Here is a 58,503-nt window from a genome sequence, read left to right on the forward strand (position 1 = left end):
TTGTGTAAGTGGTGACGTTCTTGATAGGCAAACGCCTTCTGAATTTGAAACAAAACACAAGTCCAGTAAACGTCCTAAGGAGTTCTTAACATGGTTCACTTGGGATAGCGCAATGTCAAGCAAGCCGTCAATAAAGTCATGCTGCGCTAAAGGAAGTAAAATATTAGAGTTTTCGTCAGGGGACCATGTCGCACTAGGTATATTAAAATCACCTAATACAATTAACTGATCTCGATCCGACAGTTTTTTGGAAATGGACTGAATAACGGAAAGGTGATTTGCGTAAATAGGGAACTCAGATGATGGTGGGATATATGAACAAGTAATATATACAAAGATACCGGGAAACGATAATTTTATACCTAGGAATTCGATGTCATAAAATTCTTCGAAAGTTAGTAATTCAGACGAAAAGGTGGAGTCGACAGCAATCAGGACTCCCCCTCCCCGTCTGGACTGACGATCAAGCCTATAAATTGTGTACTTACCCGGGAGAATTTCGGAGCTAAGAATATCCGGCCTTAACCAGGTCTCTGTACATACCATAATATTATATGGGAAAGAAAAACTATCCGAATACAATTTAGTCAGCTTACTAAGTAAGCCTCTTGTATTCTGATAGCAAAGAAGAAAAGAGGAGGCTAGTTTTTTGGGACAGAAGAGGATGTGGAGGGCGCTGGGGATGGTTCTTTAATGGTGTTTTCCATTTCCCCTGAACTATTATTTTTTCTCTTAGCTTCGTACTCTTTTACAAATATGCCCTCGGGCCAGAAACAGGTGGAACACACAGATGCAAAAAGAGCACAAGGAATACCAATCTTAAATGATGATACTTTCCTAGCATAAGAAAATTTAAATTGTTCGACCTTCAAATCATCAACTTGGATTTTGGTTCGGATATAAGCCGTAATATCCAATGATGAGAGGTCTGGGGCGAGCCGTGAAACAAATACATGTTTTAGCTGGGGCACCCGAACACAAGTAACCGTTTTTGGTACAACACATGCAACCCTTTTTGGTACTACAGAATTTGTATCTGTATTACCAGTATCGGCCGGTAATCCGGACGTTAAGTCTACATGAGGTGTTGGGGCCACTACTTTATTTTGATCGGACAGAGCGGAAGTACCTAGCGGAGCCACATCGATTCCAGCAACTTCGGATACCGAATCACTTTTTGCCCCCGATCTTAGTACCATTTGAGTGGCGCCTAAGATTGGCAGCTGAGCTGGAGTCGAATCGCGGGCAGCAGGTTGCACAGCACCTGCCGTAGAATGCCCACCGACCGCGACTTTTTTGCGCTTTGGGGAATCGGGCTCAGCTAGCATGCGGCTAGTGAGCTGAGATTCAAGCGCCACGAGCAGGTCCGTATTTTTACGGCAGTTCCGGATTAATTCCGTAACACTGCTTTTTGTGAGCCGCCTAATAGTTATTGCCTGGTTCTCGTATACAATGCATTCATCGCAGTAGTAGCGCAGGCCACTCCTCTTATCGATGGCATCACGAACCAGGCCAGAATAGCCAAGACACTTTGCGTGATAAATTTTATCACATGTATGGCAGGGAATACTTTGCTGTCCCGCCGAGATAACTTTCTTGCAATTTTTTAATGAACAGAAAACCATTTTCGCTGACCACGGACCACTGTGCACTATAGCGGACAAAAAAATCGAAAGCGCTCAAGAACTTTTTAATGAGAGATCAAGCAGAGCGACAGAGCGGGAGCGAAACACCGAATAACTTTGATGTTAGGCACCACGAAACGATATAGAAACGAAAAGAGAGAGAGAGCGGGATTATTAACCGATTAACTCCGGTATAAAACACCTCTGAGAGATTTGACCGTTGGAGTGCGTGCCGTTCCAACAGCGCTCAACGACGAAGAGAAAGACTGAAAAGAGGGGCAATAGAAAACAATAACAACAAACCAGCATCGAATTAAATTATGATAAAAACTTTTTGTTTACTAAACACAAGTTAATAACGATGCACTCGCGAAGCGAACGGAAAGTTGTTAGAAAACACTTAAAGGTGTAGCTACGATGAAGAGATTTAAGTAAACCCCGGTGGTTTCAATAAGAAAAATGAAAATTCGGAGCGCAAAACAAAAACACGACCGTTCACTGTGAAGACGCACAAACCATTGGATACGTATACAAATTTGTTCACCGCATAAGACGTCCTGGTCTCGATGTCGAAGATGTAAAAATGAGCAGCCTGGCTGATGACTACTGGAGGCTGCTCGCTAACATGCGTCTTCAATTTTGGCCGATAGGTGGCCGAAAAACCGTATCATCTGCAACGTCCAAGTGCGTCATATGTTTCCAAGCTAAACCACAATTAGCTCAGCATTTAATGGCTGACCTACCTAAGGATCGTGTAAGTGCAACATCAACGTTCATGGTTCCTGGTCTGGATTTCTGAGGGCCATTTTGCGACAAAACCGGAGTTCGAAGCAAGGTGCCTGTGAAAACGTACCTCTGCGTTTTCATCTGTTTCGCGTCGAAAGCGATCCACCTGGAGCTTGTTCAGGATCTTTCAACACAAGCGTTCTTGGGAGCATTGAAGCGGTTTATTCTCACCGGTTTATTCTCACCTGCCCGGATATGGTCACATAATGCTACGAACTTCGTTGGAGCTGAAAACAAACTGGCTGAGCTGAAGAATCTATTCCTGTCTGGCCCACACATTCGAGCTATAGAGGAATTCTGCCTAGAAGATTCAATTGATTGGCGTTTTATTCCCCCACGTTCGCCTCACTTTGGAGGCCTCTGGGAGGCTGCAGTAAAAACGGTCAAATTTCATTTTTATCGTTCGGTTGGCCCATCTCTATTATCATTCGATGAATTTCGTACACTCGTTTGCCACATTGCAGCAATTATCAACTCACGACCTTTACTACCTCTTTCAGAGAATCCAGCAGACCTTGAGGTGCTTAATCCTGCACGCTTTCTTGGCACAGTTCCGCTGGTGTTGTACTCTGAGCCTGACGTCACAAAGCTAAATTTCAACCGTTTGGACCGCTGGCAGGAAATTGCTTATTTTCAACAAATCTTCTGGTCACGGTGGCGTGAAGAGTATCTGACCCTGTTGCAGCAACGGTCAAAGTGGCGCATCCCCAAACCTGCGCTACAAGTCAACGATGTCGTCCTGGTTCAAAACGAGAACTTGCCTCCTCTTAAATGGCCATTAGCCAGGGTCATGGAATTGGTGCCTGGATCTGATGGAGTTGCTCATGTGGCAGTAATACGAACATCAACTGGAACCACTCGAAGAGCTGTCCGCAAGTTGTGCGTCCTGCCGAAGCAAGATCTGGTTGAAAACCCTGGTCTTTCAACGGGGGGGAATGTTCGGTCATGCCGCAGACTAAATAAATTCTTAAAGTTTCTAATCTTAACGTAAATTGCACTCGCGATGTTTGTTTTTTGCCTTTTCTATTTTCCCTGCGTGGCATCTCTTTCAATTACTGTAATTGCTACTCCTTTTGAATTCCTTCGCCGATCGCTGCCTGGCCCTTTGTCCACTGCAAGCATCTACTTAAGTTCATTTTCGATTTTGTATTCGCTCGCTGAAGGCACGGTCGCAGATCGCCTGCCTATTCTCTTCGTTTATATTTTCGCTAGTTAAAAGGCACAGACAAATCGGTCTGCCTGCCCAACCAAATAATCTTGAACATAAACATTTAACTTTGTAATTAAGGCCTTGGTGTCTTTTATAATAAAATTATTGCATATTTAATTGAAATCTTGTACGGTTTTATTTTAATTGGGCACCATCAAAGGTTAGCGTTAGTAAAAAAGCTCATTGACCCAACAATCCTTATTTAACTAAAACTTTATTTATTTCGTTAGTCCGTCCGATTCTGGAGTATGGGTCTCCCGTCTGGAGTTCACAGTACGGAATACATATTGGTCGTATTGAAGCAGTACAAAAAAACGTTCTTCTTTTTGCTTTACGGCGCCTAACCTGGGATGCAAATCTTAACTTACCTTCTTATTCTAGTAGACTTCTGGTGATTAATTTACCCTCCCTAGGCAACCGTAGAACGATGCTTGGTACTTTCTTCATTTATAACCTTATCATATTGACTCCCCGACTTGATAAGTCGACTAAACTTTTCTGTGCCAAGTAGATTAACTAGAAATTATATTCCCCTAATTTTAAATCATTGTAGATCTAACTATGCCTTGCATGAGCCTTTTAGAGTATTATGTTCTGACTATAATATACTTTTTCCTATAATCTCAAATCTAAACTCTCTGCAGCTCCTAAAACGACTGAGCAGCAGACCGTCTTCGGGACCAGAGGTAACTCCCCAGTAGCTGGTGAGCAGCAAAGTCATTTTTTTGGTGGACTGGATCATTCGATCTGAGTCCGCTTATAAATTGTAGTAGTTCCCGTAGAACTTCCCTCTCCCACTACCCTCCTTAAGCCCGGCTCGGCTTGCCGATCCGAAGGTTTCACTAGGAGACGTTTGATTTCAGGATCACGCCTTCTTACGGCTCGGTTCACCGGCCGCGCTCTCTCTCTTGCGGCTGACTTCAGGGTCCGCAAGCATCCTATTCTCTCTCTTGTGTCTGACTTCAGGGTCCCCAAGCAACCTATTCTCTCTCTTGTGGCTGACTTCAGGGTCTCAAAGCAACCTATTCTCTCTCTCTCTTGTGGCTGAGTTCAGGGTTCCCAAACATACTCTCTCTCTCTTGTGGCTGACTTCAGGGTCCCCAAGCAACATACTCTCTCTCTCTTGTGGCTGACTTCAGGGTCCCCAAGCAACATACTCTCTCTCTTGTGGCTGACTTTAGGGTCCCCAAGCAACATACTATTATTTCTGGCTCTCTACGTGGCAACCAGCACCGGTGTCTATTCTACTAGCAGCCGTAATCCCGTACTGTGCCTCTCGAGCAGCGGGACGGCTCCCGTCACCGGGCAGTCGGATTGGACGAAGGAAACGAAAGCAGGAAGGGCGGCACACCGCCAGTCAGGAGAATCCGTTGGTCAGAATCAATCAAATGTCAAGAATCTTACTGAAATAAGCCTAGTTATCATCAATTACTGAATAATTCTCCACGACTTCTACTCTGGGCTGGGTCGAAATTCTTTTTCAGCAACCACGCCGAAGTTTTAATACCCTTGCAGACTTTGCCGAAATTGCTAAAATTAAAAAGTAGCAAAAGGAATAAAGTATACATAAATAAATTAGATTTTTATAGTTTTATGTCAATAGAAAACAAGAAAGGAAAGCTAACTTCGGGCGGAGCCGAAGTTAATATGCCCTTGCAGAATATTATGTACATTATATTCACTTAAATTATTCATATGATGCATTCTTAATACTCATAAAAAATCCCAACTTCTTAAATTTAAAAACACCAAAGTTATGGCATTTCCGATCAATCAGTTATATGGCGGCTATAGGATATAGCCGGCCGATCCTTATGAAATTTAGTAGGCCGGATTGGTTGGCCAAATATTAAACCCATAGAAAATCCCAGCTTCCTAACTTTACAAACATCAAAGTTATGGCATTTCCGATCAATCAGTTATATGGCAGCTATAGGATATAGTCGGCCGATCCCGGCCGTTCCGACATATATACTGCGTGCAAAGGAAAAGAAGGGTGTGTGCAAAGTTTCAGTTCGATATTTTTAAAACTGAGAGACTAGTTTGCGTAGAAACAGATAGACGGACAGACAGACCGACATGGCTATATCAACTCAGGAGGTGATCCTGATCAAAAATATATATACTTTATATGGTCGGAGATGTCTCCTTCACTGCGTTGCACACTTTTGACCAAAATTATAATACCCTCTGCAGGGGTATAAAAAGGGATATTTTCGCTGCCTTTAACAATTTTTCCTACGGAAGCTAGAAGATATAGACGTCCGATCGGCAAGCGCTTTTACCCTGATCAAGACATGCTTAAATAAATAAGACTTGGAAAAATTTATGTCAATAGCTAACACACTGCGCGAAATATTCTGAAAAACATCAAATTTGGACCGATTTCAACCTATTTTTCCTATGGGAGCTATAGGATATAGACGTCCGAACGGCACGCGCTTTTAACCTAATCAAGGTATGTATAAAAAAATACGATTTGGAAAGATTCATGTCAATAGCTTATATACTGCGCGAAATATCCAAATAATCATTAAATTTTAACCGATTTCACCTTATTGTTCCTAAGGGAGCTATAGGATATTGACGTTCGATCGCCACGCTCTTTCACCCTGATCAAGGTATGCATAAAAAAATAAGATTTGGAAAGACTTTTTTCAATAGCTTTTACACTGCGCGAAATATCTTCCATTCTTTCAAGACATAACCGATTGTTCCTATGGGAGCTATAGGATATAGACATCCGATCGGTGCGTACACATGTTTTAGGATGATTGTGCAAGTTTCAGATCGCTAGCTTTTAAACTGAACTCGCAAACGGTATTGAAACAGACGGACGGACAGACGGACATGGCTATATCGACTCTCCTAATGATCCTGATCAAGAATATATATACTTTATAGGGTCGGAAACGTCTCCTTCACTGCGTTACAAACTTCTCACCAAAATTTTAAAACCCTCTGCAAGGGTATAAAAATCGTGACCCAAGTCTTGGCTCCAAAGTCCAGCTCAGAAAGTCATTCAATGAACAATAAAATCACTCATTAAAAGCTCCAAAGCTCAGAACTAAGGTTTCATCTTTAATGAAGTATCAGTTAGGGAGCAAGCTCAGTGTTCTTCCAACAATAAGCAAACTTTAGCGGTTTAAGAATAAAATCAAATAAAGTTGTTTTTACTTCAAATTTACGATGCGAATTATATTTTGGGTACTGGAAATCAAACCATTTTAATCTCCATTTCCAATCTCGAAATAACTTGCTATGTTGGTAACTTATATGCAGAGTTTTTCTGTATTTTTAAGTTCTGTTTTTAAGGATTCTACAGAAATTTAAAATGTTCAATCGCAAGCAATCGAAGCTGTCGAAACTAGAGGTTTACGCCGATGGCTTGGTTGTCGGCGGCGGCGTGGGGGTCAAGAAAAGACGGCGGCGTAGAGTTAAAATGAAAACGGCGGCGGCGGCGGCGGCGGCAGCTAAGCCGTCGAAAGTTTCCTTAATTTCTTCAACTTTTATTTATTTTCCTTATTAAACATAATAACATAATTAAACAAACATAAGATTTCAAGAAATTAAAAACAAATTAACACTTATTTTTCTGAGAGATGGAGCTGAGACAATATCGATTCTTTTATTCGATTACTTAAAAGCATCAAACAAAATGCTATTGCGCCGAACGCCGCCGCCGCCGCGCCGATATTTTCTTGATTCGGCGGCGGCGCCTTAAAAAAGACGAAAATCGGCGGCGGCGGCGGCGTGGCTCGGCGGCGTAAATGTCTAGTAGAGACGCAACTGGAGATGAAGATAAAGTGCACATAAACATCCAGTTATGAAACTAAGACAAAACTAAAATATTGTTATAGTGGCGATACGTCTTCAAAAGTTCGAAATGAATAGAAAAAAGTTATAAAATGTATTTACAAAAAGTAAAAGACAAAAAACAAATCAACAAATCAAAAAGACCCACAGTTATTGTGTTAACTACCCAAAAAAGTCGACAAACAGAGAAATTGAATCGTTTTATTAAGATAAAACTTAAGTTTTAAGGATAAAGTGATGGAAAGGACTTAAATTCTGAATAATTTATTTGAAGACTCTAAAACTTAATGATGACCAGGGCTGTCAGAGAAACTTTTTTATCTTTATTTTTATTCAAAAATTGTTTGTAGAATAAAAAAGCCTTGCTTAGTTAAATATGACCTAGGTGTTAATTCCCGGCGAAGATCTGAACTAATATTGCTTGTCAAAATCTTGGCTTTTAGAAATTTCCAAATACTTTTGACGTTTATCAAGTATAATAAATTCGTCTTCTTCGACCATTTCAGAGTCCCGACGTTTTCGAGAAAGGCGGTCTTCGGCAGAACTATGCACATAGTCTTCTGTATCATTGCTCTGGTAAACCACATAGTTGGCTTCAATATACTTTTTTGATCTTAAAAATAAAATTGATGATTTTTTTGTTTTGATGTAGTTATATGATTAGTACTCACATCTTTAGCAAATAAGGATCGAATGGAAAAAACGTTTCGGCCGTCTCCTCAGGCATTGACTTGTCATGACCGTAAACTGTGGCTAGTTTACGTCGAGCATTGCGTTCTAAAACAGTATGACAGTACGCCAGTTGGTAAGTTCTCGTCACGCCAGCGAAGGCCGTGGCAACTGGAGCTAGACAGTATCGCAAAGGATTTAATTGACACATAGCAATTCGGGATAGTTGTAGAGACTGAAGGAAGAGCAGATCTATAAAAAGAAAGTAAAATGTCAAAAAAATTAAAAATAAGATAAAATTGACTATTTATCTTGTATATACACTTGTATAAAAGCAAGAATAAAATTATCACTGTAGGTCGCAGTCAACAAAGTACTAAACCTAACGAGGACGCAAGCTAACCTCGGCATGCCGAAGTTTTAATACCCTTGCAGACAAATAAAAATAGAAAAAAAGGGATATTTTCACAGCCTTTAACAGTCATTCATATGGAAGCAATAAAATATAGACGTCCGATCGGCAAGCGCTTTTACCCTTTTCAAGGTATGCGTAAATAAGTTAGACTTGGAAAAATTGATAGCAATAGCTTTTACACTGCGCGAAATATCCTGAAAAACATCAAATTTGGACCGATTTCACCCTATTATTCCTATGGAAACTATAGGATATAGACGTCTTATCGGTACGCCCATTTATCATGATCAAGGTATGCATACAAAGATAAGATTTGGAAAGATTTGTCAATAGCTCATATACTGATCGAACTATCCTGAAAAGTATTATGTTGTCAAATAACTCTCTTTGTTCGATAATGTGTTCCCATTTAGACGGCATTGTCCTGGTGAAACACTACACCCTTCCTGTTAGCCATTCTGGTCGCTTCTGGTCGATCGCCACCTTCAAGCGGTCCAGTTGTTCGCAGTAGATGGTAGAATTAGGCGTCTGGCCATATGGGAGCAACTCATAGTGTATGATTCCCTTCCAATCACACCAATCACAGAGGAAAAACTGCCGTCAATCCCGGCTTGGCCACTGTTTTGGACGATTCACTGGCCTTCAACCACGACCGTTTTCGCTTAATATTGTCGTCTTCAAAAATGGGTCGAGTTCATTCCGTTTCAGCAGCATATCGCAGCCGTTGATTCTGTCCAACAGGTTTTTTTTGCGTCAAATCATGCGGCACCCAAACATCCAGCTTTTTTTTGTATCTAGCCTTCTACAGATGGTTTAAAACAATTTGGTGCTCGATGTCTAGCTCGATGTTTTCCATGAATCGTCGAAACCATTCCTCCGCGGTTTGAACTGACGGATTTACCTTTTACGAAGGAAAACTTAAAAACAGCGCGAATTTCGGCGTTAACGAACTCCATGTTTACACATGTATAACTTTTCAACGCAATAACCAAACTTGTTATGAATAGCGTCGTTTTGTAGGTTATGTCTTGATCGATATATAGCATTGCCCGATGCCGATATGTAGCGCTTTGCACAAAGTCGCCAAACTCAAAAACCAAAAAAAGCGGAAGGGAGATATTTGACAACCTGATGAACAATTTTAAGCGATTTCATCTAATTGTTTCTATGGGGAGCTATAGGTTATAGACGTCCGATCGGCACGCGCTTTAACCCTGATTAAGGTATGCATAAAAAAGTCGATTTGTAAAGATTCGTGTCAATAGCTTATATACTGCACGAAATATCCTGAAAAACATCAAATTTTAACCGATTTCACCCTATTGTTCCTATGGGAGCTATAGGATATAGACGTCCGATCGGCACGCGCTTTTACCCTGATCAAGGTATGCATAAAAAAAATAAGATTTGGAAAGACGCATTTCAATAGCTTTTACACTGCGCAAAATATCTTCCATCCTTGAAAGTTATATCCGATTGTTCCTAAGGGAGCTATAGGATATAGACATCCGATCGGGTCGGTTTTCAAACTTGATCTGCGTACACATGTTTTAGGATGATGGTGAAAGTTTCAGATCGCTAGCTTTTAAACTGAGCTCGCAAACGGTATTGAAACAGACGGACAGACGCACAGACGGACATGGCTATATCGACTCCCCTATTGATCATGATCAAGAATATATATATGGGGTCGGAAACGTCTCCTTTACTGCGTTACAAACTTCTGACCAAAATTATAATGCCCTCTGCAAGGGTATAAAAATGTTATTAAATTCACCCACGTTCCATGGTTCTTGTTTCTATTCGAAATACGCGTTGAAGGATCCCAATCCGATGCTTGTTTTTTCCAACTAAGTTAACTTAAAATTTGTAATACTTTTGGTCTGAAAGAGAATCATTGCCAAAGTTTTCAGGTTTATGTATCGATCTTATTATTATCACATTTAAAATTTAATTGCACCTATCCGTTTAATACAAATTTATTTTGGATCTAGAAACGTACGTATGGAAAATATTGTTGTCTAGGCTAACACTGAAAAAAATGATAATGATGATTAAGACAATTAAATTAACATGTCGGTCATCTAAGGAAAGTCTAAGTCTAAGGTCTAAGATTTTAGCCCTGCCCTAGGCGCCTTTTCTTACACGTAATAGTTGTAACACAATATTCAAAAGTTCAGATAAACTTTAAACCATTTATATGAACTTTTGAATAATTGTAACACAATATTCAACAGTTTAGATAAACTTTGAACCATTTCTCATAGCATTTAATGAAGTAAATGTAGACAAAAGTTTTTTAAAAAAGCTTGAGAGAATCAAAAGACAATCTTCACAAAATTGAGCTCACTGTTGACTTTTTGGCTTTTTTATACATCTTTCAAAAATCCTGGGACATAATTAATTTAATTGTTATACCCTTGCAGAGGGTATTATAATTTTGGTCAGAAGTTTGTAACGCAGTGAAGGAGACGTTTCCGACCCTATAAAGTATATATATTCTTGAACAGCATTACCAGGAGAGTCGATCTACCAATAACAGTTTAAAAGCTATCTTCTTGAATTGCAGGCAGTATATATGTCAGAACGACCCGGATCAGGCGATAATTCTGATGTAGTAGTACTATATCTCAAAGGAATATTTTGATAAATAGAAAAACAAGCAAAATACATTTTTTTAATTTGTATTTCTTTTAATTTTTTCGATTTTCCTATGGGTGCTTATGATATAGAGTCCGATTTCAATTTAAGTAAAACCATAATTCCATAGTATTCAAATATTACCAAATCCGAAATAACAAAAAAAGTTTGCGTAAAAACGGACGGACGGGCGGACAGACGGACATGGCTAGATCGACTCTCCTGGTGATGCTGATCAAGAATATATATATTTTATAGGCTCGGAATTGTCTCCTTCACTGAGTTGCAAATTTTTGACTGAAATTATAATACCCACTGCAAGAGTATAACAACGGAAACAATAGTGAACATGCTCCAGAACGACAGGGCAAAGAAGATAGTAACACGCCTACAGAGGCTATGGATATAGATCTGCACAAAATTAGACCGGTGTGGAAGCAGTCCAAAGACTGAATTATGTGACTCAGAATGACAATAAAAACGAAGACCTGAATTATTGGCCTGTACACAAATGCATTTTTAAGTGTGCGATAGCGAAAACTTTAAAAAACTTTAAAAATATGTTACTGAAAAGAAATAAGGCATTTTTGGCTTCTAATCATAGTCGTGTTTGACTTTCAAAGTATTTGTTTTTTACTATCCGAATTTGTATTTTGTTTCGTTTTATCGAATCGGTGGGCTTTATCAAAACAGGCACCTATTAAATATACATTTAAATTGGCTTCCCGAAGGAGATCTATATTTCTTTTGTGCACAACCTTAAAAATTTACAAAACTATTTTCATTTTGTATTTCTGTTCTGTTTTTTCTTTGTGCGATATCCGTCGTAAGACGTAGTGCTGTTTTTGATGTTGCTTTTGCGTGCACTTTTACTAAATTTCGCTCCTGCTTTCTCGCTCTATTTTACCTTTAACTGCTCACTTACAAATTTAAAGTTTGTTGTACATAGGTTCGAATAAGTAGAAAGAGAAGGCGCCCAACTTGCAGTTCAGTTGTTACGCTTGGCTTGCGTCAAGGTTGCGAACGAGATGGGGCTGATTAGTTGTTTCGGAGTTTCTAGAAATAGATTTCTCCAAGCTGATTCTCCTCTCTGCGCTGGACTTGCAATTTAATGTCCGTAAGCTAAAAGAGTCCCTTTAGCTTAAAAAAGCCGCTGGTGGCACGTGCATCCTCAATCAAAGGAACAGCAGAGCGCACCCGCAAATCAACAGCAAACCCTTTAATGTTGCTAGGATCAGCAGCTAAAAAAGATTCGGTATGCGAACAATCCGTACTGGAATGTATGCAACCAGGGACTTCTATGAATTCAGATTTGTCAGATATGGTTTCACAATTAGTGGGTCCCCCTATCCCTCATAACACCGCCACAAGGGTCCGGACTACCGGCTCAAGTTGGCTCTGCAGAAACAATGTCCGTTCCACCAAAAACACGGAAACTATGGGAGTAAAATAGTTCTAAGCTAAGATAAAAAGAAGGGGGCCGTGTCAGTAAAATTTCCTAGTATGTGTTTCATATCAAAATGCAAGAGGCTTGCGTAGCAACCTTACTAAATTGTATTTTGAAATAATTTCCTTTGCAAATTATAATAAAGTTGTTCACAAATGAAAACATATATATAAGAATAATCTTTATAATAAACAAATTGACGTAGCTATACTCTGCTTAGCGCATGTGCGCGTAACTCTAACCATAGCGGCCACTTGAGCCTAACACAAATAATGTAATGCGTGGGATCTCAGCATATCTTTGAAACATAAGCTCCCCTATCGCACTCAAGAATTGTCCCTTGCTAAGTATAAACAGACACGTTAGTCTAGCGATAAGACTAGAATACGATTTTTATGTTGGCTGACTAAGCTAGGACTTATTGAAAATAAAATCAGTTTGAAATATCAGCTCCGAAGTTTTTCCAGGTAAGTACACAATATATAGGTAAGACCGTCCACCTAGACTGGGAGATGGGGCTTTAATTGTAGTGGATTCAAACCTCACGTTAGAGGAGTTATTTTTTGAAAAATTAAATACCATTGAATTTATTTGCTTTAAGATATCGCTTCCTGGTAACTCTATATACATAACTCATATATTCCGCCGTGTCTGAACTACCTGATTATTTTAATTACCTTACCGTTATCAAGACTTTTGCAAATAAGCTTTCAGATAGGGATCAGTTGGTAGTACTAAACGATTTTAATATACCTGCAACTACGTGGTCCTATACTACCTATAACACAACATGATTTTATTAACGACCTGCTTGACATATTGTTATCTCAAGTAAACCATGTTCGAAAATTCACTTACTTGATTTGTGTTTTGTATCAAATCCTGAAGGAGTGTCTGTCCAGGGTAGCACCAAGTCGACATCTGAATAAATAAATTACAGATCTATATCATCCGAAAATCGAAGTGACAATCGACAAAGGTACGATTATAGAAGAAAAATCTAAAAAATCAACCAGGCTCTTCAAGGCCAAATAATTTTAGTTCCGACTATTATTGATGACGTCCTTATTGTTTTTGCACTGCAAATCGTTTTTTAATTCCTGTGTTCCTTGGTACTATCGAAACCGTAAGGTGCAGTTCTCGCAGGACCCGAAATAATTTTATACTCGGAACTTCGTTAACATCAAGCTACAATCGTATTCTGTGGTTTGAAAACATGACGGCAATCACAGATCAGCCAATAGCCGATATAGTTGACCAATTTTTTCAAACGACTTATTCTACTTTAGATCATTTTTGAACAAATCCCGATACAGGAAAGCGGCTTGGAAACAGAGAAGGACGCGAGAATGCCGGAGGAGTGAAGGGCATCCAGGTCAAACGCACAGTGAATAAACGGTCCCGATCTCAGACACCCGGATCAGCAAGCCAGAACCGACGAAGCAGCAGGCCAAGAGCAACACAGCAGCGGCAAGAAGCTGGCTGCGTCAGAGGACAGTGAAAACGAGCAGCAGAAGCAGTATCAAAAGGGCTATAGTAAGATAAGCACAGTCCCAATCCTTTCCGGCGTCATCCTTTCGTCAAAGGCAATCACACAATAAAAATTTAGTGGATCGAACTCACAACATCGCTAGCCGCACGTTGACGTGGCGAGCGAGAAACATTTGACGACCAAGAGTGATTGTCCTGGCAAAGGCAATAAAGATCTGGAAAGACTTTATCTACAGCTTCCAGCTTCTTTCTCGTGGATACATGGCGAAGCTGGCAGACCAGAACAGGCAAAGGAAGCAAGTCTACGCGGAAAGCTTCAAGGATTACATAGTGGACATGCAGAGCTGTCCGCCACAGTTCTCATAGGTAACGAAAAAATTTAGGCCACAGTGGATACGAGCAGGCGGCAGGAAGGGTTTTGATTAAAATACCGAAAATCGAGCTGGTTTTATCCAGATTTTGACTCTGTCCTACAGGTTGGGGTATTGGTTTTTTTTCAAAACAATTTTTCAAATGATGTTTTTATACCCTTGCAGAGGGTATTATAATTTTGGTCAAAAGTGTGCAACGCAGTGAAGGAGACATCTCCGACCCTATAAAGTATATATATTCTTGATCAGGATCACCTCCTGAGTTGATATAGCCATGTCCGTCTGTCCGTCTGTCTGTTTCTACGCAAACTAGTCTCTCAGTTTTACAGCTATCGAGTTCAAACTTTGCACACACCCTTCTTTCCTTTGCACGCAGTATATATGTCGGAACGGCCGGGATCGGCCGACTATATCCTACAGCTGCCATATAACTGATTGATCGGAAATGCCATAACTTTGGTGTTTGTAAAGTTAGGAAGTTGGAATTTTCTATGGGTTTTATATTTGGCCAATCAATCCGACCTACCAAATTTCATAAGGATCGGCCGACTATATCTTATAGCTGCCATATAACTGGTTGATCGGAAATGCCATAACTTTGGTGTTTGTAAAGTTAGGAAGTTGGAATTTTCTATGGGTTTTATATTTGGCCAATCAGTCCGACCTACCAAATTTCATAAGGATCGGCCGACTATATCTTATAGCTTCCATATAACTGATTGATCGGAAATGCCATAACTTTGGTGTTTGTAAAGTTAGGAAGTTGGGATTTTCTATGGGTTTTATTTTTGGCCAATCAATCCGACCTACCAAAGTTCATAAGGATCGGCCGACTATATCTTATAGCTGCCATATAACTGAACGATTGGAAATGCAATAACTTTGGTGTTTGTAAAGTTAGGAAGTTGGAATTTTCTATGGGTTTTATATTTGGCCAATCAATCCGACCTACCAAATTTCATAAGGATCGGCCGACTATATCTTATAGCTTCCATATAACTGATTGATCGGAAATGCCATAACTTTGGTGTTTGTAACGTTAGGAAGTTGGGATTTTCTATGGGTTTTATTTTTGGCCAATCAATCCGACCTACCAAAGTTCATAAGGATCGGCCGACTATATCTTATAGCTGCCATATAACTGAACGATTGGAAATGCTATAACTTTGGTGTTTTTAAAGTTAGGAAGTTGGGATTTTTTATGTGTATTAAGAACGCATCATATGAATAATTTTGGAGAATATAATTTACAGAGTATTCTGCAAGGGTATATCAACTTCGGCTCCGCCCGAAGTTAGCTTTCCTTTCTTGTTTTTTTCTGTAAATGACACATTGTTGGAAATTTTGTAACGAATTCAACGAGGTATGCCATTCCAACATTCGGCCACTATTTCCCAGGGTTCTGATTAAAATACAAAAAATCGAGGTGATTTTCTTCGGAGAAGGCAAGTGCGGGTGGCAGACTGTCGGTGCGGGAAAATAAAATCGCAGCTATAGATCAACATCGGACTTGGCACAAAAACAGTATAAATGGAGCTGCTGATTTTACCAGGACTGATCGACGCCCTGGTGTTAGGATAGAATTTCCTTACCAGAGTCAGTGCCGAAGTCGAGTGCGCAGGACACAGCGTGTCGATACCGGCAAAGGACATACGCGGAGGACGGCTGGAGGAGAAACTGTCGGTGGCAATAGTGGAAACGTCAAAAAGATTTGCGGAAGAGGATGTGGAAGGCAGAAAGGACACATCCAACGTGGCAGTACACAGGATCACCATGAAAGACGATCAAGTATTTGCGGCGAATTTGGTACCAAGATATGAAGGGTCGTTCAAAATAATAAGTTTGAACTCCCTTGTAATATGTAAGGTGCGGCACGTAAACACTAGCACATATCGATACCGCCACAAAGGGCATCAACGCCCTGGCTTGCGGTAATGTCAGGGTTCGGCGATCCCAATAAAGCAGCAACAATAATTTAAATTGTTTGATTATGTTTTCAAAAACCAGCGGATGCACGGTATCGTGTTAAGATTCAATAGAGTTGCCAAGATAAGCGAATCGGTGATTTTTAATTCGGGGAAATGTCTTGGCGAGAAAATTTCACGCGGGAAACTCTTCACACCACCCTAGCAGAAAGCTGTATTAAAATTAATAAATAAAAAGTCGATGATAAGAAGGCTGCAGCCATGTATTGTACTGAACGACGCGCGAGAAGAAAGCTAATAAAGTAATTACTAAGAGTGGCAGAGTCGAAATTGCGATTATAGGGAAAAGTCTATTATAGTCAGACCATAATACTCTGAAAGGCTCATCCAATAATTTAATATTAAATGTATTAATATTAAGACGAATTACTCATACTCAAGAATCGGACGGACTAGCGAAATAATAAGACTTAGTGACATAAGGATCATCAAATTCTTTTGACCAACTTTTAATAAATAACGCATCTGCCTCTGTGTGTTACTTACATAGGTTAGCTAATATGTATATGTTGATACCAAAAATATTAAGATCAATATTAATGTCAGTGTTAAAGGTCAAATTGTTGTTAAGTAGTTATAAACTTTAATACTTAGCGAACTGAAACGATAAATTAAATAATTAATGTTAAGCGAAATGAATTAGTTGACAGTACTAGATATGGAACATTATTTTCTAAATGTTAGTAAGCCTAATGTTCACAGTCACTCTAGCTAAACCAGGTTCTATTTTTGAACATAACGATTTGGAATAAGAAAAACTTTTAATCTAAAGATATTGTTCATAAATTGTTCATACAAATGCAAAATGACACCATAGCAGATGATGTGTTGACGGTCACCGATAGCAGCGCAACGACAAGAGGTACCTTTTAAAATGTATCACCCCTCCATGCTGGAAGCATAGCCAACTGTCTTACACCACCCAGTCATCTAAAACCCCTCAACTCCAACTCGAGTCAGGGCAGATGATGGCTCAGAGATCACCACCTTATCACCTTTATCGTTTTGCCGTCGAATGACACAAAGTACGTCAGACGTGAGTCCCGGAACAAAATTCCACCGTTACTAAACATCATCAACCTTGATTTTCTTCTGGGCATGCCGCTTCTCTATCTATATAACTCTCAATTTTCAAACTACACGAGCAGACAGATATCGCTGACACATCAAATTCCAACGTTCAGTGCCCTGGCCATCGTGGTAATCTGTAGCTTAAGTGAGGTTAATGAAAGAAAAACCAACATTTACAACAACTTTTAATCTATTTTATACCCTAGAAGAGGGTATTTAACTTCAGTCAATAGTTTGCAACGCAGTGAAGGAGACATCTCCGACCCTATAAAGTAATCATGTTCTTGATCAGCATCACCAGGAGAGTCGATCTAGCCGTGTCCGTCTGCCCTTCTGTTTGCGTTTCTACGCAAACTAGTCCCCCAGTTTTAAAGCTACCTGCTTGAAACTTTCCCAAAAGTTTTCTTCCTATTGAAGGTAGTATATAAGTCGGAACGAGCCGGATCAGGCGACTGTATCATACAGCTCCCATAGGAACAAAATCGAAACAAAAAAATTTTAAAGAAGTATAACTTTGTTGTTTTTAATTTTTTTCTTGTTCTTTGGGATTTGTTAATATCTAAATACTATGTAATTACGGGTTTAATTACATTAAAATCAGAAATATAAAACCCATAGAAAAATCAAAAAATTAAAAGAAATATATAAAAAAAATATATATTTTGAGAGGTAGTAATTATTTACTATATCAGAATTACGCTTTTAGTTCTGTCAAAATTGGACAACAATATCATATAGCTGCCATAGAAACGATGGCAAAATGCAGCGCAAAATCGACATAGCTTTATTGTTTCTAGTAATATAGGCATAGACATCGAAATGTAGTCGTTTTGTAATAACTGCAAGGGTACATAAACTTCGGCTTGCCGAAGTTTGCTTCCTTTCGTTGTATACTTTTTTTAAATTGCTACATAATCTTCAACGAATACGCTACAAATAATTGGAATACAAATTCAAATCGCATACATTTAAATATAAATTTTTTTTCCAACAACTTTGTTTGCTTTAAAAAATAGTTTATTATGAAAATTTCAAATTTCAATCCGAACTCAACGTGCCTCAAATCGAATTTGTAACGAGGAACAAAAACTGGCTTCGAGCGCCGAGCGCGAAGGTAAACGGCCCATTAAAAAATTTAATCTTCTAACCTTTTTGTTAGAAACTGTATTAAGTTAAGTAAGTTATTATGCAATGCGTTTAATGGGTTTTTGGGCGTTAGAGTGGGCGTGGCAAACTTTTATTAGGCCAATCGATAGTTATTGACGAAACAAATACATATCAAATAAAATTTTTATAATAGCATCAAAACTGTGGCCACAGCTTGTAGCTTGTGGTTGTCAGAGGGGGCGTGGCACTATTTTGAAACAAACTTGCGCTGCGTAGGAACTACTAAAATCTACATGCAAAATGCCAATCTTCTAGCTTTTATAGTTTCCGAGATCTCAGCGTTCATACGGACAGACAGACAGACGGACAGACAGACAGACAGACGGACGGACAGACAGACGGACAGACGGACGGACAGACAGACGGACAGACAGACGGACAGACGGACAGTGATTGATAGATAATTTCCAAAAAAAAATTAAGAAAAATAGTTAAATTTTAACTATTTTAATGTGTATTCCCCCTTACAGGCTTCTAACTAATAAATAATGTCTTTTATGTTAATGTTTTTGTTATGTGCTTTCCGTCAGATATACATTTATAGATAAGGTGACTAGAATAATAACTTATAAAGTATTAAAATTGCCATGCTAGGAAATATTTAAGAAAATAAATAATCAAATAAATAAACTATAATCCACTTATTTTAAACTTTTGGAGCATTATGCAAGGACTATAATAGTGTACCATATAATTTATATTACTGACTCTTTGTTAATCTGAAAAGCACACATTTTATCATACTTAATACAAAATATTTATTTTAAAGTTTTTTAACTAATCAAATAAATAAACTATATCCCACTTATTTGAAACTTTTGGAGCATATGTAAGGACTATAATAATGTACCATATAATTTATATTATTGACTCTTTATTAATCTGAAAAGCACACATTTTATCATACTTAATACCAAATATTTATTTTAAAGTTTTTTAACTAAGTTTGCCAATATTGTCCTTTTTTACATTTCGCGATCTCGATTTAACTCCCTAAGGAGAATAGGATATTTTGTCATTTCGATTGTAATTTGTATATCTCGTGAAGAAGTTGTCCCTATTAGTCATTGTCCCTTGGCAATTGGAACTCATCACTTTATGCAGGGTCCGGCACTAGAAGTTTAACAAACTTCAGTTCACTCGCCAAGTTGACGCACGGGCATCAGCTGTAGGTAATTAAGCTGAATGAAAGTTTGGAGTATGTTTACAAGCGCATAAAATCATTTTGCTGAGAGAGAAGCGAAAAAAATTAAAAGCAATGGATTTTGAATGTCAGACTTCAAAGAGCAAATAAGACATTGTGATTTTTGACAAGAACATTTTTATAAATGACCAATTCGTACTCTTAAATCGATAGGGTTTACCGGACGGCCCGTTCATACGAGAATTTAAGTGAACCAAAAATGCCTGAAAAACAACGATCTGAACTTTATAACGTCCACAAAAGGAATCTCTAGTTCAGCGAATTCGACGGATGTGTTTTTTTTTTGGGCCATTTTGAAGAGTAAGAACAAAAAGAAAACACCAGTCTCAAGGCATAGTCAAGGCCAAAAGCGGGCATATCGAGCCAAACTGAGTTGTTTCTGAATTTTGTATTATTTTAACACATTTTGCACTTGGAATTGACTTAATGTAAATGTCCAAACTGAATTTATGACCTTTTTAAGTGGTTACACTTCGAGTAAAAGTACAATACCCTCGGCAAGGCTATGAAGAAAAAACTTCTATAAAACAAAAAATTTTATTTGACAAAGTTAACATAACCTTGCAGCTGTTATAAAAATTAAATATGTTATAAATCGACCATATTTTGATTTGTATACTTTCAAAAACAAAGAAGCTATGTCGGTGTTCCGAGAAATTTTTGAATCGTTTGTATAATATAGTCATATATATGTATAATATAGTCATCCGATTTTTAAAATATAATATTAAAACTGTAGTTGTAAAATTTTTAAAATTGCAATATCCCTAAATGTTAAATAACAACTAATTTATAGTTTTTTCATTTATTTTTAATAGTTATATGGAAGCTACAAACGTGCAGACGTATATACTACCTGCAAGAGTAAGAAACGTTTTGGAAGAGTTTCATTCAGAAAACTTTAAAACAGAGAGTAGTTTGCCGGGAAACACACAGCCGGCGAACGGAAGGACAGATGGACAATATTTTATTTATTGGAGATTTCAATTCTCTCCATTTTGTAATATGCCTAAGGAATGATTTAAGAAACATTTTTCGGGGATACACTCAAAAAACTTATGGACAAAGTTATTTTCTTATAAGATTAGAGAGGTTAAGATTTTGGCCTATGAAATAACAAAATAAAATAAAATAAATAACAAAATAAATAATAATGCCTCCGATCAAAATATGTACGACACTCCAAGTAGAATCTTTTATAAGAATTTTTTACCATTCAACAAAACAAATGGATGGAAAATAAACAAAGTAAAAAGTGAATTTTCTAAAAACACTATTATATGTTTATACAAAAGATATTAAACTGAAAAAAATCTAATAAATTAGACAAAAACATCAATAGTAACAAGAAAGGAAAGCTAACTTCGGGCGGAGCCGAAGTTGATATACCCTTGCAGAATACTCTGTAAATTATATTCTCCAAAATTATTCATATGATGCATTCTTGATACTCATAAAAAATACCAACTTCCTAACTTTAAAAACACCAAAGTTATGGCATTTCCGATCAATCAGTTATATGGCGGCTATAGGATATAGCCGGCCGATCCTTATGAAATTTAGTAGGTCGGGTTAAGTGGCCAAATATAAAACCCATAGAAAATCCCAACTTCCTATCTTTACAAACACCAAAGTTATGGCATTTCCGATCAATCAGTTATATGGCAGCTATAAGATATAGTCGGCCGATCCTTATGAAATTTGGTAGGTCGGATTGATTGGCCAAATATAAAACCCATAGAAAATTCCAACTTCCTAACTTTACAAACACCAAAGTTATGGCATTATACTGCGTGCAAAGGAATATACTGCGGGCAAAGGAAAGAAGGCTGTGTGCAAAGTTTCAACTCGATAGCTTTAAAACTGAGAGACTAGTTTGCGTAGAAACAGACAGACGGACAGACGGACATGGCTATATCAACTCAGGAGGTGATCCTGATCAAGAATATATATACTTTATAGGGTCGGAGATGTCTCCTTCACTGCGTTGCACACTTTTGACCAAAATTATAATACCCTCTGCAAGGGTATAAAAAGAGTACATATAAATATAATATATGTTTTTTCAGTGCCTTATAAATACAATGTTTATGAGAGAATGTAGGTATTTCTTATTTATGGTCAAAACTTTTTGATAATACTAAACAGCAGATAGTGAAGTGTTACGAAGGGACCATTCTGGTTAGTTCAACTTTTCAGGTACATTTCTGATATATTTAAGATAATTCAAGAATGTTTAGAAGCCTTTAAGATAAGCCCCAGCATTCCGCAATCCATAATGCAACGCTTTGCAATATTAGACTGAGTGGTAGAAAGTTAATAACAACATGAAGATACATGTACAACTTTTAAGAGACGATTCGCTATAAAGCGCTGAAAAGCTGGGTATTGAGTTTTACCAGGAAAACGACACACATGATCGATTCGGTATTGTTCAGTCCTGGTTTTCTAAATAACAAAACTTCAAAGTAAATGGGAATTTGTTATTTTTTTCGGACGTTGATGCACTATGATCAGCGCAAACAAGTGGCCCTCACGACACCAAGCAGTGCGTAAAAACGTGAAAGTGAGTTAAGTGCGTAAAAACGTAAACGCGGACAGACTAAGTTAGAAATACGTACGAGACTAATACTAAAACTAATTTTGTGCTAAGTAAGATAAAATTAATGCTTTTAGGCTTGGCAAAGAGTCGGTAGTAGAAGTATTATGGTATAGTATATTATAGTCGTTACACAGTACTATAAACGGTTCATGCATATCATAGTTAGATCTACAAATATTTAAAGTAAGAGGAACATAGTTTCTGGTTATTCTATTAGGCACTGAGAAGTTTATGCGACCCAGTAACTCGAGACTCTCCACATCCCCGTGAATAAGTTTATAAATAAAAGTTTTGCCAAGCATCGTTCTACGGTTTAATAAATATGGTAGATTAATTAGGAGAAGTCTACTAGAGTAGGATGGTAAAAAAGGCTTGCATTCCAGTTAAGGCCCCGTAAAGAAAATAATAAAAAGTTATTTTGCACAGACTCTATCCGGTCTATATGTACACCATATTGAGGACTCCAAACTGTTGAACAGTACTCCAGAATTGGACGGACTATTTTATTATTCATTCGGATAGAATTTAAACTTTTATATATGTCGATTAATAATAATAATAAGTAATGAAAAATAAAATTAATGTAACTGAGAAAATACTGTAATTAGAAATAAAGAGTTGAGAGAAATATGTGTGACCTTCTGAGACCGTTTAAGGGTTTTAAGAGCGTGGCTAGGTTGGAACTCACCTTAGCCGAGTGTGGCGCAATTGTTGTTGCAATAAGTAGAGTGAAATTAAAAGTAGTAGAGAATAAATTAAAATGACAAGTGACTACAGAATGACAAGAACACGAGTTGTGCAGTGTAGTAGAGTGTTCAGGACTCATTCTTTCGAGAACCTTCAAACGGTACATCTTTCTGTCGGCGCTAACACTTCCAGAGTTTGGTGGGGAGTTTATCGTGAAAGTATTTTAATTAAATAAATACCACTCACCTAATTTCAACTTCGATCCGTTCTCTGCGGTAATCAAATCCAAGTGTAAACACCACGAAAACAGGCTGGTGCCTTCCAAAAGAAAAAAAAAATCTTCGAACAAGAACAAATGCTCCGTTAACCCTATTGTTTTTTCCTTTGCGCAATTTGTCTTTACATGTTTCGCTTCGCGTCAAAGCAGGGTTTATAAAATATGTCCGACTATTCAAATTATTTGAATAATTTAAATTAACTTAATACCTGAATCAATTTTTTTAAAAAGTTAATAATGCATGTTATTTCTAAAAAGTATGTTCATACAATAATATGATTAATAAGTATCGACTAGAATATTTATTACAAAAAAAATTGTTATTTCAATTTCAAGGGAATACAATAGGCTCATCTTATGGAGACAGAAAAAGAGTAAGAGAGGGAGAAGGGAATTTTTTCTGCGTTTTTCTCCGATCGTCAACTGAGAGTTTCGGCTCTGCCTGTGCAGAAATATTACGACACACGTCCAAAAAGTAAGTGTAGTGGTGCTCTCACAGTCTATCAATATATCCTCATCCCACATTGATAACATAAATTTATTTTTGAGCTTTTCAGGCTCGAGGTCAACAATTGAAAAAATTTTTTAAATTTTAACAAAAGTGTTTAGATTTTTTTTTCCCAATATATTTCGGTTGCACTTTGGCAACTGTCTTCAGGGCAACTATAATAAACATAACAAGAAGGGAAAGCCAACTTCGGACGGAGCCGAAGTTGATATACTCTTGCAGAATATTCATAAGATGCATTCTTAATACTCATAAAAAGTCCCAACTCCCTAACTTTAAAAACACCAAAGTTATAGCATTTCCAATCGTTCAGTTATATGGCAGCTATAAGATATAGTCGGCCGATCTTTATGAAATTTGGTAGGTCGGATTGATTGGCCAAAAATAAAACCCATAGAAAATCCCAACTTAACTTTACAAACACCAAAGTTATGGCATTTCCGATCAATCAATTATATGGCGGCTATAGGATATAGTCGTCCGATCCTTATGAAATTCGGTAGGTCGGATTAATTGGCCAAAAATAAAACTCTTAGAAAATCCCAACTTCCTAACTTTACAAACACCAAAGTTTTGGCATTTCCGATCAATCAGTTATATGGCAGCTATAAGATATAGTCGGCCGATCCTTATGAAATTTGGTAGGTCGGATTGATTGGCCAAATATAAAGCCCGTAGAAAATTCCAACTTCCTAACTTTACAAACACCAAAGTTATGGCATTTTCGATCAATCAGTTATATGGCAGCTATAGGATATAGTCGGCCGATCCCGGCCGTTCCGACTTATATACCGCGTGCAAAGGAAAGAAGGGTGTGTGCAAAGTTTCAATTCGATATCTTTAAAACTGAGAGACTAGTTCGCGTGGAATCAGACAGACGGACAGACAGACGGACAGACGGACATGGCTATATCAACTCAGGAGGTGATCCTGATCAAGAATATATATACTTTATAGGGTCGGAGATGTCTCCTTCACTGCGTTGCACACTTTTGACCAAAATTATAATACCCTCTGCAAGGGTATAAAAACACCTAAAATAACATAAATTTAGACAATGAAAAACAATGTTTTAAAAATTATTTCACCTATATAATTTTACATGTGAGCGCAATTTTCAACGTCTGTTTTGTAGTTCAGTCTTATGCTTGTGGGTGTGTTTTTTATATGTAACATTTCTATGGTAAAGCGTTTTTTGTAATGTTATTCTTGTTCCAAAATAGTCGTTGCTTCAAAATTTGGCGAGTGACCGCTGGTTTTACAGTGGGCCCTAAGTGGAGTTTTTTGGATATTAGCTTGGTGTCTTAATTTGAAGTCTGATCTGTGCTGTGATATTCAAGTTTTTAGTTTGGATTTAGTTGTTCCTACGGCCCCATTTCGCCAAGGCCTAATTGGTCGAATTGGGCTACAAACTGCTACCCTATCCACCATATTCTCCAGATTTGGCCCCGTGTGACTTCTTTTTGTTTCCAAACTTGAAAAGTCATTCGCTGGACAGAAATTTGCATCGAATGAGTAGGTCGTCGCCGCCACAGAGGCCTATTTTGCAGACCTCGAGAAATCGTATTTTCCAGTAGGGTTAAAGAAGTTTGAGCATCGCTGGGTCAAGTGTATCGAGCTACATTCGGCCGTTGATGCACCATGATCAGCGCAAACAAGTGGCCCTTACGACACCAAGCAGTGCTTGCTACGCGCGGAGCCCAATAGGCGTAAAAACGAAACCGCGAGAAGTGAAAGAGGACAATATAGAAGCGGACAGACTAAGTTAGAAATACGTACGAGACTAATACTAATACTAATTTTGTGCTTAGTAAGATAAAATTAATGCTTTTAGGCTTGGCAAAGAGTTGGTAGTAGAAAAAACATGGTATAGTCTATTATAGTCGTTACACAGTACTCTAAACGGTTTATGCTACAAAGCGGTTTAGATCTACAAATATTTAAAGTAGAAGGGAACATAGTTCCTGGTAACTATATTAGGCACAGAGAAGTCTATGCGACCCAGTAACTCGGGACTCTCCACATCCCCGTGAATAAGTTTATAAATAAGAGTTGTGCCAAGCATCGTTCTACGGTTTAATAAGGATGGTATATTAAGTATAAGAAGTCTACAAGAGAAGAATAGTAAAATAATGATTGCATTCTAGTTAAGGTTGGGGCAAATATATGTACACCATACTGAGGACTCCAAACTGCTGAACAGTACTCCATGATTGGACGGAGTACTGAAATGAACAGAGTCTTTGTAACATAGGGATCATCGAATTCCTTTGACCACCTTTTAATAAATCCAAGTACTCCCCTGGCGTTATTCACCATAGAAGTAATATGGTCACAAAACTTAAGTGGGTTCACCCTACAAAATGTCATTACTTTACACTATTTTAATCCAAAGATATTCACAGCACCATGTTTGAAAAGCATTTAGGTCCGATTGTAAGTCTGAACTGCTGGAAATTTCGTTATATTGCAGAAATAACTTAACGTCAACTGCGTACATGAGGACACGCGACTTTGTTAAGACTATAGGAAGATCGTTTATAAATAAAATAAAAAGAAGTGATCCTGTAAAATCTATCGGACGGATTGTTTTGAAATTTTGCATTGTATTTCTCTAATAAATTCATCAGATAACGCTGTCGAGTTTTTTTTTAATTTATTATTTTTAGAGCAACAAATATCTCGACGTTTTGGGCGAAAATCGAGCAATTTGCCTTAAAAAATAGAAAAAAAAATTAAAAAAAAAAAAACTCGACAGCGTTACCTGAGGGATTTTGTCCTCTAACTAATGCACTTTAATTTTTTAATTTCAATTGATTCTGTGACTAGTTATCGTGTACACCGCAAAACGTGTTTTCTTCGATACGCCGTCGGAGATTGCCTGTATCTCACCCCTCCAAAAGATTTTCACAACACCATGTTTGAAAAGCATTTAGTTCCGATTGTAAGTCTGAACTGCTGGAAATTTCGTTATATTGCAGGCATTACTTTACGTCATCTGCGTACATAAGGACACGCGACTTTGTCAAGACTAGAGGGAGATCGTTTATAAATAAAGTAAAAAGGTGGCTTCCTTCAAATTAGAGATAGTATTTAAAGAGGTTTCGTTGAGTCCTACCTCTTAGATAGCTTAAGATCCATGTTAGAAGATCACATGGAAACCCTAATAAGTCTAGCTTTAATACAAGAAGCGAGAGACTTACTGAATCAAACGCTTTACTGAAATCAGTGTAAACTACGTCAGTCTGCATATTCTGCTCCAAGAGGTTTGTCGTCGTAGATCTTAGCCTTATAAATCCATGCTGACATGGAGATATAATTGATCATGGAGGCTTATTTGAAATTGACGGATAGTACACACAGATAAAAGAAGGAGTTCAATGCAGTATAAAAGATTTTAACGGCCTCAGCCATGTTAGTGCATGAATAAAATTCGGACCAGTCATAGCAGGAACTAAAAGTACTTAAAAGATTAAAGTTTGCCTTACAAAAGCAGTGAATTCGTTTAACCGACTTTCGGATTTTTATTCAGCTCTATTCTCGCATCTACAGTCAGCTCTAGAGTTGGATGATAAGGATCTTCCGGTTGTGTAAGTGGTGATGTTCTAAATGTAAAAACGCCTTCCGAATTTGAAACAAAGCACAAGTCCAGTAAACGTCCTAAAGAGTTTTTAACATGGTTTACTTGGGATAGCGCAATGTCAAGCAAGCCGTCAATATTAGAGTTTTCGTCTGGGGACCACGTCGCACTAGGTATATTAAAATCACCTAATACTATTAACTGGTCTCGATATGACAGTTTTTTTGGAAATGCACTAAATAACAGAAAGGTGATTTGCGTAAATAGGGAACTCAGATGATGGTGGGATATATAAATAAGTAATATATACAAAACTACCGGGAAACGATAATTTTAGACCTAGGAATTCGATGTCATTAGATTCTTCGTATGTTAGTAATTCAGATAAATGGGTTGAGTCGACAGCAATCCGGACCCCACCTCCTCGTCTGGACCGCATGTAAATTGTGTACTTACCCGGGAGAATTTCGCAGCTAAGAATATCCGGCCGTAACCAGGTTTCTGTACATTCAATAATATTATATGGGAATGAAAAACTATCCGAGTACAATTTAGTCAGCTTACTAAGTAAGTCTCTTGTATTCTGATAGGAAAGGAGAAAAGAGGCTAGTTTTTTTGGGACAGAAGACGATGTGGATGGCGCTGGGTATGGTTCTTCAATGGTATTTTCCATTTCCAATAAACTATTCTTTTTTCTCTTGGCTTCGTACTTTTTTACAAATATGCCCTCGGGCCAGAAACTGGCGGAACACATAGATGCAAAAAGATCACTGATGAGAGGTCTGGGGCGAGCCGTGAAACAAATACATGTTTTAGCTGAGGCACCCGTACACAAGTAACCGTTTTTGGTACAAGACATGCAAGCCTTTTTGGTACTACAAAATTTGTATCTGTACTACCACTATCGGCCGGTAATCCGGACGTTAAGTCCTCATGAGGTGTTGGGGCCACTATTTTATTTTGATCGGACATGCATCTGGTTATTTACGAAGTATTAGTTTCCAGAAAAATTACCTTAACTGTGTTAATAGAGAAACCAACAATCCTCCAGAAAAATAAGTTTGTGAAATGAAAACTCGTTTAGAACATTTAAAACAAGAAAGGAAGCAAACTTCGGCAAGTAGAAGTTTATATACCCTTCCAGTTATTACAAAACGACTTAATTTCGATTTTTTTGCCTATACAGTCCCTTGCCATATTATTAGACTCATGCTTAAAAATAAAGTTTTTCTGGCTAACAACACGTCAGTAGTAAATACAATAAATGTCACATAGAAAATTAGAAATTTACATCGAAATGAAATCTTTTTAGATGAAAATACATTTTTTTGCAAAAATCAATTTTTATCGGCAGCTTTCGATTTTTAACACAAATGTTGCGAATTTTTCGGTCACTTCTCACTGTCGTGATTCTCCGAGGACCGCACGCACCTTTACGTTTGGCTCTCAGATCTTCACCGAGGTCTATTTTTTGTTTTATAAAACAAACGATAAAAGTGCCCGCGATATTCAAAAACCCAAGTTCTAAAAACTTCATATTAACAACAAGAAATATCAAGTATGTAGAAGGAAGATTTGCAGCATGAGTCTAATAATATGGCAAGGGACTTCATTACTATAAACAATGAAGCAATGTCGATTTTGCGCTGCATTTTGCTATTATTTCTATGGCAGCTATATGATATTGTTGTCCGATTTTGACAAGACTAAAAGCTTAATTTTGATATAGTAAATAATTATTATATCTCAAAGAAACATTTTGATAAATAGAAAAAACAGCAAAATAAAATTTTTTTAATTTTTTGATTTACTTTACTGTTAACCGTCGAAGCATGCAGCCGTGTATTTATCGTGCTCCGGGAAAAAGTATTCAATAAAATCACAAAAGTGCAGTGACCATTTTAATAAACGCGAAAAGACGCTGTCTGCGATGAAATCGCGAATGTTTATATTGATTGGTCATTTAATTAATATAAAACTTAACACTTAAAACTCTAATTAACTTTACCACACAATGAGACAAAGAGTCTGAACGACGTTCGCACACAACGTCAACGTGAGCAAGACGAGAGACGGCTCCCAGTACAAAGAAATAACGCGTACTTCCCTTTTAAAGCAACCGAAAATAATGCAAGCTCCGATCAACCGAGGGCAATTACCCCCAACTTGACCGAATTCTTAAACGTAGCGAGCGAGAGAGCGCGTTCTTGCTCCCTCACTACCATCGACGTCTCTGCTGCCAAAGAGCGCCGAATGTGCTCCAATGCAGGTATGCAATAACCTAAGCTCATCAGCAGTAACTAGCACCGCAAATTCTTTAACAACGTCAACTGTAACTACAACAACAACTGCAACCGTATCGACAGCGCGTTTAATGACATCATCAGCTAGCAGATATTAATACGTCTGCCGCTGCGCTGCCCGAAAAACAGAACAAAAACAATGAATGTTCTAAGCCGGCTGTGCAGACTGGTATGGATCGCTACATCCAAATCAAAAGGAAGCTGAGCCCTCTAAATGCTCGACGCAAAATAACCCGTAACAATGCTAGCCTAGCTGGAATAGAAACGCCCATGAACTCAAACCGATTTAAAGTCTTGGAAGACGACTATGACGTTGAGGCGGCCGAATCTACTGAAGTCGAGAAAAGGAAGTCAAAGCCTCCACCTATTTATATTCGTGAAAAAAGTTCCAATCTTCTTGTCAACAAAATTATCGAGCTTATTGGAAAGGATAACTTCCACATAATACCTCTAGTAAAGGGCAACATCCAAGAGACAAAGGTTCAAACGAAGTCTGAAGATAATTACAGAGTATTGTCAAAATATCTTACCGAGAATAAAATGAACTAAAAAGTAGCCAAGACCTGCAAGTCGTACTTAACGGCATAGAGTCCGACGTAACGCCTGCATAGATAACAAAGGCGCTACAAGAGAAGGGATTTAGCGCTAAGACAGTCTTCAACATCTTTAACAGACATAGAAAGCCGCAGCCACTCTTTAAAGTTGAGCTCGAACCAGAAAATAAGCCCCTAAAGATATACGAAGTGCACCCTATTTACAATCTTCAGTTCCTGCTGCACCGCAGAATTACAGTTGAGGAACCACACAAACGCAATGACCCGGTACAATGTGCGAACTGCCAAGAATATGGCCATACAAGGTCATACTGTAAACTGCGCCCGGTGTATGTAGTTCGTGGAGATCTTCATGACTCCACACACTCACTAGGACTCATAAACTCTGATAAAAATGAGACTTACACAAGCGCTTTAAAATCAGGACTGGCTAACCCTGTCTCAAAAAGTTCATTTCTGCAATCAGCATACCAAGAACCGAACACGGCTCAGCAGCAACAATTCCCGGAGGAGTCAAAAAGCAACTTTGAAGATATGATATACAGCCTGCAACAAAGCCTCACGGAGTTTATGTCGTTTATGCGCACAACTATGCAAGATTTAATGCGAAACCGAAATCTATTGATTCAAACTGGGACTGGAATTCTAATCAGAAGCCGTATTAAGCACCACTATCACAACAAATTTGCTAAAAATTACCTACAGGCCACAGCTATAAAGATACAACTAAATACTGGCAACCAACTTACACTAGCCGCCGTATACTGCCCCCTCGCTTCACTACAGCTAAAGCCAAGAACAAGCTGGACTATGTTTCTCCTGGCAGATCAACAGACTGGCCGGCAGACCCAAAGAAACTACCCGATTTAATAGACTTTGCAATTACCAAAAACATTACTAAAAATCTAATAAGCGCCGAATACCTCTCGGATCTTTCATCTGATCGCTCGCCTGTCCTGTTTATTCTACTCCGACATCCGGGCGCATTGGAGCAATCGTTTAAATTGACATCACAGAAAACCAATTGGGTTAAGTACAAGAAATACATTAGCTCACAAATTGAGCTAAGTCCTCATCTCAACGTAGACAGAATTGTTAACACACTGGAGTCTGTACTCGTCTCTGCAGCTCGAGTTTCAACACCCCAAACTACAAGTACTCAAAGCAACCAAAAGAAGACAAATCTACAAATAGAACAGCTCGTCCTCGAAAGGCGACGTTTACGTCGAGAGTGGCAACTCCATAGATCGCCATCTGCTAGGCAACGCTTAAAATATGCCTCACGTCAACTCACAAAAGCTTTACAGCAAGAAGCACATGTCCACCGACGCTACTTAGAGCAATTGACAACATCTAGTACAAAACACTCACTATGGAGAGCTCACCCAACTCTAAGCTCACCGAAAGTAACCGTGATGCCTATTAGAAATCCCACAGGCGGCTGGGCGCGCAGCGATGCAGGCAGAGCCAGCACGTTTGCCAACCACCTTAAAAATGTCTTCCAACCAAATCCTGCCCCTAGTGCGTTTACTTTGCTGACATTGCCATACGAGCCTCAGCTTCAACATGAGCCAATTGAGTTTCGCCCAAACGAAATCCTTAACATCATCAAAAATCAGCTGAATCCGAAAAAATCCCCAGGCTACGACCTCATAACTCCCAACATGATCATTGAGCTCCCATACTGCGCCGTTTGCACTATCACCCAGCTTTTTAATACCATCTCAAAGTTTGGCCACTTTCCAGTGAGATGGAAAAAGTCGATTATAATAATGATAGCAAAGCCAGGAAAAGACCACACAATTCCCACGTCGTATAAACCTTTAAGCCTACTTTCATGCTTATCTAAACTCATTGAAAAATGCGTATTGACTCGTATACACACATACCTAAGAATCCAGGAAGGAATTCCGTCACATCAACTTGGGTTTCGTGAAAAGCACGGAACAATTGAGCAGGTCAACCGGATAACATCAGAAATTCGGAACGCGTTCGAAAAACGAGAATACTGTACTGCCATATTTTTAGATGTCTCTCAAGCATTTGATAGAGTGTGGCTAGAAGGTATAATGTACAAGATCAAGCCAATGCTCCCCTACAACACCCATAAGCTTTTAGAGTCTTACCTCTACAACAGAAAATATGCTGTGAGATGCAACACTGCTATAACTGATGATTTCACTATTGGAGCTGGAGTTCCTCAAGGAAGCGTGCTTGGGCCAACATTATATGTCCTCTACACATGTACGACTCTCAGTTATGGGGGAATGGCAGCAACAGCAATATTGACATAGTCCAGAGAGCTCAGTCGAATTCGATTCTTCTATGGGAACTTATGATATAGATGTCCGATTTTAATTTAATTAAAACCGTAATTCCTTAGTATTTAAATATTACCAAATGCCGTCTGCAAGCGTATAAAAAACACATCTAAGCTTTACCATTAATTGTTGGTGTTGCATAATATAAACTGTGATATTAAATTTAATGAAATGGATATGTAACAAAAATTTTAAAAAAATCCGTATTTATACTTTGTTGATATGCACAAAATCCGTTAAAAATTAATATCTGGGAATGGTAATAGCTGATTCGGCAAAAGAGTTAAATACTATTTGTAAATGAAACGAGGACGGAAGCTAACTTCGGCAAGCCGAAGTTTTAATACCCTTGCAGACTTTGCCGAAAATGGTTAAATTAAAAAAGTAGCAAAGGAATAAAGTATACATAAATAAACTAAATTTTTTATAGTTTCATGTAAATAGCTTTTATACTGCAAAAATGTCATATAAAAATAGAAAAACAAGGGATATTTTCGCTGCCTTTAACAATTTTTCCTACAGAAGCCAGAAGATATATGCCTAACATCAAAGTTATTCGGTGTTTCACTCCCGCTCTGTCGCTCAGCTTGATCTCTCATTAAAAAGTTCTTGAGCGCTTTCGATTTTTTTGTCCGCTATAGTGCACAGTGGTCCGCGGTCAGCGAAAATGGCTTTCTGTTCATTAAAAAATTGCAAGAAAGTTATCTCGGCTGGACAGCAAAGTATTTCCTGCCATACATGTGATAAAATTTATCACGCAAAGTGTCTTGGCTATTCTGGCCTGGTTCGTGATGCCATCGATAAGAGGAGTGGCCTGCGCTACTACTGCGATGAATGCATTGTATACGAGAACCAGGCAATAACTATCAGGCGGCTCACAAAAAGCAGTGTTACGGAATTAATCCGGAACTGCCGTAAAAATACGGACCTGCTCGTGGCGCTTGAATCTCAGCTCACTAGCCGCATGCTAGCTGAGCCCGATTCCCCAAAGCGCAAAAAAGTCGCGGTCGGTGGGCATTCTATGGCAGGTGCTGTGCAACCTGCTGCCCGCGATTCGACTCCAGCTCAGCTGCCAATCTTAGGCGCCACTCAAATGGTACTAAGATCGGGGCAAAAAGTGATTCGGTATCCGAAGTGGCTGGAATCGATGTGGCTCCGCTAGGTACTTCCGCTCTGTCCGATCAAAATAAAGTAGTGGCCCCAACACCTCATGTAGACTTAACGTCCGGATTACCGGCCGATACTGGTAGTACAGATACAAAGGGTTGCATGTGTTGTACCAAAAACGGTTACTTGTGTTCGGGTGCCCCAGCTAAAACATGTATTTGTTTCACGGCTCGCCCCAGACCTCTCATCACTGGATATTACGGCTTATGCTAGGAAAGTATCATTATTTAAGATCGGTATTCCTTGTGCTCTTTTTGCATCTGTGTGTTCCACCAGTTTCTGGCCCGAGGGCATATTTGTAAAAGAGTACGAAGCTAAGAGAAAAAAGAATAGTTCAGGGGAAATGGAAAATACCATTAAAGAACCATCCCCAGCGCCCTCCACATCCTCTTCTGTCCCAAAAAACTAGCCTCCTCTTTTCTTCTTTGCTATCAGAATAAAAGAGGCTTACTTAGTAAGCTGACTAAATGGTATTCGGATAGTTTTTCTTTCCCATATAATATTATGGTATGTACAGAGACCTGGTTAAGGCCGGATATTCTTAGCTCCGAAATTCTCCCGGGTAAGTACACAATTTATAGGCTTGATCGTCAGTCCAGACGGGGAGGGGGAGTCCTGATTGCTGTCGACTCCACCTTTTCGTCTGAATTACTAACTTTCGAAGAATTTTATGACATCGAATTCCTAGGTATAAAATTATCGTTTCCCGGTATCTTTGTATATATTACTTGTTCATATATCCCACCATCATCTGAGTTCCCTATTTACGCAAATCACCTTTCCGTTATTCAGTCCATTTCCAAAAAACTGTCGGATCGAGATCAGTTAATTGTATTAGGTGATTTTAATATACCTAGTGCGACATGGTCCCCTGACGAAAACTCTAATATTTTACTTCCTTTAGCGCAGCATGACTTTATTGACGGCTTGCTTGACATTGCGCTATCCCAAGTGAACCATGTTAAAAACTCCTTAGGACGTTTACTGGACTTGTGTTTTGTTTCAAATTCAGAAGGCGTTTGCCTATCAAGAACGTCACCACTTACACAACCAGAAGATCCTTATCATCCAACTCTAGAGCTGACTGTAGACGCAAGAACAGAGCTGAATAAAAAATCCGAAAAGTCGGTTAAACGAATCCGCTAAGGCAAACTTTCATCTTTTAAATACTTTTATATCCGGCTATGACTGGTCCGAATTTTATTCATGCACTAACGTGGCTAAGGCCGTTAATATCTTTTATAATGCATTGAATTCCTTCTTTTATCTGTGTGTTCCGTTATACTATCCGTCAATTTCAAATAAACCTCCATGGTTTAATAAATAGTTGTCACACCTAAAAAATATTAAGTCCAGACTTTTCAATAAATTTAAAATGTGCGGTTCACAATCTGCCTTCTCTCGGTACCTAAGGGCTCGGTAAAATTTTATCGTGCTTAACGCCCGGTGTTATAAAAGCTATTTGACTCGTTGTAGGGTCCAATTTTCACAAGATCCAAAACAGTTTTATAATTTTGTTAACACTAAGCGTAAATCAGCCTGTTACCCTGCATCACTATCATTCGAAAACTCTACGGCAAATTCTGATCAGGCAATTGCCGATCTATTTGCCCAGTTTTTCCAGACAACATATTCTGTTTCATCCCGTCCAAATCCGTCTTATTCAAATGCCATACCCAAGTCGAACTTGATTTTTTGTCCGAGGTTAAGCGAAAGCTCCCTTCTTTTGGATCTCCATAAAGTTAAGCCTGTCTATTCACCGGGTCCGGACGGAGTTCCAGGCTGCGTGCTGAGGTACTGTGCTGAAACTCTGTGTAGACCTCTGTACAAATTGTTTACCTGGTCTTTAAAAACATCTCATTTCCCACTTATTTGGAAGGAGTCATTTGTCATTCCCCTTCATAAGAAAGGAAATAAATGCAATACAAGTAATTACAGAGGCATATCCAAATTATCCGCCATCCCAAAGCTTTTCGAAAACACTATTACACCCCATTTGCAACATCTTTGTAGATCGATTATATCTCCATGTCAACATGGATTTATAAGGCGAAGATCTACGACGACAAACCTCTTGGAGCTAACGTCTTTTGTTATAAATGGCTTTAGAAAGAACATGCAGACTGACGTAGTTTACACTGACTTTAGTAAAGCGTTTGATTCAGTAAGTCACTCGCTACTTGTATTAAAGCTAGACTTATTAGGGTTTCCATGTGATCTTCTAACATGGATCTCAAGTTATCTGAGTGGTAGGACTCAACGAGTCCTCTTTAAAAACTCGATCTCTGATTTGATCCGAGTTACTTCAGGCGTCCCACAAGGAAGCCACCTTGGCCCACTTCTTTTTACTTTATTTATAAACGATCTCCCTCTAGTCTTGACAAAGTCGCGTGTCCTTATGTACGCAGATGACGTTAAGTTATGCCTGCAATATAACGAAATTTCTAGCAGTTCAGACTTACAATCTGACCTAAACGCTTTTCAAACATGGTGTTGTGAAAATCTTTTGGATTTAAATAGCGCTAAGTGCAAAGTAATGACATTTTTTCGGGTGAACCCACAATATGCAACGTATTGGCTGGGTGGTTGCGCGTTTTGTAGAATTACGCATGTTGATGACCTTGGCGTCCTCCTTGACCCTAAACTTAAGTTTTGTGACCATATTACTTCTATGGTGAATAAAGCCAGGGGAGTACTTGGATTTATTAAAAGGTGGTCAAATGAATTCGATGATCCCTATGTTACAAAGACTCTGTTCATTTCAGTACTCCGTCCAATCATGGAGTACTGTTCAGCAGTTTGGAGTCCTCAGTATGGTGTACATATATTTGCCCCAACCTTAACTAGAATGCAATCATTATTTTACTATTCTACTCTTGTAGACTTCTTGTACTTAATATACCATCCTTATTGAACCGTAGAACGATGCTTGGCACAACTCTTATTTATAAACTTATTCACGGGGATGTGGAGAGTCCCGAGTTACTGGGTCGCATAGACTTCTCTGTGCCCAATAGAGTTACCAGGAACTATGTTCCTCTTACTTTAAATATTTGTAGATCTAACTATCATGCATAAACCGTTTAGAGTACTGTGTAACGACTATAATATACTATACCATAATACTTTTACTACCGACTCTTTGCCAAGCCTAAAAGCATTAATTTTATCTTACTTAGCACAAAATTAGTTTTAGTATTAGTCTCGTACGTATTTCTAACTTAGTCTGTCCGCGTTTACGTTTTTACGCACTTAACGCACTTTCACGTTTTTACGCACTGCTTGGTGTCGTAAGGGCCACTTGTTTGCGCTGATCATAGTGCATCAACGTCCGAATATAGACGTCCGATCGGCAAGCGCTTTTACCCTGATTAAGATATGCTTAAATAATTAAGACTTGGAAAAATTTATGTCAATAGCTTACACACTGCGGGAAATATTCTGAAAAACATCAAATTTGGACCGATTTTAACCTATTGTTCCTATGGGAGCTATAGGATATAGACGTCCGATCGGCACGCGCTTTTACCTCGATCAAGGTATGCATAAAAAATACGATTTGGAAAGCTTCATGTCAATAGCTTATATACTGCGCGAAATATCCAAAAAATCATTAAATTTTATTTGAGTTCACCCTATTGTTCCTATGGGAGCTATAGGATATAGAGGTCCGATCGCCACGCGCTTTTATCCGGTTCAAGGTATGCATAAAAAATAAGATTTGGAAAGACTTTTGTCAATAGCTTTTACACTGCGCGAAATATCTTCCATTCTTGCAAGTTATATCCGATTGTTCCTATGGGAGCTATAGGATATAGACATCCGATCGGTGCGGTTTTCAAACTTGATCTGCGTACACATGTTTTAGGATGATTGTGAAAGTTTCAGATCGCTAGCTTTTAAACTGAGCTCGCAAACGGTATTGAAACAGACGGACAGACGGACGGACATGGCTATATCGACTCCCCTATTATCTCGCCCTATTATCAATTTGTGCAAAAAATGCGAGTTCGCGAGGAAAATACATAAATTAAATAGAGACAAGACACAAGTGAAAATAAATGTGTGACGCTCCAGAGCGCACAATATAAGTAAATATATAAAATAAGCTTAGGTTAAGAGAGATAAAAAGCATGAAGCGACAACATAGTACATAGGGAATAGGATTAATATAATAATAAGATTAGTTTAAGAGAATAAAAAACCTGAAACGAAGTCAAATTCAAATAAGAAGGCGGGCGCGCCAATAGAAATAGCTGGACACACTGATCCACGATCACCGGGTCACACTGACCCAAGATTACCTGGTTACACTGACCCATGATCAGCTGGTCACACGCGCTAAGCCGTATGACCAGGGATTTTGACGTGGTGCGGGCACACTTATTCACGCCAACGGGTATCACTCTGCAACCGACAGCGATCGGAGAAGGTGGGCCTTACGCATTGGTGTGAGCAACCTCTCTGGGAGTTACTTGTAGAGTCTTTATTTGGGATAGGGTCTAGTACCCCGTCCAAATACATTGTAGTTAGCGAAACCCCCTTCCCCCTCCTCTACCCACTCTCCGAAAGACCGGCCGTCATCAGTGCCAGCCGATCTTTGGGGTTCCACCACCCACCCATCCACCCACCACTAACCGACTCGGAGCGACGAAGCCGCCATCAGTGGCAGCGGACTCTAAGCTCGAGCCATCCCTCGGTTCACCGAGTCGCCCACCCGCTCGGGTTTCTTTACCGCCCGCCCCCCCACCCCGCTCTATCCTTGTCTTAAGCTCTGTAAAATTTAAGTAAATAAACACAACCCCCTTCAATTTCACCGAACCCCGCTCGTGTCATACTCTGGGAACCGGGTCAAACTCTTACAGCAACCACTCCTGACATAAATAAATGTTGGAACGAACTCCTGGACACCGTTGAACTACCCCAGCAGGAACGTTACAGGAACGTTACAAAAGGCACAATTAAGAGTAAAGCAAATGAGTTAAAATATTAGTTTTTAATAACGGGATAGAAGTTGAAATGCAAATTAGATGATAAAGGTTGTTATAATTATTACATAGAACGCGAAAGGCCTCGTGCAGACAAAAATTTGATGAACATCGTGGCAAATTTAGAGGGATATAATTTCGTGTTAGTCTAACAGGAACATTGAAAGTTAGGCGGTTTACAAGTTCTGCAGAATCAATATCGCCTCTTATAAGATTTTGCATAAAAATAGTACCAAGCATTGTTCTAAGATTTACAAGTGTAGGTAAATTAAGCAACAGTAATCTACACTGGTAGGAATGTAGCCTTACGTTTTGATCCCAGTTCAAACTACGAAGGGCAAATAGAAGACATTTTTTTTTCCGACTCAATACGGTCAATGTGCACTTGATATTGTGGACTCCAAACCGACGAACAATATTCCAAAATAGAACGGACAAGGGAGGTAAATAATAATTTGGTCGTAGAAGGGTCATCAAATTCTTTTGGCCAAGAACACTCATGGCTTTGTTAACAGTGGACATTATGTGGCAGTCAAATTTAAGTTTAGGGTCCAGAAGAACACCTAAATCGTTAACTGAATAAGAATATAACTAATAAACGTAGGAGTACCCCTAAAAAAGGTCATAACGTTGCATTCAAGACCGTTCAAAATTAAAAGGTTGTACTCACACCATCCATGAAATCAATCAATATCTGACCGTAAGTTAAATCCCGACGCTATATCATTATATGATAAACAAAGCTTAACATCATCAGCATACATTAGTACACGAGAATGTGTTATGATAGATAAACAAAGTAAACAGCAAAGGGCCCAGACTACTTCCCTGAGGGACTCCAGATGTCACGTAGATCAATTTTGAAATAGAATTCTTAAATATAACCCTCTGAGTCCTACCATTCAAGAAACTTGAAATCCAAGTTAATAGATTACCAGGAAACCCAAGCAGATCTAATTTGAATAAAAGAAGAGAGTGGTTGACGGAGTCAAAGGCCTTACTAAAATCTGTATATATAACGTCAGTCTGCATTTTTTCTAAAATCCATTTATTACAATAGATGACAATTCAAGAAGGTTGGTGGTGGTCGATCTTCGCTTAACAAAACCATGCTGACGTGGTGATATAAGCGAGGAACATAAATTTTGCAAATGAGAAGTGATAATACGTTCAAATGCTTTAGGAATTGCCGACAATTTGGAAATACCTCTATAATTCTTGGCATCAGCCTTCGCACCCTTTTTATGAAGTGGAATAATAAAAGAGTCCTTCCAGATAGTAGGAAAAACTGATGATGAAATAGACAAATTAAAATGTTTAAGAATCGGTTTACAAATGGTTGACGCACAAAACATGACCGCACATCCAGGAAGTCCATCTGGACCGGGAGAATAAGTCGACGTTGTTGTTTCTAAATCTATTTAGAGAGAGTTTTCAGTAATTAAAGGGGTAAAAATACAATTTGCCCTATTTATGGGATTAGGGTAGTTAGAATTTGACCAAGCTGTCGAACTATAAGTGGTTTGGAAAAATCAGCAATGTCAGAATCCGTCGATGCCTTCGTTGAGTTTAGACGTACCGATGAAGGCAATGCCGATGACTTACGCTTGGCATTAACAAAGTTGAAAAACTGTTTCGGATCATTTAAAAAATTCAAATTTACATCGATTTAGATACATAGAATAGCAATGACTGTTGAGAACATTAAAATCCGATCGAGCCACTACATATTTCGAAAAATCTGATGGCTTACTCGATTTTTTATACTTTTTATAAGTATTTGATTTAAGGTTTTTAAGTCTTTGAAGCGCATTGGTAAACCAAGGAGGCCTGTTTAGGTTTAAAGGAAACCTATCAGGAACGCATTCATTAAAAAAAGTATTTAACGCTTTATAGAATAGTTCAGTGGCACTTTCAATGTCTGTACAATTGTACAAGTCTGTCCAATTATAATGAGAAATCATATCGTTAAGTTTATTATAGTCACATTTACGAAAACATCTCATTTTAGTTGGGGGCACTAAAGGAGAGAGGGTATCAGAGCAGGGGAGGCAAATTGTCAATTCCATTGTTGGATGATATCGGTCTTCAGGTACAACAAGAGCGTCAATTCTACATACCGTAACCTCGGACGGGTCTGAAACAAACACAAGATCTAATTGTCTATTTAAAGAACTTCGTATAAAGCTTACTTGCTGTAACGATAATTCTAAAAGGCCATCTACAAAATCATGGGCGGATAAAGGTATAGCGACAAGTGAGTCAGTGGGAGGAGACCAAGAAATACCAGGTAGATTAAAGTCACCCAAAATAATCAAAAGGTCTCTGTTAGAAAGAAGGGATAGTACGGATTTTATTGCCGACAGATGGTGCTCATAAATTACTAGATCAGAGCCAGGTGGAATATAAGAACATGTAACAAAAATAGATAAAGATTGCAAGGAAACTTTCCAACTTAGATATTCAATTTCGTTAGGGATATGAGTGAGAATTCTTTCGGATGTTAGGCTAGAGGTAACGGCAATCAGTACACCGCCCCCCCCTATGTGAGGGGCGATCGGTCCTATAAGTATTAAAGTTATTTGACAGAACTTCGGAGTCAGATATCTCTGGTTTTAGCCAAGTTTCCGTAAAAGCCCAAATATCTTCGGTGAATGCAGAGGAATCAGCATAAAGCTTGTGTAGCTTCTTATTTAGTCCGCTAACATATTGATACGCCAAGAATAAACTTTTTAGTTTTTTGGCACAGTGGAAGGCCTGTTATTGTTCTCGGTTTATTTGGAAGAAATTCTTTAATTAGAAAGTAACACATTAAACACATCAGGCGGAGCAAATATTTTAAAAGACGATATCCTACGAGCGTATGAAAATCGAAATTGTTCAACTGCAATATCCTCGGATGGAAATTTTTGACTTAGCCAGTACTGTAGATTTTCTTCTGGAAACAGGGACTCCACCCGAACTAGCTGTATCCATAGGCACAGTTGGTTTATTTACCCCTATGTCAACAGAAACTGCTGCTACCAAGTTCGGATTTGGGGTGGATTCCACAATCATATTAACGGGTGTTAAACTGGCTTTTTTACGTTTAGGCGACTCGGTTAATAATTTTTTATTATTAAACTGGGCACAGACGGAGTTGAACCCCTCATTGAGTTGTTTAAAAGCTCCTGAGATATTCAATATTCTGTCTGGAGTCTGCTTCATAAAGCCGCTCATCTCAACTACCATTTCCTTGCAGGACCCACATGACCACATGAGACCAGAATTAAGATCAATGAAATCTTTGACTATGCCAGTAAATCCTGCACATTTAACGTGCATCATCGAATCGCAGAGCCAGCAAAAAGTAAAAGGATCTTTAGTTGAAGACGCAAGAGTACAATTTTTCTTTAATTAAAGCAAATAAAAAAAATAAGAATATGAAAAATACCTCAAAGTAAATTTGGCACTGGGATCAAATCCAAAAACCACAAGGGGACAAAACACGAAAAAAGTAAGAGCTCGAGATCACGAATTAAATCGAATAAAGAGAGCACGAATTCATTAAGATGTCTTTTTATGGTCTGACACATACAGGCCATAATCTGCCACCATTTGGCTTTACTGATTTTGGCAATCCGTCTTAAAAATTTGTAGAATACTTGTGTTTTTTTCGTAATATTCCCATATTAGCTTTCTTTCGGCCGGATTTGTATTTTTATTTTTAGCCATAGCGGTCAAATTGTTTTGGGAAACGTATTTAGTATTCAATATTTTAGTTTAGAAAATAGCTAGCACAACTTTCCTTTAAAAACACAAGTTTGACGATTTTAGCTCAATGTGGGTATAGTATTAAAAATTTTTTTTGTATTTTTATTTTTATTTTTATACCCGTTACTCGTAGAGTAAAAGGGTATATTGTATTCGTGCAAAAGTATGTAACAGCTAGAAGGAAGCGTTTCCGACCCTATAAAGTATATATATTCTTGTTCAGGATCACTAGCCGAGTCGATCTAGCCATGTCCGTCTGTCCGTCTCTCCGTCTGTCCGTCTGTCTGTCCGTCTGTCTGTCTGTCTGTCTGTCCGTATGAACGCTGAGATCTCGGAAACTATAAAAGTTAGAAGATTGGTATTTTGCATGTAGATTTTAGAAGTTCCTACGCAGCGCAAGTTTGTTTCAAAATGGTGCCACGCCCCCTTTAACGCCCACAATCGCTTATATGCGATTATAAAAATTTAAATATTTCGGAAAAGTAAAAATGCAGTTTTATTGTGTTTATCAATACCTATCGAAATGTAGAAGAAATTTTTCAAATCGGACCATTCGTTAAAAAGTTATGCGTGATCAAAGTTTCTATCTCCATATCCCTCGCACTCCCTTTACCAGAGTAACGGGTATCTGATAGTCGGGGCACCCGACTATAGCGTTCTCTCTTGTTTATTTTCTGAATGCACAACATCTCAAGAATTAAATTAAAATTTAAAAAAATTAAAATTTTAGATCGATCCGAGTTAAACTTCCGAACTTATGGGCAGTTTAACGTAGGTAAGTAAGCGCGTTTTATATTCAATTTTTGGGTGTCCAAAACTTTAAAACGCTCTCCTGAAAATTGGCCATTTCAAAGTCGGTGTACACGATCCTGCAAAATCTATCGGACGGATCGTTTTGAGATTTTGCACAGTATTTCTCTACTAAATTCCTCAGGTAACGCTGTCGAGTTCTTTTTTTTGAAAATTTATATATTATTATATTATATTATTTTTATAACAAATATCTTGAAGTTTTGGGCGAAAATCGGGGTTTTTAACTTTAAAAAAAAAATCGAGAGAAAAAAAGCTTGACAGCGTTACCTGAGGAATCTTGTCCTTTAACTAATGCAATTTGATTTTTTGGGAACCCCCGAATTCCTACTTGTCATTTTTTACTGTGATCAGCTACTTAAATAACAGTGTTGCAAAATGTAAAAATTTCAGGCCGAAATAAATAAGTTCAAAAAAGTTATTAAGAAAACAATTTATGGTAGTGGCAGTGGCTTAAGTCTTTGAGCACCACTGTAGCTACCATGGGGAAATCAAATAATTAAAAAAAATAAAAACGAAAGAAATTTTATTTTGCTGTTTTTTTCATTTATTAAAATAAATAGTAAATATTTACTATATCAGAATTACGTGTTTAGTTTTTTCAAAAGAAACGGTGGCAAAATGAACCGCAAAATCGACATAGCTTAATTGCTTTTAGTAATATAGGCATAGAAATCAAAATGTAGTCGTTTTTTTATAACTGAGAGGGTATATAAACTTCAGCTTTCCGCAGTTTGCTTCCTTTCTTGTTTTTTATAAAAATAAATTGGGAAGCCTATGTACCGGTTTTAAACTAAATGATGCGGTGACCATCAATGTTTTGGTTAGCATTAACAAAATAAAAAAATGTTGTTTAAGAATAAAAAATATTTTTAAACATACCTTTTGAACTGGCAGTCAAATCTGTTGCACGAAAAGCAATTAAATAGAACACTGCTTGACAAACAGAGTAGAAGACCAAATTGGCCTTCAATGAGCAAGTCTGGTTATTTTCATCCGATTCGTCTATGTAGGTATGAATCCACTTGCTAAACTGTTTTAAGTAGAACACTACAGTGCTATAAAAAAGGAATGCATATTTTAGTGCATAATTTTTATTTTGATTTGGTCTTACATTTTCTTACCTAAGTGGCAAAAACTTTCCGCGGGCTAAAAAGCTTGCCATATACCCCACCGCAGCATGGCGAATAATTGCAGCCACATTTGGATTTTGAGCTTTTTTCCAAAGTAAATTAAGAAAAGCCTCAGAATATGCCGACCGTATACTAGTCACATGAAATAAGACAAATTGCACATGATGGGTATTATGGCTGGGTAACAGAACCTCGTCGAATATATACAGTAGCATCTTAAATAAGCGATTAGCAGTCCAGCGATGTTGATCGCTGCTGTTTTGATTAATGCGACATTTGCTATCAATGAACTTATAAAGCATGAGGAGACATATATCTAAGGTTTGGCCGACTGGATGTTTCACCGTCTGTCCGGCATTAATTAAATTGTCCCCCGATACATCGTCGATTTGAAACATTCTATCAGCTTCCAATTTGTCATCTGCATCATCTGTTTCCACGTCGATTTGATCTCGTGGGGCGTTAACGTCTAATACTAAAAGTCTGAAGAGCATAAAGATTTCGGATGAATTAGAAATACAAAATACATCAATACACCACTCATTAGCGGTAACTTTCTTTAAAATAGTTTGAATTAACAAATTTTTCGATATCCATGCCGAAGATCATACGACAACAAAACATTTATTGAATACTTACTTTTGCAAAACCAACTGCAAGATCAGTTCCTCAAATATGGGCTTGTACTCGATAAGCCAGAGCACATTAAAAAGATATCCCGCGGTAACATGAGCTGGCTTTTTAAAATATGGAAATTTAGTGGAAATGACATCCATGACTACATCAAAAGCCATAGGCACAGCAGTTAAAATACGATTAAGTACATCATGAGTGGGTTTTAATTGACAGCGAGTACATTCCAAAGGGCATCCATTGACCCAGTCTGATGCGTCCAAGTCACCCGGAATCCAGTGGTTAATTAATTTAGATACTCCTATGGGTAAATATCTATTGTGAGCCACCATTATGTCAATCCAAAACTCAGTATAAGCTTCGATTATCTCGGGAGTGCGGGTCTTCCAGTTGAGAGACAGCAAAGCCTCGACAACGTTAACAAAATCTAATGTCAAATTGTGAACAATTCTTTTAGCATCTTTTAATATTAACACTACTTCGTCATCCTTAAAAAAAAGTATTAATTAATTACAAAAAAAGAGCATGCTTGACAAACATACGTCAAGTTCTGCTTCCCACAGAAAAAAGGTGAACTCCTTCACCAAATAAAAATTTCCTTCCTCTACAGCCACGCGCACGGATTCTGCGAGGCCTTTCTCTTTAGGAGTGGAAAATCTAACTTTGTTAGCAGCCACTGTTTTGGCTCGATGGCGTTCTTCACCAGAAAACGTCTTTAAAATGGATGTTACACCTGTTGTGCTTGTCAATACGGACATTTTGCTAAGAGTAAACAGAGAGCCAGTAAAATATATTTCAAAACAAAACGAATTTAGACAAGTCGAAAAAAAACCTTATATAAGCTATGTCCTGTTAATTAAAAGGCTCATAATAGTTTTTTATCTCATTACAAAAACTTAATAGCAATAGAATGCAATTATGAGACACGTTGTCGAGGGCAGAGTTACCGTCCCTTTTTCGAAAATATATCTTCCGTACCAAAAGTAAATACCATAATACCAAATATTAGTTTCAAGGAATTTCTTTTCACTGCCTAATACCCTAATCCCAATGAGTACATGATGAAAAATCTTATTCACACAGGCGGAGTTACTGCAACGGAGACCAAATTCCTTGACTTCTCCCATTTCTTACTTAAATATATTTTTGCTTGGAAGAGATAAGCCAAAGTTCGCTACAAATTGCTGTTGCGATTAGTATGCTGTAAATAGTTTGAAATTCTGTTGGTATTTAATTTGTGTTTTTAAAGAACCAGATGTAATTGCCTAGGTTCACACCTATTGAATTTGAATAAAACACCAATACCAAGTGTAGGGCAAAAAAATTCAGCATGGATCAGGAAGTGGTAGATCATCAAAGGCATAATGTAAGAACATACTTTATACTATAGCCTAGTACTCAGATCGACGAAAACCGTACGCCAGTCACTTTTCGTCGGGCCATTTTTTCACCTCGGTCCTCAGATCGACGAACAAAATTCCAGAAATTGCCAGTCTGCGGAAATTAACTTTGGGTGAACGCTAGCGGAAAGAATAAAAAATTTAATCTTTTGGCATGCGCTTCTCACTGAACATTTTAATAAATGGAGGGAAAAAATAAAAAACTAGCAAAAGTCGATTGCAGGAGTTTACATGTGAGGACAAAATAACAATAATACCATCTGGGGTGCCTCTTGTCACAGAAAAATGTTTCTTAGATCAAAAATTTACGAAAAAACACAATAAAAGTGCAGCTATGAACTTTAAATTAGCAAATAATTATCAGTAAATTTAAAAAAAAAACACTGTTGAATTTAAATTTTATTGTTTTTTAAATTCTTTGTACAGCGCCAGTTTTGTCTTGCCAAGGTAGTTGATAATATCGTTTAAAGGCTCTCTCCCGAAAATACGATATTTGAATTTTAACTGTTTGTCAACAAATCCAGCTGACTGACAGTACGACCGTAGCACGCTTAATTCCGATGAACTCTCGAAATTTTGGGTACACTGTAAAGATTCAAGTTTTTACGCTAGCGTACTCGTTTGTCGATCTGAGTACTAGGCTAATAGATTAAAAAATGGAATCTTTTGGCGTGCGCTTCTCACTGAACATTTGAAGAAGTGAAGGGAAAAAAATCAAAAAACACGCAAAAGTCGATTGCAGGAGATTACATATGCGGACAAAATAACACTAGTACTATCTGGGGTGCCTGTTGTCAGAGCAAAATGTTTCTTAGGTTAAAAATGTACGAAAAAACACAATAAAAGTGCAGCTAAGAACTTTAAATTAGCAAATAATTATCAGTTAATTAAAAAAAAAACAATTGTTAAATATAAATTGTATTGTTTTTGTATTTCTTTGTACAGCGGCAGACTTGTCTTGCCAAGGTAGTTGATAATATCTTTTGAAGGCTCTTTCCCGCAAATACGATATTTGAATTTTAACTGCTTGTCAACAAAGCCAGCTGATTGACAGTACGACCGTTTTACGTTTAATTCTGATGAACTCTCGAAATTTTGGGCACACTGGAAAGATTAATGTTTTCACGCTAGCTAACTCGTTTGTCAATCTAAGTACTTGGCTTTAAAATAAAAATAATCTGACGGGAAAAAAGCGTAAATGACACCATTGGCTTGATAGTCCTCTGTGAGAATTCGGTATAAGCGGGATTAAGTTGTCGTAAGTACATATGTAGAAAGTAAGAACAGGGTCGCTTTAAAGGCCACACTTGCTACTGCAAGACATTTATTTTATTTCAGATTAATCTAATCATATAACCATGCTACGCCCATTGATCACCATCGTCCGGCGCTCTTACGTTACCAAATTGAGTGAGCGCCAGACGTCTTTGATTGCCCGTGGATTGCCTAAAAAGGAACCGATTAAAGGAGTGCAGGACATTATAGTCGTCGCTTCTGGGAAGGGGGGAGTTGGCAAAAGCACCATTGCAGGTGGGCTAAACGGAAAGTCATTCTGAGAAGTGGTGATGCTAGTTCTTTCCTCACAGCAAATTTTGCATGCAGCATGGCCAGACTGGGGAAACGAGTTGGATTGCTGGACGGGGATATATTTGGGCCGACTGTACCCCTTCTATTGAATGTCCATAGTGAACCGGATGTAAACGATCGGAATCTACTGATTCCGCCGCAAAATTACAATGTTAAATGCTTGTCCATGGGTATGCTCACTACTCCGAAAGACTCAATGATCTGGCGCGGTCCTCTCGTCATGTCAGCTGTACAACGGCTTTTAAAGGGTGCGGAATGGGGACCGTTAGATATCTTGGTCATAGATACTCCACCGGGAACTGGGGATGTGCATCTTTCGCTATCCCAGCACGCACCCATCACGGGTGTTATCCTGGTAACCACTCCTCATACTGCTGCCGTTCAGGTAACCGTGAGAGGTGCAAAGATGTACGAAAAATTAAATGTCCCCATCTTTGGTGTAGTGGAAAACATGAAGTACTCCATTTGTGAAAACTGTAATCAAAGACTAGAGTTTTTTAAAGACATCTCAATGAACTTGTTACCTCGTACGCTTATTTCCCTACCGTTGCACTCACATATAGCTGAGTGCAGCGAGAGTGGTGTTCCAATTGTGATAAAGTATCCTGACAGCGAATACTCAAATCTTTTTACTCAATTGGCGAAAGAGATTTCTGAAATTCTTGATAAAAACAAGTTTGGCAAGCCAGATTTTCATCGTGGCACCTTTTAATTACAACTCCCCAAGTTGTGTATTGGAAATTATTTGTTTTTTTTTTAATTACACACGCAGCAAAAAATAAGGTACACAGCCACAAATGCCCTTTGAAATGTATTTTGAAATATATATCTAATAAAAGCTATCTGCTTTAAACTTTACCATAAGTTGTCTTTCTATTGCACGAAATTTATGTCAATAGTCGAGGCTTGCACTTAAAGCAGCGTATGCATGATGATAGTTCGATATGACTGCAGACCTCCTGGCATCATATGATATAGGAGCATTAGCTAGGTGCCCCCAACTCGCAACAACGAAAATTCACACCAAGTCCCTTTGGCTTCTTGGATGAATGTATTCAATCGCTGAAGACTTGGGCCAACTCTGGAGCCTTTACGAATTTTTTTCCTTTCTTCATTATAGTCGTGCTTCTGTAATATCTCGACAATTTTTAGAAAAGCTTTCAGTTTTTCAAATACTATACTTTTGTCTTTTCATTTTCTTATGAAGCGGAGCATATAAACGAATACCCGGAGCAGTTTAAGGTGTGATGAAAATATTAAGAGTTTATTTTGGGCTAGTTTTCATCTTCCTCTTTCAAATACGATGGTCCAGTAAACCAAATCGACTCTCTGATTTCTTCGACGTCACAACCTCTTGATACAATATCTGCTGAGTTCTCTTTCGTTGGAACATGCCGCCATCGAGCTTCACCTGACTCATCTCTATTCGATATGAATGTGGACAATGAAGATGGATGAGACCGGATTCAATGAAGCGTAACTTCAGAATCCGACCAATAAACAATTCTTTCGATAGGTACCTTAATAGGGGCTTGATTGTGTGGCAGAGATCTGAGAGAAGGTGAGCGGCACATAAGCTCCATAAGCTCTTAAAGATGCGTCGGCAAAGACATGTAATTGGACCGGTGATATTGGATCGGTATGCACAAACCATAGAATAGATATTTCTCCTAATTTGGACAGTGTCATTTTTGTCATATTCCATGATGTTTCCGTTTTGTCGCTCGGAGACCCATGACAGCAGTGTCAATTTGGAACTTGAAGGCATCTTCGTTAGGCAACCACGATATTCCTAACGCCTTAGTTGACTCTGAGTCCGAGATGGGTATGGATTTGGTGAGTTTGAAAGCCACTTTGTCAATTCAAAACCTGCAGTTTGAAGAACCTGAGATACTTCAGACTTAATAGTCTTTAACTCCTCTACGCATGCAGCACCAGTCAACATATCATCGACATAAAAGTCGGATCCAATCACTTTAGCGGCTGGTCCTGTACCATATGTTACGGTGTTGAGCTTGTATAATCTCAAGGACTCAGAGGGGTCTCTTCTCCGCACTATAAGTTGAAACTGCCTATCTGCTTCATTCACCATCACTTGGCGATACATTTTCTTTACATCGGCGGTCAGGGCGAACGTATGCAGCCGAAAGCGCAGTAACGTTGAGTAAAAGAGATCTTGGATTGTCCTCCCAGCCATCAAAATATCATTTAGAGACTTCTAAATTGACGATTTACAAGAAGCATCAAAAACGACACGTAACTTGGTTGACGTACTTTGGGGTCTCAGAACACATTGATGTGGGATAACATAATGTGGAGCAGAAGAAAGAGTATCTGTAGGAGACATATGACCTAAGGAAAGGTACTCCTCCATAAATTCTAAGTATATTTTCTTCATCTCAGGGTCTCGAGACAGCCTTCTTTCAAGCGACAAAAACCGCCGTTTTGCAACTTCAAAAGAGTTGCCTAACTCATTTGGATCAGATTTAAACGGCAGTCTTACTTCAAACCGACCTGATGGCACAACCTGAGTAGTCTTCCGGTAGTGTTCTTCACATAACTTTTGCTAAGGTGATAGAATTTTCTTTAGAGATGGCATTTCTTCCAGTGATCAAAACTTCTGTAGAGTGCTGTCAACTGATACTAAAACCTCTTCACTACAACTGAAACTTTTCACAGGGGAAGATGCCTTATTTCTACCCGATACAACACAACCGATCTGCAGAGTTGGAAAGTCAGGACCTTGTCTAATTTGTCCAACAGCTAAAAGTTCGAAAAATGATTCTGCTCCTATTAACATATCTATTCTTTGTGGCTTGTAGAAATAGGGGTCTGCTAGTGGTAGGTTCTTTGGAATTTTCCAGTCACTGATATTGACTGACTAGTCAGGATGGTATCCTGATATTGATTTTATAATCCAAAAATCGAAAGAAAACTCACTACCATTTATATGCGACTTCACCACTGTGTGTACCTTTTTCTTAACTTGAGAATTGGACTCGCCAATACCAAGTAAATTGATACACCACTCCTCTTTACGGATCTGTAAGCGGTGAGCAAGGTCCTCTGTTATAAAATTAGTTTGGGACCCAGAGTCAAGTAGTGCTCGAGCCCAAATATATTCACCGTTTTTAGTTCTTACCCTTACGACGTGGCTAAAATCACTCTGTCCAATGATGTCGCATGCATATCATGTGACGTGGAAGGCTGATCTTGATTTAAAGATGGAGAAAGAATTTCTTGGGGTGGTGGCAACGCTAAACTATTTTCGGACACTTTATATCTATACAGTAAAACGTGATGCGACCGGCCACAAACTCGACATTTATTAAATTTGCATTTCGAAACAGTGTGACCCTTTCGCATACAATTGATGCATAAGGAAGCAGATTTTACAAAGTCGAACCTTTGAATTACCGAAAGCCGACCAAACGGACCACAGTTCGCTAGGATATGGTCTCCTGCATTGCAATAGCTACAACTTTGCTGGGATTTACTGTTGGACGAAGAACAAGAAAATGAGCTACGATTATGTGGCTTGCTAGACATAACTTTATCTTGCTTTGGTTTCGTCGATTCTTCAGCGGATAAATGCTGGTATCGGCGGTTTAACATTTTTTCAAAATCGGACCAAAGCGGTAACCTTTCATAATCTAATTGTTCTTCCCATTTTTGTTTGGTCACTGGGTCTACTATGCTCCTATTAATAACAAAAACCGTATATAGATGATACGGTGTCGATAACATTTCTTAAAGACGACGCTGACTGTTGCGTTATTTTCGGAAGACTAAACAATGTTGAAATATTATTCATAAAAATTAAACATTCGATATCATACCCTTTTTTCAGTCTGATCATAGCCTTTTCATAATTTCTCTCGGTGACTTGGTAGGCCTTAATAGTTCCCAAAGCTTCACCAGAAAGACAAGAAATTAAGTGATTGAATTTTGAATATGAAAAACATAACTTCTACCGCACATCATCACCAGACTGTAGGTACCGTGGAGCGAAGCCACAGAACACTTAATGAGTTCATCCGATCATACATCTCAGTTGATAAAACAGATTGGAATGTATGGCTACAATACTTCGTATAATGCTTTAAGGGGGAAAACCAGTTTAGATGGTTCCAAAAATCGATTTTTTTTATTGCATAAATTGTTAGAACAACTATTCAAGAATATGTTGCTCAAGTTTCAAAACGGAATTCCAATTAGTTCCGATAATATGAGCACTCAGGCCGAGGGGCGCGGTCGTTAGACCCAAGCGCATGGATTTTTAAAATGCGTTTTTCTCGATACAACTTTTTTTCAACTAGCTCGGAATCTTATTGACAAATCAAACTGAAAATTGATGTGAATATTCCTTATTCAAGTCCGAAAAATATGAACCAAACTTTGGAATGATATTATTAAGTAAAATATATTTTTTTATGTAAGAAAGGTGAAAAAATGATATAAAAACATGACATTTTGTTCAAACACCTCCAAAACACTAAATTTTCAAATATTTCGGTCAGAGTTTGGTTCATATTCTTAAAAAATATGTTAGTATCAAAGAATAAAAAATTAATGATTTCAGATCAAAACTGCGACCTCCAGGTTGCCCACAAGGGGTCAACTCTGCTCGCGATCGTCAATGATCATCAGCCTCTAACTCCCCCAATTCCGGCGCAAATGACTTACCAAAATTTGAAAGTGTAGTTCAAAATAGAAATAAATTACCCTCCAAGTTTGAACAAATTAATTATTATTCACTTAGAAAAAAATCAAATGCTAACTGTTCTTCCCAGTTTTGTTTGGTCACTCTGTTTTAAACAAGATAGATCAACATTGCATTCGAAATCTTGGTGTCGTCTCCTATCGATAACAAAGAACCGTATATAGATGATACGGTGTCGATAATATTTCTTAAGACGACGCTGACGATTGCGTTATTCTCGGAAGACTAAACAATGTTGAACTATTATTCATAAAAATTAAACATTCGTTATTATACACTTTTTTCAGGCTGGCCAAAGCCTTTTCATAATTGCTCTCGGTGAATTGGTAGGCCTTAATAGTTCCCAAAGCTTCACCAGAAATGCAGGAAATTAAGTGATTAAATTGTTTAATAACGGGAATGCTGCCGTCTTGATGAACGAGTGTTTCGAAAAGGGTAATGAAATTCTTAATTTCCCAATATTGGCCGCTGAATTTCGGCAATGCCAAATTCGGAAGTCGAGCTCGAGTTGGGGCTACAAAGCTGATCCTAATATTTTGGTTTCGCTTGCGGTCTTCAAGGCTGAGATAAGCGACATTATTTTTGCCTTGGTTATTATTAAAAGCTTTTCCAACTCTTCTCCGAACTCATCGCCATCATCTAAATTTTCTATTTGTTCTTATAATTGATTTGCCTTAATAATTGCAGCAATTAAAATATCTTTTTTTAAATTGCTTTGCTCTTTATTTACTGAATATTCTCCTTTCAGATACTAACAATAAGTGTATCAAATCTTATAGTAACAGCACTATCCATACAACATATAGACTGGTCATTTCATACAACGAAAATGGACACAAAAATTCTGTAGCGGCAGGACCCCGGGCTCTAAGCGGCAGGACCCCGAGCTCTAAGCGGCAGGCCCCGGACACTTCGTTTGCGTTCGGATTTTTGCGCTCTCATTCTTATTTTCATTTTGATGCTCGCGAACTCATTGCACGGTCGTTCAGCCGCATATACGCGCATTTTGAAGAAGGTTGCGCCTGCGCTTGAATTGCGTGTTCATGCATTCTCATACATTTTTGTCCGCCCTAAAATTCAATCGTCGGTAGGGTATGCAGGCACCATCCGCTCCCAGAACAACAACCACAGCTTATTTGGTTTGAAGTTTTATCAACCACTAAGCGCAGTTACCGACTGCGATATGCCCTGTTCCTATCTCAGTAGATTGATTTATATTAATTGGAATACATTCATATATGCAAGAAATTTTTCTGCTACCACTGATTTGAATTTGTAAACCAAAATTAAATTTTTGCTGAAATATTATATATTTTATATATTCTTATTTTTATCATTATCCCAATAATAAATACATCCGTATTGTTAGGGTATCCAGTCTGAAAAGTAGCAAAAGACAAAATATTTTTGCCGCATCGAATTGAAATAAACGCACACATGCACCCCTGTATAAAGACCAACTCAAGCGCAGGCGCAACCTTCTTCAAAATGCGCGTCTCTGTGACTGAACGACCGCGAGCATCAAAATGAGAATAAGAATGAGAGCGCAAAAACCCGAACGCACACGAAGTGTCCGGGGCCTGCCGCTTAGAGCCCGGGGGCCTGTCTCTACCGAATTTTTGTGTCCATTTTCGTTGTATGAAATGACCAGTCTATATGTTGTATGGTTAGTGCTAACAGTGAGTACAGACTGGTACTGACTAATGCGGCCCTGAGAATTATTGCTGGGTTGGAAGGTCGTTGCGTTGAAGGCGGGTTCTGCAGGTTGCGAATATACCACAGTGCCCCAATGATAATAAATGCTGCTGCTGCTCGCGTTCCCCCATAGCTGGGAGCCACATGTCCAGATAGGCTTGAAGTAGAGCTATAGCGCAGGACCTTGTAGTCCAGACGCAGGGGCGATCGAATGTTTAATATCCAGTGGAAGCTGCTGGCTTTTAGTTTTAGATGTAGTTTCTTGCATTCGATGTGTCTTCTCCAGGTTAATCGTCTGTCTAGGTGGACGCCGAGACACGTGACTTCGTTGACTTGGGGAATCGGAGTACTATTTAAACTGGGAAGCACATCGTCACCTACCATCTTACGTCGATAGACTGCGTCTACTGAACCTGCCCTCCCTCAAGGATCGTCGAACCTGTCACGGTGTCCTGTTCGTTCATAAATTAATAACTGGTCTTGTAAATTCCAGCTACCTACTGGGTCAAATACGGTTCTCCGTCCCTGTAAGGTCTACTCGTTACTTTCGACCTATTGCCCTTGATATTTGTAAGACGAATTTTGAAGTACATGACCCATTTCGCGTTTTATGTTCGCAATATAACGAACTATATTTTTTGATACATTCTGAATACTCAGTTAATTTAACTGTAACAAACATCCTAACACACCTGTCCTTGCCCTCTCCCACTTGATGTGAGTCGGGTACCATGTTTATGTTGGCAGATATTTGTTAACTTTAATGTAATAAATAAATAAATAAATATTCATTGATAGTGGAGGGCATGTATGCCTGTTGAGAGTAAACGGTTTGTGTTTACATTTTTGTTCATTTATTTTAATACGCCAATCAGATAGCCACCTCTCAACTACGATGAGTTGATTGGCTAGTTGTGTTGTTGCTTGGCTTGGGCTCCTCGAACGACTTAGGATTGCAGTGTCGTCAGCGAACGTAGATATTGTTAGCTGCTCGTTTGTAGGAATATCCGCTGTATATAGGACGAACAGAGTACGCCCAAGTGCGCTTCCTTGCGGGACTCCAGATTCGATAGTGTAGTCGTCAGAAGTTGTTGTGTTGCACCTTACTGCGAAGACTCTGTTGTACAGATACGACTCAAGTAGTTTATGAGTGTATTTAGGCAAGTGGGTTTTGATTTTATGCATGAGGCCATCGAGCCAGACTCGATCGAAAGCTTGAGATAAATCGAGGAATATTGCGCTGCAATATTCCCGATTCTCAAAGGCAGTGCGGATTTCTGATGTTATTCTGTTAACTTGTTCGAGTGTACCGTGTCTTTGACGGAAGCCAAATTGATGTGCCGGGATAACACTGTGTGCTTCCAGATATGGTAATATGCGTGTAAGAAGGCATTTTTCGAACAATTTAGACAGACACGATAGTAAACTTATTGGTCTGGAGGATGAAGGAATTGTGTGGTGTTTTCCGGGCTTCGGTATCATTATGATAGTAGATTTTTTTCCATTTGCTCGGATAGTAGCCGAGACGTATAATCTCATTAAAGAGTTTGCAAATAGCCTCAATAGCAGAATTTGGAAGTTAAATTATCATTTTTGGTGTTATTAGGTCACTGCCCGGAGCCTTTTTCTGTTTCAGATCCCCGATCTTTTTCGCTATCTCTATTGGCTGAAGCAATGTTGGTAAGGATATAGTTTCCGATTTTTCCGAATTTGTGGTAGGAGAAATCGACCAGTGGCAGGGTTCGGCTGGAAAACGCTTCGGAGATGTGAAGCAAAAGTTTCGGCTCTATCTTATTCGCTGCGGGCCCAGCTACCTGATGGATTTCTTATTGGAGTGACTGTTTCGATTTTAGAGCTCAGATTTGGGTGAGCCCTCCACAGAGGATGTTTTGTACTGGTTGTACTGGCGATCTATTGGTTTGCCAAGCACTTCGCAGAGTCCTCTTTTCCAGTACAAGCTGTTCCAATTGCAGATTAGTTTTGAAATGCTTTATTTCGTCCTTTGATTGTGGTGTTGAAATAATGGCTGCTGCCACGAGTACATCTTCAAGAGCATCAGTGGATCTTTCGATGTCCGCTTCGATGTTGAGCTGCTGGGTTAGTTCGATGTGAGAACTTACATACATTTTATATTTAGTTTTAACCAGTTTGTTCTGTGCGATGTCGGTCTCTGGGGGTGATCTGTAGTTTCTGGGCTTTGAAGAAGAGGTTTAGCACTGGCGAGTGGCCAGATCAAAGGTCCGAAAGGGCTTTGGCTCTTATTATATTGCGTGAAATGTTTTTTGTCACAGCAAATTAACATGAATTGTCCTTCAGTAATTGTAAAGCGAGGCGGGCAGTAGACAGCGGCTATGGAAAGGGGTCCGCTATCTGACTGCACTTTGATAGAAGTGGCCTGCAAATAATTAGTTACAAACCTGTCGTGAAAGTGTGTTTGATGCGTTCCCTGATTAGGATGCCGGTTCCGCCGTTGGCTCTACCATCTGTGCGGTAGAAGGTGTAGCCTCTTATTTGGAAATTGTATTTTTTTGTGAGGTGCCTCTCTATCAGTAGCATAATTTCGATATGATTTTCATTCAGGAATTGTGTTATTTTGTGTTTGTGCCGGGAAACGCCATTGGCGTTCCACATGATTATTCTTAGATTTGCTATCAATTATTTGGACTGCTTTGCTGCAAGCAACTGTGACACCATGTGCTGGTTTTGAACCAGTGTTTGCATGGTTGTTTTCATGAAGGACATAAATTCCATCGTCGTTTTTGAGTAAGTGTACACGTTTTGAGTGTTTTGGTGGCGCGTTGTTGTCACTCGTCGCTTGCGGTCTTTCAACTCCATGTAGACCACACAGTCCTTGTTGGCAGGGCAATTGTCAGAATTGTGAAAGTCTCCACAAACTACACATACTGATCAAAGTGTGCAGTATGTTCAGGTCCGATCCTTTTATGTGGTTCTTCCACCTTAACTCTTCGGTGCAATAGGTATTGCAGGTTATATATGGGGTGCACTTCATTTTTCTTCAAGACACTGCTGTCTCGCTCCAGCTCTACTTTGAAAAGTGGTTGCGGCTTTTTATTCCTGTTAATGATGTTACTAACGTTCTTTGCAGAAAAACCATTTTCTTACATTGAGAACTCCACGCTGTTGGAGTGAGAACGAACGTGCTCTTTGGCTATCGACTGACAGTAGAGCCGGGTAGGTCTTTGTAGACGTTTTTTGCACTTCGCTATCGCGCGTAGAGATATACGAGAAGTACCCGTCTCTTCGGCACACCGAGGTTATGCGCTCCTTATTTGGTTCGTCGGTCATTAAACTTTTAGCGTGGCACTATTATAAAATATTTTGCACTTGATTTAATCATATCACTGATTTTTTTGTTTTTATTTTGTTTTAGCGTGTTTTCGCCTATTTTGTAGTACACCCATTTAGTTTTTTTTATTACATCCACATCTTTAATACATCCACTTTCTTCAACTTTTACCGGAGCTCGCGCAAAGCACGTCCGCTCTCTTCGGGGTTTAAAACAAGTTGATTCTACTTCTTGAATCGGAATCTGGCCGGCTTCTAGTCTATCATTTGATCGGCGGATGCTCATCACTGTTGATAGTGTTGATTAACAAGTTAGGTTTGATTTTCATTTGGCGTGCATCTGGCATTATGGTATTTGTTTTCGTTAATTTTCTTTGTTTTCTTATATTTAGACTTATAATGTATTATTTTTCTTTCTCTGTTAATGATTATCATCTAATTTTGTGATTTTTCCTGTCTTTTTGAACGGGTTAGTGGTTTTTGATTTTACTAGTGGAGCTTGTCAATATCTAGTATCAAATTAAAATTTATTTCGCGGTTCATTAAGTTTTTCCATTTTATTGATTTTATTTGACTGTG

General features: G+C 38.6%; 2 protein-coding genes across 6 annotated transcripts; one reads left to right on the forward strand and one right to left on the reverse strand.

The window, feature by feature from the left end:
• Positions 1–7,624: 7,624 nt before the first annotated feature.
• On the reverse strand, positions 7,625–46,198 carry LOC108046012 (RNA polymerase I-specific transcription initiation factor RRN3). 4 transcript variants are annotated; one of them, XM_044459281.1, is made up of 8 exons: positions 46,104–46,198; positions 45,756–45,975; positions 45,220–45,701; positions 44,572–45,063; positions 44,330–44,505; positions 13,467–13,529; positions 8,109–8,358; positions 7,625–8,050 (listed from the first exon to the last, which is right to left on the reverse strand). In XM_044459281.1, exons 2-8 carry the CDS (start codon positions 45,969–45,971, stop codon positions 7,849–7,851), a joined length of 1,881 nt encoding a protein of 626 aa, XP_044315216.1. In that variant the 5' UTR covers positions 45,972–45,975; positions 46,104–46,198; the 3' UTR covers positions 7,625–7,848. The 4 variants fall into 4 exon arrangements, with proteins under 4 accessions (XP_044315216.1, XP_044315215.1, XP_044315214.1 ...); XM_044459280.1 differs by having other exon boundaries at positions 46,046–46,187; XM_044459279.1 differs by having other exon boundaries at positions 45,756–46,187.
• A 1,557-nt stretch (positions 46,199–47,755) lies between these two features.
• LOC108046011 (iron-sulfur protein NUBPL) lies at positions 47,756–49,058 on the forward strand. Of its 2 annotated transcripts, none has more exons than XM_017125560.2 (3): positions 47,756–47,871; positions 47,952–48,143; positions 48,200–49,058. In XM_017125560.2, exons 2-3 carry the CDS (start codon positions 47,972–47,974, stop codon positions 48,910–48,912), a joined length of 885 nt encoding a protein of 294 aa, XP_016981049.2. In that variant the 5' UTR covers positions 47,756–47,871; positions 47,952–47,971; the 3' UTR covers positions 48,913–49,058. The 2 variants fall into 2 exon arrangements, with proteins under 2 accessions (XP_016981049.2, XP_016981050.2); XM_017125561.2 differs by having other exon boundaries at positions 47,867–47,890.
• Positions 49,059–58,503: the final 9,445 nt, after the last annotated feature.

The sequence above is a fragment of the Drosophila rhopaloa genome, unplaced genomic scaffold (assembly GCF_018152115.1).
Source record: "Drosophila rhopaloa isolate 14029-0021.01 unplaced genomic scaffold, ASM1815211v1 contig_19, whole genome shotgun sequence".
Classification (NCBI taxonomy): Eukaryota; Metazoa; Arthropoda; class Insecta; order Diptera; family Drosophilidae; genus Drosophila; species Drosophila rhopaloa.

Coding starts and splice junctions, on each gene's coding strand:
- LOC108046011 (XM_017125560.2), top strand. CDS start 47,972: ATGCTACGCCCATTGATCACCATCGTCCGGCGCTCTTACGTTACCAAA. Junction 48,144..48,199: donor TGGCAAAAGCACCATTGCAG/GTGGGCTAAACG, acceptor CTTTCCTCACAG/CAAATTTTGCATGCAGCATG.
- LOC108046012 (XM_044459281.1), bottom strand. CDS start 45,971: ATGTCCGTATTGACAAGCACAACAGGTGTAACATCCATTTTAAAGACG. Junction 45,702..45,755: donor TGTGGGAAGCAGAACTTGAC/GTATGTTTGTCA, acceptor CTTTTTTTTAAG/GATGACGAAGTAGTGTTAAT. Junction 44,506..44,571: donor GGAAAGTTTTTGCCACTTAG/GTAAGAAAATGT, acceptor CCTTTTTTATAG/CACTGTAGTGTTCTACTTAA.